The 60,948-nt window shown below is 52.1% G+C and overlaps 5 protein-coding genes across 9 annotated transcripts in view; 2 read left to right on the top strand and 3 right to left on the bottom strand.

The window, feature by feature from the left end:
* The first annotated feature begins 1,851 nt into the window (after window positions 1–1,851).
* Window positions 1,852–35,966, top strand: IKZF3 (IKAROS family zinc finger 3). 4 transcript variants are annotated; one of them, XM_066336996.1, is made up of 8 exons: window positions 1,852–1,889; window positions 6,165–6,218; window positions 7,443–7,553; window positions 20,778–21,038; window positions 21,711–21,878; window positions 22,834–22,950; window positions 29,764–29,880; window positions 33,447–35,966. In XM_066336996.1, the coding sequence occupies exons 1-8, from the start codon at window positions 1,883–1,885 to the stop codon at window positions 34,148–34,150; spliced, it is 1,539 nt and encodes a 512-aa protein (XP_066193093.1). In that variant the 5' UTR covers window positions 1,852–1,882; the 3' UTR covers window positions 34,151–35,966. The 4 variants fall into 4 exon arrangements, with proteins under 4 accessions (XP_066193093.1, XP_066193090.1, XP_066193091.1 ...); XM_066336993.1 differs by lacking the exon at window positions 1,852–1,889 and adding an exon at window positions 3,779–3,866; XM_066336994.1 differs by lacking the exons at window positions 1,852–1,889; window positions 21,711–21,878 and adding an exon at window positions 3,779–3,866.
* Window positions 35,967–39,418: 3,452 nt separating this feature from the next.
* Window positions 39,419–42,022, bottom strand: RDH8 (retinol dehydrogenase 8). The gene is made up of 6 exons (XM_066336634.1): window positions 41,926–42,022; window positions 41,689–41,850; window positions 41,013–41,192; window positions 40,847–40,940; window positions 40,578–40,761; window positions 39,419–40,004 (listed from the first exon to the last, which is right to left on the bottom strand). Exons 1-6 carry the CDS (start codon window positions 42,020–42,022, stop codon window positions 39,765–39,767), a joined length of 957 nt encoding a protein of 318 aa, XP_066192731.1. The 3' UTR covers window positions 39,419–39,764.
* Window positions 42,023–42,349: 327 nt separating this feature from the next.
* Window positions 42,350–46,968, bottom strand: GRB7 (growth factor receptor bound protein 7). The gene is made up of 14 exons (XM_066336633.1): window positions 46,629–46,968; window positions 46,384–46,528; window positions 45,751–45,907; window positions 45,556–45,677; window positions 45,399–45,476; window positions 45,173–45,310; window positions 44,982–45,092; window positions 44,767–44,865; window positions 44,300–44,380; window positions 44,113–44,229; window positions 43,979–44,039; window positions 43,808–43,895; window positions 43,322–43,415; window positions 42,350–43,246 (listed from the first exon to the last, which is right to left on the bottom strand). The coding sequence occupies exons 1-14, from the start codon at window positions 46,757–46,759 to the stop codon at window positions 43,100–43,102; spliced, it is 1,569 nt and encodes a 522-aa protein (XP_066192730.1). The 5' UTR covers window positions 46,760–46,968; the 3' UTR covers window positions 42,350–43,099.
* Window positions 46,969–49,847: 2,879 nt separating this feature from the next.
* MIEN1 (migration and invasion enhancer 1) lies at window positions 49,848–52,271 on the top strand. Of its 2 annotated transcripts, none has more exons than XM_066336617.1 (4): window positions 49,848–49,988; window positions 50,517–50,614; window positions 50,917–50,993; window positions 52,145–52,271. In XM_066336617.1, exons 1-4 carry the CDS (start codon window positions 49,900–49,902, stop codon window positions 52,157–52,159), a joined length of 279 nt encoding a protein of 92 aa, XP_066192714.1. In that variant the 5' UTR covers window positions 49,848–49,899; the 3' UTR covers window positions 52,160–52,271. The 2 variants fall into 2 exon arrangements, with proteins under 2 accessions (XP_066192714.1, XP_066192713.1); XM_066336616.1 differs by having other exon boundaries at window positions 51,511–52,271.
* A 456-nt stretch (window positions 52,272–52,727) lies between these two features.
* Window positions 52,728–60,948, bottom strand: part of ERBB2 (erb-b2 receptor tyrosine kinase 2) — a 10,389-nt gene continuing 2,168 nt past the window's right edge. Inside the window, exons 2-27 of the mRNA XM_066336959.1 lie at window positions 60,093–60,244; window positions 59,826–60,012; window positions 59,451–59,588; window positions 59,297–59,365; window positions 58,549–58,661; window positions 58,333–58,474; window positions 58,145–58,261; window positions 57,632–57,758; window positions 57,480–57,553; window positions 57,316–57,406; window positions 56,656–56,855; window positions 56,432–56,564; window positions 56,250–56,340; window positions 56,009–56,169; window positions 55,863–55,910; window positions 55,645–55,783; window positions 55,434–55,556; window positions 55,259–55,357; window positions 54,994–55,179; window positions 54,764–54,919; window positions 54,599–54,674; window positions 54,375–54,521; window positions 54,190–54,287; window positions 53,946–54,116; window positions 53,549–53,807; window positions 52,728–53,451 (exon numbers count right to left, since the gene is read on the bottom strand). Coding sequence (XP_066193056.1) covers window positions 53,123–53,451; window positions 53,549–53,807; window positions 53,946–54,116; window positions 54,190–54,287; window positions 54,375–54,521; window positions 54,599–54,674; window positions 54,764–54,919; window positions 54,994–55,179; window positions 55,259–55,357; window positions 55,434–55,556; window positions 55,645–55,783; window positions 55,863–55,910; window positions 56,009–56,169; window positions 56,250–56,340; window positions 56,432–56,564; window positions 56,656–56,855; window positions 57,316–57,406; window positions 57,480–57,553; window positions 57,632–57,758; window positions 58,145–58,261; window positions 58,333–58,474; window positions 58,549–58,661; window positions 59,297–59,365; window positions 59,451–59,588; window positions 59,826–60,012; window positions 60,093–60,244 — 3,626 coding nt within the window. The 3' untranslated portion in view covers window positions 52,728–53,122. The remainder of the gene's footprint in view (window positions 53,452–53,548; window positions 53,808–53,945; window positions 54,117–54,189; window positions 54,288–54,374; window positions 54,522–54,598; window positions 54,675–54,763; window positions 54,920–54,993; window positions 55,180–55,258; window positions 55,358–55,433; window positions 55,557–55,644; window positions 55,784–55,862; window positions 55,911–56,008; window positions 56,170–56,249; window positions 56,341–56,431; window positions 56,565–56,655; window positions 56,856–57,315; window positions 57,407–57,479; window positions 57,554–57,631; window positions 57,759–58,144; window positions 58,262–58,332; window positions 58,475–58,548; window positions 58,662–59,296; window positions 59,366–59,450; window positions 59,589–59,825; window positions 60,013–60,092; window positions 60,245–60,948) is intronic.

Below are 60,948 nucleotides of genomic sequence, written 5' to 3'. Positions count from 1 at the left end.
GCTGACACTGTGCAGGCAAAATGATTCAGTTTGTAACGTGTCTGCTATAAACGAGTCATATTTCAGCCCGAGCAGCCTCAGTTCCTAAGGATGTTTATAGCTCCTTTCAGATCCTGCATAGCCCATCATTCCCCAGGTTGCTAATTATTATGAAATAGTATCTCTACTATAAAGCTTTGGCTGCAGTTTTGGTTCTTTATAAACTCTTAGTGTCTTTAGCCAAATGACTCATTTATTTTCAATGCTCTAATATTTCTAAGTCCAAGACTTGTAAATTGTCATTATAGATTTGTAAGCTTGGGGGGGAGTGGGGGTGGGAAGAAGAGGGGGGATGAGTTATTTTTAAGAACAGGAAGTTTTTGGGGAGGATTTATCAGGACAAAATGTGAATTTGGGTATTTGTATTTGTGTTTAAAACCTGGATCTCTGGGGTTTGTTTGTTTTTTCTCTGGGATTTACTTTGGTTTGGATTTTTAGTTAATATAGTATCAGTAGGAAATTATAGAAAAGGACAAAAATCTGCAGTTGCAAACTTCATTATGGAGTGAGTAGGTATTAAAAAGGTGAATATTTCATCCTAGGAACTATGTAGAGAGATTTCCAGGAGTGCAGAGTCAGGTGAAGGACCAGTTGCAGGGCTCTGGAGAAGCTGCAGACCACACGTTTTGTCTCTGATTTTTCAGGTGAGTGATCCAAAGGTGGGATCACACAAATGAGGAGCACAGTTAGCACAGGGAAATTTTTATAGGCTGGGAAAACCAGGCTTGTTTGATTTGTGCCCTTAAAATAAAAACAGAGTGAAGATATATTTGTTTCTCTGAGGGGCAACGTGAGGGAAAGTAGAGATTTAAATCAGAGAACAAATCTGGCGGTAAGAGAAAATGGCCGTGGATAATCCTGGGATGAAAACCAGAGGTTTCTGATTGCTGCACAGCAATCCCAATGCTTCCTTAAAATTCGTAGAACCAGGAAACCTGCCTAATTATTAAATTATTCTGGAAGGGGGTTACAGAGATTGTCTAGAATAGCCAAGGATTGCTTGATTATCCTTTTTTTTTTTTTTTTTTAACATTTTATTTCTAGAATCTTTTTCCAAGCAATGGAAAAGCAACAGCATAAGAAGCAGCCGTTGGCACCACACAGGAAGTGAGTAGGAGAATCATGTTTCCATGTTGTTATCCTGCTCCTGATCTATGGTAATTTGTGCTTACTGCCTTTGGGTTTAGATCCAAGTGATGAGCTCAGATCCCAATTTCACTTCTCGCTTCATTAACTCGTTTTGGGCCTGAACTGACCTCTAAATGTCACCTGCTGCTACCCCCTCGCCTCAGCAGGGGTATGCTGCACCTGGTCAGGTCTCTCAAAGTCCTGTTCAGGCCTGGTGTGGAATGAGCCTCTTTTCGGAGTCTTTACTAGAGGACTTTGAAATTCATATTTGTTTTATTTTATGGAAGAACTTTGTGCTTTGATTTTCTGCTAAGCAGCAACACTGTTTTCTTAAGAAAACCATCTCAACCTAAGCTCTGTTTACCATTATCTCAGCCATTTAACTTTAACACACAGTCCGAGGTGTGCCCGTTCTGGGGACGAACGAGCTGGGGGCTCCCCCAATCCCCCCAAACAGGAGCTGTGCCCTCAGCCCCCTGCCCCTCCCGAGGGGCTGGAGTCCCCTGCGAGCGGCACCAGCAGCGGCTCCAAGGCAGGCGAGCCCGGAGCCGGGACCGGGACGGGGCCGGCTCCTCTCCCCGCCACCCGGCGCCGCTCTCCGCCCGCCGAGCGCCCGGCCGGATGTCACGGTGACGGGCGGGAGGCGAGGCCGGTGCGCTCCGCTGGCAGCGCAGAGCCCGAGCGGGCAGGTGGAGCTGGGACCCGCGAACGGAGCATGGAAGGTGAGAAACGACCCCGCTCTTCCCCCGGACCCTCTGCCCCACCGGGGCCCGCAGCGGCTCCATCGCCCGGGGGCTTTCAGCCGCTTCTTCATTGCTTGCTGCAAACAGATCGCAGGCTCTGGAAAAGAAATCGAATCTCGTCTAGCAATTAAACGGGAAACGAACGGGGCTTTTTGCCTCCTCTCTGTTTAATTTCAGAGATAACACAAAGCGCGTGATAAAGCCGGGGTTTAGAGCGCGCTTTATCTGCTGTTCGTGTTCTGGGGTTTAACGAATTCAAGGATGTCTCCTCTCTTTTCACCTGTAAAACGTGCCCATAATACTCAGAGCCAGCAAAAACCAATCTGGGAGTTAATATTGGGTTCCGGAATAATTACTTGTCATAGAAAAGCAGTATTTCTGGTGTTATTAACAATCCAGGCAAAGAAGCTTTGCAAAGCATCACTTTATTTCTTATTTCAAACTCAGATTCTTACTTTGACTTAGTGCTTTAAGGCTCCAGTTTAGATTCTGCTCTGTCTCAATGACTTGAGGCTTTTGGTTATTTTAAGTTAGCTGCAGATGTCTATTTAAAAATGTGTTTTCCTTTGCTGAAGGCTTTTTAACTGTTTATATGTAAATAATCAGTCATTGAATTGACCGAATCGAGAATGTTGTTGTTTGAGAAAAGTAACTAATTTGAATGAATAGGTTTGAGGGCACTTTGGCACTTAAAAATGCAACTTCGTTTTCTTGATTGAGTTGTGATCGCTGTCTTTTTGGGAGAGGAAAGTTTGTGAGGTGTGTTGGAATAGTCTGCAATTAGAAAATAACAGGGTTCACTATAACTAAGGTTATCTAAGAAGTCCTTTCTTTGGTGTTCTTATTTCTTGTGCGCTCAAAGTGAACATGGAACTGATCCTTCAGATTTTGGGTCTGTGCTTGAGGATGATGAGGATCCATTAATGTGCCTGCAGGTGTTGCTTTGGGGATGAAGTTAGTGCAACAGTTCTGTAATGTGTTACCCCTGGATATAGTAATTTCCAGGAGTGTTTCTGTGGGTCTTGGAAAAAAATCTCTGTCCCTCGAGGGGTTACATGACTGACCTGGATTATCCACGCCTAGTGTGGGGACGTTTGGTAGGGTCACAGAGCAGCAGACAGGCCCTGGCAAGAGTGCGTGTTTGAAGGAAAATTTGTCATTAACTTAATTGTACCTCTTCATGGCTGGTTTGGTTTTGTGACTACTGAAAGAACTGTCCAACTGGAGCTGTCAGCTCCAGGTTCTGGGCTGGGATCAACAGGCTGGATCAGGAGCTGGACTTGGATGATCCTAGTGGGTCTCTTCTCCGTCATGGCCCAATGTAGGTGAAGGCAAAGAACTTGTTGGGGTGGAAGAGATTGACTGTTGCATGTAGTGAAGGCACTGACTTCAGACAAGGAAACTGGCTGTTTCTACTCCATATACTCTGATGGAAAGACTAAGAGCAGATGGGATTTTCAAAGATGTCCCCTTCCCTATTCTGTTGGGCTGACAAGTGCAGCTGGCAGGAAAAAGGCAGCATTCTGGTTTCATTATGGGGAGAAACAGGTGAAATTATAATAATTGAAGATAAACCTCCCATTTCAAGATGTATCTCCCATTCTGTATTGAGGACAGAAAGGAATCGGGGTCATCAGTGATTTGAAAAATAACCATTTTAGGGGGGTTAAATTTCTGGTTAGCTGTTCCGATCAAATACCAGGATAAAGTACGAATAGTGTTGCACACTAAAATACCACAGCACTTTTTTAGCAAGATATTTGAATATTTTGGCTCCCTTTGCCTATTGACGTAGAACATGGGATGGCCAAGGATTGGTTTCGAAAGCACATGAATTTTACTTCTGCTTTGTAAATGCACATCGTGCCTCGGCTGCAGCGCACAGAGACGGGCGTTCTCTTCCCATGCACCCCAGCCACTGGAGCTCTTTGAAGCTTGGGAAGACAAACGTGTTCTGTAAGTGATTTCCTGCCTTGTGTTTTTCTGAACATTTGGTAGAAAAATGGCCTTATTGGTATAGAATTACAGGTGGAATTTACCCACATGTTCTCCAGTCGCCATGAAGGATCTGGCTTAGGATAGTCAGGAAGGAGACCTGAGGTTAAATATTAAGAGACTACTAAGGCTCTAAGAAGTTGCTGGAGACTGATGCTGTAAAGAAACCAGGTGCTGGTGAGGGGAGGTTGGAGGCTTGAAGACCAGGACACTTCTCAACCAAGAAGAGAAACATTTTATGGTGTGTCATGGTTCTTATCTCTTCCAAAGGGTTGCCTCTTCGGAATGAAACAGTTGTGTTCAACAAAATATGAATAAATCCATACACTCCATCTCAGCAGGGAGGAGATGAGGGTCTGAGGAGGCTGAGTGGGTCCTGCTCTGCTCTCATGGGGTTTGGGCAGTGCCATTCTCCAGCAAATTGTCCTGCTGCTGCCAGGGAAACCTGAGGAATCAAATGGTTTCTAAAAATATGTAGCTATCCAAGAATATATGTAAAATTTCTGGAATTCAAGCAGTTGTGTAGGGTTTCCAGATCTTTCTTCTGTGACCTCCTGGGAGCTCAGGGAATTGCAGAATTGCTGCTGAGGTTTCAACAGCAACTTGAGGCTTCAGCATGGGGCTTTGACCCCCATCACCCAAATGGAGCAACTGTGCAGGAATTCTGAATGCAATTAAAACCAAAATCAAGTGTTACAGAATAAGGGAGATTTCATTTAGTTATGCTCAGAATTACAAGTGTTTGTGTAATTTAAGCGTCTGTATTCATGGAATCACAGGATGTCTTGGGATGGAAGAGCATTAAAGCTCATCCAGTTCCATCCCCTGCCATGGGCAGGGACATTTTCCACTATCCCAGTTTGATTCAAGCCCCATCCAGTCCGGCCTTGAACACTCCCAGGGATGAGGCAGCTACGGCTTCTTTGGGCAACTTATTGTGGTGTAGAGTTAAAATCAATATTAGAGAAAATCATGTTAATTTACCCAGTATTAACTGATGTTTTCTCATCATTATTTGCTGTATAAATTAGTCCATTAGCTTCTTTTTCCTCAATTTTCCTGGCATATTAAAATGAAAATGAGAAACTAAGGGCCGTAACTATACAGTTCTGTGATCTTTCTTACATATTTCAAAATATTGATTCAATAAATACCTGAACATTTTGTCATTTAACTCTGTGACTATTTCTATGATGCAAGGCCTTTATTTTGTTGCACAAATTATCCCCCCCTCTATTCATGCAGTTTTTTTGGAGTACCTCTTCTGATACCATGCTGCCTCGCTGGAGAGTTACCAGAGCTTTATATTTTAACGTTGCAGAGACCACAAAAAAGTTCCATATGCAGAGGAGGTAAAGACAGATAATTATGGGGTAAATGTCACCCGTGGTTAACACCTCATGCCTGCTGCCTGGGTGTTTCTGTTATGTAACTGCCAGGAAGAAATTTTCCCGCTCCAGAAACTATTATTTTTTAGGTTCAAAGCTGATAAAAGATGTTATAGCATGTAAAAAATAAAGAAAGGGAAAAGGATACAGGAAAGAAAGGAGGAAGGAAGCAGGTAACTCTGTGTTAAGAATTCAGCCTCCTAACAATGAAATCTCAAGGCAGGGAGGCCTTGAGTAAAGACATAACGGGACAGCTCAGGTCTGTGCCTCCAGTTCAACTCAACAGCTGAACTCTGTGCACTGGAGTGGGCAATGGGAATACCTGCAGCTTATCTTGGCTTCAGAGCTCTGCTGAGCCCCCAGCACGCTGGGAAACCAGGCTGCACGGGTAGTCCTCTGAAAAATTTTTAAAATTCCTAGCATTTGATCCCTTTTGGAATTTCTCAGTGGGAATTAGACTTGCATTCCCATGAAAACCAAGTAGATCTTGTGAAGAAAATGGGGGTTTCCCTCTGTATTGGCGAAGGAATGTAAAAATATCTTTGTGCTTTAGAGAAATTAACTTCCTACAGAGTTACTATGGCTGCACTGTGCTCACAGAGTACTCGATGAGTAAATCACAAGCATAAAGTACTCTGTTCTATAACTTTTGAAGTTAGAAAATCATACCTAATTCCTTTTCTGGGCACAGGCCAGTGCTCAGGATATAAAGAAGCGAAGCAAGATATTAATTTGGTTTTTATTCTTTGAAATGTTTTCCTGTTCAATTTTACTTTCAGCCAAGAAAACAGGAATTTATAAGATTGTAACAACTGTATTGTGAACTGTTCTAAATATTAGACACCTCAGGCTGCTTTTCTGTCTTTTGCAGATTCACAGCCCGGGATGGATCTCAGTAACCCTCAGGAACAGCCCATAGCTGCAGGTACTGTGCTGTTCAATCCTGCTTTTCCACCCTCTCTTGACAATTTTATATTTTAATGGAGAAAAAGACATGAATTGCAGCTGGTTTAGGGTCTGGGGACACTGAATAACAGAGTCAAAAGTACAAAGAGCAGCATTAAAGGCAAAATAAAAACAGGTAAATTTTAGAGATTAAATTGATCTGGGAAGTTCAATATAGCATTGGAAAGTGAGAGTGAAGTGGGGAAAAAAGACTGTGTAGAAGGAAAGGAAATATTTTCAGGAGAAAGCTGGAAGTTTTGGTTAGGGAAGCAAGAATAATACAATTCTCTTGGTTGACTGCATTTCTGAAAATATGAAAACAAACCTCCTGAGTTGGTTTGACAAGTGTTTCACTTTCTGGTTAATCAAAAAGTCAAGCCTCTTTTCAGCTCCAATGTAATGTTTAGCTTGAGAAGGATTGGGTGTGTTGCCATCCAGCTGTCAGTAGGTTAAAGAATTTACTAGGAATTTCACAGTATTACCGTAGATTTAAAAAATTCTCCCAATGTTTGAAAGAAAAAACCCTTTTTTAATGAAATATTGATCTGAAATTTGCAGAAATACATGTCATGTGGAACTAGTTTGCATCATGGGGTTAATGGAAGAAGCTCTATTTGAAACACTCCACCAGAATAAATTCCACTACAGTTAAAATGTGTCTATTTCTGAGGAGAGAGGCTGGGATCTCCAGGATGCTGGTCTGCATGATAATGTTGATATTTAAAAATACACACATGGACTAAGCAGAGAAGTGCAAGTGGGTTCAAAGAGGCCTCGATTACATGTGCTTGAGCAGTTTTCTGGCCTGAGGCCAGGATGATTAATTTTTTGCCCAAAAGAACAAAGTGGAGCTGTGATTCCTTTGCCTTGCTCCAAGGAGCTCCATCCCTGCTCACAGCAGTTGTCAGAGCACCTATGATAGAGTTAGATATACTGGATTTTATTCCTGCTGTCATTTACAGCAACCTCCAGAATATTTAGACCTGAGAAAAAGCTCAAAAAGGTGTATGTGAGGGTTTGTGTAGGATTTTGAGAAGTAAAATCATTCCCCAAAGTACAACCAGTGCATCTGTAGAAATAACATTGTGGGTACTGTCAGCAGTGCTGGGAGTGTGCAGGTGCTTTCTTTGAGGGAATCACCTGGAAATCTTCTTGGAGAATAAACAGTTAATCATTTTTTTGCCCTTTTTTTTATTTTTTCCAGAAGAACATGAGGATTTGACAGACTGTAATCTGAACAAATCCCAGGAAATGGAAAGCATGGATAATGTGGAAGATATGAAGGAACACAATCAGTCTAATGAAGAAGCAGGAGGTAAAGTAGAGTTGGATAAATAATGGTTGTATTTTGTCTTTTTATTAATCTGATTATGCTATGAGAGTATGCCTTTAAAAGGAAAAGCAATACAATTAATTTGGAGCATTTCAACATACTCTAAAGAGGAGCAACACTTTTCCATCAGGGACCCTCACGTGCATTTTACCAAGGTCAGTTTTACAAGATCTATGAAATATGGATGGGGAGATAAAAGAGCAAGTGCATCTGGTGAGCCTTCAATGTGTGTGGTAACAAATTCCTAAGAGCAGTTTGCATAGGCAAATCCTGTGTTAGGACTGCAATTTTTATTAATGCTGCAAAGTACTTTCATACCTAAAAAATAACTTGATAATTTATTCATTTTTTTGGAAGAAAGAACAGGGTTCCTCAAATTCACAGGACCACTCAGACCTGTAAAATTTAAAGCTGTAGCAGCAATGCTGTGCTTTAAACTGTGAGTGAAAGGGAGGTTGGTCAGTTTTCCATGTTTATTGTTGAAGAAAATACTCTTCCTACAGGTCTGAGAGAAAACATACAGATTAATTAAAATAGCAAACTAATCTGTACTGTCTTTAAAAACCAGCAAACTCTCTTCATTTATAGACAGATGGTAGCAGCAGCAGCTCCTGAAACATGGCAATCTTACAGCCCTTGGAGGTCAGGGGTTTACATGTGTCTGTGACATAGATGTCGAGCTTCTTCCGTGCTGTAGCAGCTCCTAAACTGAAATCTCAGCATTAACAACAGCTCCTGCCCATGATCTGAGAGAGTTCATCTGTGCCAGGGCCTCAGCCACAACCAGTGAGCAGCGTGCCTGCTGGAGGATGTGGGGCACGTGTCCTGGGGACAGCACACATGGTGTTACCAGTTTCACAGGGCCTTTCTGTGCCACGGGTCCATGGCAGTGCAGCAGCACCAAGGGAAATTACAGCTGTGGCTTTGGGTTGGAGTTTGAGGTAGAGTTCGTATCACATGAATCAAGTAAATCACTAAAGAATTTTGTGTTTTGGCTGTGCAAGTAGCTTTGGTTGTTCTCTCTAACCTTAATGTGATTATTTTGCAGAGGTTATACTTTTGCATTATTCAAGACCAAATGTTTTTATTGGTTAACAAATTGCAAGCAAACATGAAACACTCAAGGGAGTGGTGAGATGAATCTCACTCAAGGATCTACGGTGCCAGTATCTGGAACTCTGCTGGTGTCTGGTCTTTCTGGACAATTTATAGAGAGACATCACACAGGTTTTCTGACCAAATTTGGGTGTCTGGATTAGGATGAAAAGCCTCGTGTCCCCAGAGCAGCTGCTGCTTAGCAGGAGTCTGCAGTTGAGATTAGCTCATTATAAATATCTGCAATATAGAGCCTGCCTTGGGCAGGTGAGTTCTGCTCTGCTTACCCTAAATACAGAAGTTTAATAGAATAGACAGAATATGGAGGACTTGAGCATTTTCTACATCCAAGGCAGCTGATCTCTCAGATCCCACAGGACATAAAATATTCACAGCCATGCTCCAGCTGTTTGTCCACCCCTTGCACTAATTCCACTCTCACTAGCTCACTTCTCCCTGTGCTTTCCCAGTGTCCCAGCCCTTCACTCCTCCTGCTCACTCAGCTGTGGGTGCAGGAAGCCAGGACAGGGTTTCTTTAACAAACCCCTCAGTACTGACCACCTGAGAGGAGTTCCCACCTTCCCATTCCAGGAGCCATGTCCATACTGCTCATATGCAGCATCCAGGAATGAAGCAAGTCCTTTTCCTGTTCTCTGCCCTGTGCCTGCAGTACAGATTCTCACCCTCTTTTCCATACATTTAAGTCAGGAACAACTTGTACACGTGAGAGACTCTGTCAGTGCTGCTCTTACCATTCATTTTTTATGTTGCTGCTGATCTCTAAAAGTCTCTTTACCATTTGTTCTGGAATGCAAACACTGAAAATTTACATCTCAAAGACAATGCTATAAATATCAATAAAACATCATTCCCCTCCAGCAGCCTCCCTTACCATTAAAGCTCATTCATTATAAAGTGAGTATGAACCTTCAGTACCACAGTGCCCCATTCCTTGCTTCTCACTGTAGGAATAAAGCCATGACTGCAAGGAGAAAGCTGCTTTAAATGTACAAAAAGGATACCTCCAGCATCTCCGTGTAAAATGGCACAAAATAAAATATACATTGTGTTTGCTTCAGTGCTTCACACCCTGTTCTCTGCAGTCATTCTGATACCGGAACCACAATAAATCTTAAATATTTAAGCATGCTGTGCTAGTACTCCAGGCCATGCAATGATCAGTAGGTGCACTTAAATTTCCTTCCAACAACACCAGTTCAGTTGTTGTTGGAGACTGAAATTCACAAATAATCTCAGCTTTCATGTCATGGCCTCTATAAAATAGCAGCAGCTCTGTTAGTCCCTGAGCAGACCTTGTGGGTCAGTAACTACTGTCTGACTTCTATAAATGAAACCACATTCTGACAGTGCTGTCCTGGTGGGAGGATTATCATTTGGGGATCACTAACCCTGGTAAAAATGAATATATAATGTTCTCCAGGATCATAGACTAGAAATACCATCGGTATTGGTGATGCCTTTTGGGAAAAGGCTTTTTTGTCCTGCCTGCACCTGAAAAACCTATTGGTTAATAAAAAATTCAAAAACTCCATTTCTTTATTTGGCACATTGATACATTCACTAATCCCCTCATTTTATACCGAATTTAAATAGAAATAATGAAAAATGTTTATGTGGTTCTCATGAATGTTAATCATGTTTGTGAGTGAGCAATTCCACTCCAGCACCTTCCCAATTCATCGCTGATGACAGCCTGCGACACAGAAACCTCTCCTTTTTCTCTCCTGAACCCCCGCGTGATCCGTGCCCCCGGGCTTTGTTCCATCTGCTGAAGGCCATCATGGGAACATGAGGCCACTGACTCATGGAGAGAGATCAGGCCTTCGATAACCTGCTTTCCACTGCTTTAGTATGTCTGTAACATGTTTTTCTACAGCACGATTATGTCTGGTTTTTCCATGTCTTGTCAGTCATCCGTAGTGAGTAGGAATCTCCCAGTTTCTGGGACTACATGTTTTTGTGACTCTTGCATTATTCATGAGTGACACTGTGAGTATGTTGTGGGGAATTATTCTGAGGCTTTGAGCAGAAGCTGGACCTGCTTAAATCTAGATGTTGTCTGACTTGATTTGGTGGAGCATTTTATGCTAAAAGTGCTGCTGGGATCCTTTTAAAAGCTGACATACAGTTCATAAAAGCACTACATTAATGTATAGGGCTGAAACACCATCACTGGGCCTCATTTGGTATCAAAAAAATTCCACTTTTCCAGCAAACGGTTCCATATTTGTACTTCTCTGAGCCTGTGCAAACACACCAGCTTTGGTGTTTTTCCTGATACAGGTGAGATGCCATTCTATGGAAACATCTCAACTTGTCCCATTCCACCCCCCTGTTAAACAGGCTCCCGTGATGATCAGCGCTAAGTATTGGGCAAACAATTAGGCAGCAGGCTATAGTAAAATGGTAATTAAAAGCTTGATGGGGAAGAAGGAAAAAAAAGAAACAAACCCCCCTTTTCTTGCCTCAAGGGACTGGAAGCTGCACGCTGTGGTGCACATGGTGTATGCTTGCCTGCAACCATAAAAATACACCGTTCCCATGGTGCTTCCTGTGTCTAGTCTGAAAAGAGACAAGCAGTGAGAGCAGGGGGGAAGCGCTTGATTTCCCCTGTTACTTTATGTGCCCCCAACACTGTTACCTTTGGTGACCAAAGTTGACACATCTTTAATTTAAAAATTAAATTAAAAAAGCCGCGTTCTTTCCTCTGGGAGTCGCAGTCAAGCACGAATGTTTAATTATGTCTTAATTCTCTTAGCTGTTGAGGCAGACAACTTTTGGGGTGTTATGAATGTCAGCGAGCTTTCATGGTTGTGAGCTAAAAAGAGATAAAAGCCACATTTGTGGTTTATGGATGTTAATTGCTGCTGCACTGAGGTGTGTGAGGGGGGCGGTTGAAAGGCTGGAGTGAGGCAGGAGAGGTGACAGAGCCTCGCTGGGGCGCTCAGCGAGGTTCCAGCGGTGCTGCAAGAACACGCACTTATCTGCCTGGAAAGGAAGTGCCGTTTTTTATCAGAATATTACATCTCCCAAGCCCAGCTCGAGCCCCGGCGCTCATGGGACTTGGGGTTATCTCGCAACATCAGCAGAAGTTCACTGCAAGGGGATTTCTGTAGTGTTAAACAAAACAAGGAGCCTGCGCTGAACGGGTCAGGCTTCTCTGGGGGCTCTACTAGGACTGAAAGCCGCGTTTTCCTTATCAACAAACGATCCTCTTGACTTTGTTTGAACTCTTCAGACTGTGCCGTCAGCGGCAGGAATGCTGCCAGGCACGCTCGGTGACATCAACGGGGCGGTGGTGTCACCCAGCCTGTAAATGATTGATATCAGCTGGACTATCCCGAGCACTCAGCACTGACACAGACACTCGGATATTCTGATTGCCTGGTGATAATCAGAAAGTGCAGCTATTTCTCATTCTAATTAACCCATTATAGTGATTAGAAAATAGAATTTACTTTTGAGATATCCTGACTCCCAGTGGAAGCTCTCAGACAGAACAAGGGCTGGATGCAGTCATTCAATAGATGATGGACTTCATTCCATAACTTTTAAAGCTTTTTTTTTTTTTTTTTTTTTTTTTTTTTTTTTTTTTTTCCCCACTTGTTCTGTAATGTGTATCTTGGATCCATACAAAATAATTCGCTGAAATTACAGGTGAGAGAAATATTTATTCTCTTAGCATCGAAATTAAATCTAGTACAAGACAGATAAGTTGTGATCCCTCCTCACTCCCTCCAGCAGAAAATAAGTGATGCAGAAAATGGCCCCGGGAACTCAAATCACATGTTGTTGTAGGAAATAATCCATTTTTGGAAATACAGATTGGGGAAAAGGAAATCAGTTAATGGGGATGAGTCACATTTTGCCCCCAAACCAGGTTGTTCATTTGGCACAAAATGGGAGTTGAAGGGACAGGTTCACTGTTTGCGCAGCAGGAAAAATATCAGGAAAGGGAAACAGATCCACAGAAGTCAAAACTTTGCTAAAATATATACAAATAGTTCCCTGAGCATTGGATTGATGGCTCTTGTGTCTCGTTTGCTGACTGACTTTTAACTGAACTATGCAGAGTTTTCACCGGATGCTCGGTGCCTCTTTCACCTGGGGCTCCCCGGGCCGGCGTTGCCGTGTCCTCGGCGCCGTCTCCCATCACACTGCATTCGCTCCAGTTCTTATTCCGGCTTTAGTTCCTTCTCCTGCTTTGCAGGAACATTAGAAACTACGCAAATTCGGAGCTCGACTCGCTGTACTCCCGTGGAGCAGCGTGTGGCTGCGCTCACCTGCCGTGAGTGCCAGCAGCGCTCCTCTCCTGCCTCTCCTGGTGCAGGAGCTCCACCTCCAGGAGCGGCTCCGGGAGCTGCAGGTGCTCCCGGGCGGGCGCTAGGAGTAATCCCAGTCTGCCAGAGAGGGTTGGATTTGTTGTGCAGGTCCGAATCGCTGAGTCCTGGGAGCGTTTAGACTGGGAGCGAGCTGTAAAATCAGTGTTATTAAGGGAACACACAGCTGATGCACTCGCTCCTCTAGAAGACTATGCTAAAAGCAAACTGCAAATATTTGATTAAAGAACCTCAAATGGGAGTCAACACAGGTGTAATCCAAAATTCAAGTCAAGATTATTTACAGCTGGATTTTTTTATGGTTCAGTCAAATCAGTGCGTTGTTCAAAGTGTTCATCTGAACCAAGGTCCTGCCTTTAGCCTATATATGTTAAAATCCCTCAGGTATTTATCACGGATTTTCCCGTTCTTCATATTGTTTTACCTTATCTTCTCTCAGTATTCAATTTTTCTTACAAGGATATATTGCATAGTCAGGAAAGGTCCTGGGAGATGAATTTACAAAGATTAAACAAAATTATACTTCGAATTTCTCAGGTTTGAAGTTCATTTGAAGCACAGTTGACCAGAGTCGACTGTGCCTGAGTGGTCACATTAGTGATTGGTCCCTTGATATAAGTAATGCCAGTGATTATCTGAATTTAACATGTGGCCTTTCTCAGTCTGACTGTTGGGTCCAGATGTTCTCTGATTAACTGTCTCATTGAAGTCTGATTTAACGGTTGTGATTGTATCTGCCTTGCTGGACTTCAGGAATTGTAATTTTAGAAATGTTTTCTCTGGGTGATGGTATCTTAACGGCAAAGGAAGGGAAGAGCTCGAGCAGTTTCATCTTTTTCTGTGTTTCTTTGTAAGAGGGAGACTTTAAAGATATTCAAATCTGAAAGGATAACATTAACAGGTGTCAAAATTAAAGCAAATTTCATCTGGCACAGGTGTTGGAAAACCTGGGCCCTGCAGGCCTAAGGATGTGGGGTGGCATTCCCCCGTGTTCCCCTCCAGTGCTGGGGGTGTAGAAAGTTGAGTAAAAATGGCAAATTATTGCCACTTTTTCAAATTAAACAACCAAAATAGGACCCCACAGTAGTTTCAGCATACACTAGCCATAATTTCTCAGCCCCTAGTCCAATCTGTCCCAGGGAAGGTCATTCTGCTTGCCCAAATTCTGTTTGTAGTTTCAGTTAAGAGCATTTAAATGCAGTTAAATGAAGTTAAATTCCATTTACTTCTCTAAACCCAGCACTGGACAGTGTTGCTGTGCACTTTGTTCTGTTTTACTCCAGCTTTGGGAATGCTCAGTTTTGGGGAACATTTCTCCTCTACCTCTATTTCCGTTAGTACAACTTCAACATAATTTGGATACCTTTTGAGTGAAAATCCTAGAAAAACACTAGAGTATGATTAGGCAGAAAATTATAACAGAGGGGAAATACTGTGTATGAAATCATAGATTTCCACAGGAATATTAATGTTTATAAGAAAAATCATTGTTTTGAGTAAGATGCTTGAAGAACCAGTGACATAATTCAAGTTTCCTGACTCACATGAGCTGGGAAATGACGTGTGTTGTTTGGTTGGTGTTATTTTGCAATTAATTGAACAACCAGATAAATTACACTATGCTTTAATGATAGAGAGGCACTGGTATTAATGAAGTAGAAAATACACATCTGAGCACTTGGAAAATGATGCCTGGCTGATTTTTTTATTTTCCTTCCAATTCTCAGTGCTGCATTTCAATTTGATTTGTTTCTATTTTTGTTTCAAGTCACAATAAAACCAAGGAGACTCATTACTGTTGAGCCTGCACTCCACAAAGGGGAATGATGAAAGTTTCTCTCCTATATTTAGAAGTGAAATTTCCACCAGGTGCATTCTGCACTGGATCATTTAGGAATTACCACTCATGTCTGATTTATAAAGTATCTAATCAAAATAAGGACTAGGTTTTTGGTATAAAAATGACTATTGAACAACAGTACTAAGGAAGTACTAAAAGGCACAAAGATAAAATAAAACCAAAGCAAATATGTCCAAGTAATGTTTGGGACTTTTTGTGCAGAAGTTTCTGCTTTGGCCCACAGTGACACAAAAAGGGACCCAAGGAATGGGACAGGCCAGTGTCAGCACCCTGCAAGGGCATTTCTTGTCACCATGTCCTGGTTGGGTTGTTGTCTCTGCTGTCTGGCTGGAAGTTAATTCTGCTCTGAGGTGATTGCTCTTTCCTTGTTGGCAAACAATGATCTCATAAAAGCTGCTGGGAAAAAGGGAGCCCAGGCTGGAGTCAGTGGGAAAACAAACCAGGGTGGGCCAGAAAGGCTTGAAATCCTTTCCCAGCCCTAGATTGATATCTGCAGTGGAGTAGAAGAAAAAACATGGAGAAAAGTTGTCTTAATTCTGATAGTGTTGCCTCATAAAAAACCCCAAAAAACAACTAAAACCAAAAAACCCATGTTGTTATTTGTGACTTCACGTTTTATAATTCCCTGTTAGTCAAATTCTCAGCATATACATGTATTTGTTTTCTTGTTGTTGTTTGAGAAAAAAACCCTAGGTATAGCATTGTTTACTTTAATTATTTTCCCCTGGTTTGTAATTTTTATGGGATGATACTTCTCTCTTTATTCACTAAGGAATATGGAAAATTTTTATTGATGACTTATCTTTGCCCCCGGTGTGTTGATTCCACTGCTGAGGTGTTTCTCACAAACATGCAGGATTCTGCTTTGAATTTGGAAACTCCGCTGACTTTTTCAGCTTCACCACGCTCTGTCTGAGGCTGGGTTAGGTACAGGAGTCTGGTTCTGGGAGGGGAACAGCTCTGGCATGTGTCTGTAGGGTTTTGTGGGGATAACGGTGATGAATCATCAGTTAATACCTGTCAAACCCAGGTAGTCACAAGAACCCTTCAATATGCCCCATATCGACTCCCTTCTTGTTCCTCGGCATCTGAATCCCATTAACAGCTGTCAAAACCTGGTAAACTATTTATATGCTTTCACAATTTGTTTAATTGGATAGTTAGGAAATGGCATACAAGAAAAGCTTTCCTTTTTCCTTTTTTTTTCCTTTAGTCTGGCTGAACATCTGTAGCATTAGGGGCTCATTATCTCTGAATTTGCACAGCAAATCAGCAGCATCATTAAAATGCCACATTAAGATGATTAAGTTTCTTTGTTACCCAGTTGACTTTTTGCATGTGCTGAGGATTTCACGATTATGACCCCACTCCTTGTAAAACACTTGAGCTACATCACCCTTTCCTGCCGTTGTCTTTAATGGCTTCTGGGTTTTATTCCTCGTGCTTTTCTGATCGCTCCTGGTAAACTTTGCTTAACAACAGGACAAAACTTACGTTCTCTTCTCTGTATTTGACGCCAGAGTCACAGATTAAATGGAAAATTTGGGGGGGTTTCCTTCTGAAACTTCCTCCTAGAGAAAACAGCTAAGATTCAAAACCCCTCCAACTTGCCCTAATTATTTGGCTCTCTGGACTTTTAATTTCTGCATTTTCAGCCTGGACAAGAGAGACTGTGTGGAGATGTCAGAGCAGCCATCCAGTATCTGAAGGGACCTAAAAGAAAGCAGATAGGGACTCTGCTTCAGGAGCAGGAGTGACAGGACAAAGAGGAATGGCTTTAAACTGAAAAAGGGGAAATTCTTGTTGGATATATGGGAGAAATCCCTCTCTGTGAGGGTGAGGAGGCCCTGGCACAGAGAAGCTGTGGCTGCCCCATCCCTGGGAGTGTCCAAGGCCAGGCTTGGACCAGCCTGGGAGAGTGGAAGGTGTCCCTGCCCAGGGCAGGGGGTGGGACTGGATGAGCTTTAATGTCCTTCCAACACAAACCCTTTGTGATTCTATCATTTTATAGAGCACACACAAGCACTGTTTGGGTGGTGACTCAGTCTGAAGTTGCCACCGCAGCTTTATTTTGGATTTTTTCCAGAACCCATTGTTTTTACAGTGTTTCAGGTGAAACAAAAATATTACTCTGGAGTATGTCTTTCATCTTGTAATCATCTCCCCAGGAAATGAAACCATGTGTATCAGCCTTAACGCATCACACCACCACTTTGTTCTGTAAAAGCTGCAGCTTTTTTTTTTTTCTCAGTGTATATTAACTCCATGAACAGCCTCAAGAAAAATAGTTCCCTGGCCCGGACTCCATGAATGCTTTTTTTTCTCTTACAACCGTTTTACTTGCCTAATAGAAGAGATGATAGCACTTATTTTTTCCACTGTGGGAACTTTGTTAGTGTTTTTAGGGATAATTGTGTTTTTCCTTAGTTAAATTTCCCTATTCTACATGAAGTCACAGCTTCCTTCCTCTTGATTAAGGCAGACCAGCCTGGAAACTCCCTGATCTAATAAAATACGTTGATATGATTTTTAAGTGACAGATACAAACCTTCCACACAGCCGCCAATCTCCTGATCACATGGTATTCCCTGTGCATGTCAGTACAGAGAAAAGTCTGGGCTGAAAAAGTAATCTGGTGCCTCCAGACTCTGCAATCACTTGGTTAATTTTAGTCCAACCTATACCAAGCCATTTTTTCCTCAGACTGCTCTGCACCACAGCTGTCTCCTGTCTGGCTGTTAGGAGGTGAAGCAGTCTCTAAACTATAACAGGTGAAAAAATCCTGATTTATATTATATTCTAATTTATATTTGGGTTTTAAAAGCCTCTTCCCTTGTGGCTTCTCCTGGTCCCAGTAATCAGAAGGTGAATTTTTCTGTGAAAGTCCTTCAAATATCTACAGGAAAACACTCGAATTTGGATGCCATGGACAGCTGAAACAGCCCCTGGTTTTTGCAGAGGCAGTGATGGAACAGCCTTGATCAAAACTCAGGTGCATCTTCCTCTGTTATTACAAGGAAACACAAGCCTCTTGTGCAGTATGGAAACTGCAGAGGTGATTATTTTCCACGGTGGAATCATAAGATGATTTGTCCAGTTTGCACCAGTCCCCAAGGATGTGCCATGGGGGGCTCAAACCGGCGCCCACACTGTGTCACACAGACCCTGGCACAGCTCTGGAGCTGTGAGCCAAGAACTGTGGTGAGAAAGAGCAGCAAATGGCACAGAATCCTCCGCTGGAGGTCACAGCTTGGCCTCCCCTGCTGAACAACAGCGTGTGATGCAGACGAAAGGTGAGACGTTAAGTAGAAAGTAGGAATTGAAATTGTTTCTGAAAGCACCAACAAGGTGCAGCTGCACCGGGTACTTCCTTTTACCATGCTGGGCAGGATGTAGCAAATTATTTTGGAGCAGCTTCCTTTTGAGAGGGAAAAAACAACCAACCAACCAAAAAGCTTTTTTTTTTTTTTTTTTTTTTTTTTTTTTTTTTTTTTTTTTTTTTTCCCCTGGGAAAGGGGTGGGTGTTGAAATCTGCTTTCAGCAACTGGCAATCATTTCTCCTTGGAATGATGGAAATGGTTGTATAAACTAATTTTGAAGGAGGCTTGATAGCAAGATCACCCTCATACCCTTGGACAAGTAGTTGGCAGCAGAAGGCACCTGCAGAGGAAGCCCTGTTTCTGCAGAAGCAGGAATCCGTGGGATGTGAAGCAAAGCTGGTACTGAAGGATCCACAAAGAAAACCAATCCATTTTTGGGTGAATCTGGAGCTCTCTGTGACCCTCTGAGCAAACAACTCACCTGAGCTCATCCAGGACTGGGGCAGCAAGTCCCAACAGCAAAATCTCAATATTTTCCAGGAGAGGGGATAAAAAACACAATAGGGAAAAAACCCTCCATTCTTCCATCAATATCCCCATCCAAGAGGAGCACAAGAGGGATCTCAGAGTTTTCCACACTACTGTGGAGTCCTGTGTAGGACAAACAAACCATCACCCACCTATTTCCCCCAGCTCAGCCCAAAGTCAGACAGATTGGCAGGGCTTAATACAATCACTTAGGACAGAGGAGTGATTTTCTCCCTAAAATGTAGCTGAAATTTTTGATTTCATGAAAGTTTAGGTTGCCAGATCTTTCTTTTTCAACGTTGCTTTTATGTTGCCACCTCATTTTCACTACCACCCATTGTTTGTTCTCTGCATTTGATGTGGTTTATTACTCAGAACCAGAGCTAATACATATTCAGCAGTTCATGTTCTGTACTTTGGAGAAAGGACAAGTGATTCAGTGCCAGATTGAACTGTCTAACCCTCAGCTGGAGGGAGGAGCAGGTGGCCAGAGAACAAGACTTTCAAACAGGAAGCCTTGTGGTGCATCTCGTGGTGCTCGTCTTCACTTGGTAGCTTGAGGCACAACTTGAGTTTCAACCTTGGCCTGTCTCTTGTCAGAGAACCATGGAATGGTTTGGGTTGGAAGGACATTAAAGCTCACCCAGTCCCACTCCCTGCTCTGGGCTGGGACACCTTCCACTCTCCCAGGTTGGTCCAAGCCCCATCCAACCTGGCCTTGGACACTTCCAGGGATCCAGGGGCAGCCAGAGCTTCTCCGGGCACCCTGTGCCAGGGCCTACCCAACCTCACAGGGAGGGATTTCTTCAATATACTCAACCTCAATTTTCCCTCTTGCACCTTAAAGCCATTCTCTCTTGTCCTGTCACCTCAGCTCGTGTTGAATTGTCCCTCTCTGGCTCCCTTGTGACCCCTTCAGACACTGGAAGATGCTGTCAGGTCTCCACACAACTTCCTCTTCTCCAAGCTGAACAGCCCCAGCTTTCTCAGCCAGCTTTAATCAGAAGAAAAAGCTATCCTGCAAATTATTGAGGATTTCAATGGAAGTGCTGGTAGTGTTGGAGTTAATTGTGGAAAGGAAATTCAGCACCCTAAGTTGGGAATCATCAGCTGTTTATACTGTGTGCTTGCATTTTTACTCTGTTAGTAAATCATTAGCTGCCTGTTACATCCACCTTTGTCATGGAGCTGCATTCGTTTAGGCAATGCCTTTGGATTCCTCTGGACTGGCTGCAGGTCCAGGAGCCTGTTTGAAGGCCATGGATGCTGATCTTCAGGAGGTGTCAGATTCTTTGCCACATCCTTACAAAATTAATTCAGGCAAATCTTTTGGCACTTCTGGGATACATTTTATTTATCAGGAAACCTTTACCCTGCCACTGCTAGTTTTACTTACATAGTAAATCAAGATTATCAGCTCCTCCACATGTACTCCTCACATGTCTGAGAGCTATGGATAAAAACTGTGATTTACAAGTGAAAATTAGGATTATTGATTAGGCTTAACTAGTGAGAATATGTTCCATGAGAGAACTGGGAGTCCTACACTGATCAGTCATATTTCCTAGGCTTGTTCTAAGCACCAGAAGTTTCACAAGAAGGTAAAAGTTATAAGATATAATTGCTCTTTCTAATTTGTGTCTGTATTTCCAATTCACAGAAGCAACCTGAAATGCTGACTTTTATAAAAATAATACTTGTGAGTGGTGTGAAAAAGTGTTTTCTTTTGAATCCTGGCTAGTAATTTCAGGAGAAGTTTGTACTGTATTATACTTTCAAAATCTGTAAAAGGAAATTCTCCATCAGAGATAATTACCAATTAATTGCTTTCAAGGGTTATCTCACTGTGAGTATCATTAAGTGTCCATGCCCAGTGAAGTTTCACATCTCAACTCCATTTCCTCATCTGCATATTTCAGTAAGACTTTTAGGAAGATTGATGCTGTTGTTTTATATAATTTTTAGTGCATTTTTTTCCTAGGGTACCTCACTGTGCATAAGATTAGTCTTTTTTCACTCCTGTGCTTTGTTTTACCTGCAGATGATGTGATTAAAGTGAAAGGTGAATACAGTGAAAGAGAGGAGAGTGCTTTAAATTCCGAGCCTATGGAAAACCTGGAAGAATCCGAACTGCCTTACACATATCCCAGAGAATATAACGAATATGAGAGCATTAAACTGGAAAGACACTCGGGTTCATATGACAACATCAGGCCAGCTAGTGGAAAGATGAATTGTGATATCTGTGGATTAGCCTGCATTAGCCTCAATGTCTTGATGGTTCATAAGCGTAGCCACACTGGTAAATATCCCTCTGTTGTTCTTGTAAGAGCTGGAGTACTGAAAAGATGATAATTTTTAATTTAGACTAGTTATCTTTAAAAAGGATACCAAAATCAGGGTTTCCTTGTTCGATCCTTGATGCCACATGTGATCTTTATCAAGTTACTTACTGTTCTGTGCCTCACTTTACCCACCTTTCTTCTTATCAGGATTGAATATTATTAAAAGCAAGTTGGTGAGGCATTTTAAGAATTTTGGATGAAAGGCACTATGTAATGCGGTATTTCTGGCACAAAGCAAAAGTTAATTTGGTTTTGTACTGCCATTTTCAGTCTCTGTATAAATTTCTCTCTGTGCCATACTTTGGCAACAAACCAATGAGCATCTTAAGTTTCAGCCTGCAGTAAGATAAGACTTTTTTTCCTTCTAAAAATTGCTGGCTTGTTGGAATCAGCCTCCTCCGGAGCTCTTCTTTCCATGGAAGAACTGTGCAGTGTTTTCCATAGTCCTACATATGCTACAAGCAGCTCTGACACCAGAGCTGCACCTCCCTCCCACTGAAGTCACACTCTGTGTGTTGCTATAGAAAGAAATCAATCCAATATCTCATTCTTTCCTCTTCCAAAAAAGGCAGAGGACAGCATGATACCCACGTAACCATTAAATGTCCTTTTCTGTATGTCATTTTAAGGTGAACGGCCATTCCAGTGTAATCAGTGCGGAGCTTCCTTTACTCAGAAGGGAAACCTCCTCCGCCACATTAAACTACACACAGGGGAAAAACCTTTTAAGTGTCACCTGTGCAGTTATGCCTGCCAAAGGAGGGATGCGCTTACGGGTCACTTAAGGACACATTCTGGTAAGTGACTTCACAGGCACTCCATGTGTTTTGGATGTGTGTCACTGGGACACTCGGTGGTGGAAAAGACAGTCGGCGAGGTTTGCTCAGCCTGTGAAAGGCTCAACACAGAGCAGTGACCACTCACTGGTGTTCCTGGAATCAAATCAGGACTGGCTCTGCTCTTGGAGCAGAGAGAGGAGCCACGGGAATCCATGTCACAGCCCACAAACCTGCTTGAACAAATAACTCCATGGTCTTTTCACAGAATCATTTTGGTTGGAAAAGACCTCCAAGATCATCAAGTCCAACCTTTGATCCATCACCACCTTATCAGCTCATTTTCATACGAGTGGAGCTGGCTGTGCCAGCAAGCTCTAAACTCGAGGAGAGTGTGAGACGTGCTTTGCTGGGACTTCCTCCCATCCCATTCTGAGCTGTGAGGAAAATCCCAGGAACATAATTGCAGGCAGATGACTATTGCCACCTCACTGTGGTGTAGTGCCTTTCATCTGAATCTCTTAAAATGCTCAACAGATGGTTCTTCTCAAGCCTGGTAGGGTGTTCTGTCCATTTTACAGATGGGGAAATGGAGGCACAGAGCTGAAGTGACTTGGATAACAAGTCAGGTATAACTCGATCTTAGCTGCCCCAGTTCTGCAGGATCCAGGCTGTGCTTGCCCTTGAATTTGTCTGTATCCTGTGTTCTACATGGGGCTCAGAAAGAAAACCTTGATTCTAAATGATAGATGTTATCTCTGCACTGCACTGTTCAGAAAAAAGTTCAACCTCACAAAGAATCAAAGTCAAAAATGAGCTTATCTGCCAAGGATAAGTGAGATTCTGATTTTATCAAGACCAGCAGTGTGGTGCTGTCCCCCACCAGTACAATGCTATAACCATCACTCTTCAAGCAAGACAGTGTTTTAGTGGTCTCTTGTGGTTATTTTAATTATTTTATTGTTTCTTTTTCTAGTGGAGAAGCCGTACAAATGTGAGTTTTGTGGAAGGAGCTACAAGCAGAGGAGCTCGTTAGAGGAGCACAAGGAGCGGTGCCGGACTTACCTGCAGAATGCTGGCATGTGTGAGGCTGGTGAGTTTATCACATTGCAGTGGTTTTGGGGTTTCAGTACATTACAGGGCTTATAAAAGGGCATCTGGTGAGCTGTTAACCCACAGCCTGAGAACAGCTTTTCCTACACTCCTTTTCAGTAACCTGAGGGGCTGTAACGTTCTAAAGGGGCTGGTTCATCATAGCCCTCAGGCAGGTAGTTAGAGAGTGCTTTTATTTTAATCACTTTTTTCTTTAACAGTTACTTTGTGTAAAACATCTAAAATAGCTTGTACCCAGCATTTCTGGAGGTGATGCTCAGTGAGTTAAATTATTCCTACATTAATGCTTTTACGTGGCTCATTTTACAGGATGAGTTGTTGACAACAGTTGCTCCTGTCTTGGTGTGTTTGATGGTTCCTTTTCTCTAGAATAAGAACTGATAGAATTTGTAGCAGTTTGAATGGCCTGGATCCAGAGCATGAAAAGGGAGTGATATCCCAAATATCACTGACAGATCAGCTTAGGAGGGAGTGAGAGGAAAAGGGCTGCTTTGAGAATAGAGCTGCCTTTGGAAAAGATTTAAGGCATCAAAACATATTTTTTTCTTACTTTCCATTTTGTAGTTTCAGTTGCTGCAGTTCCAAAATACTTTGGTGAAAAGTAATCACCATAATCTTTGTCCCTGCTTCACCTGAACTACTCAAATCCTAAAATGAACCGTGTGATTTGAGTCTCACAATGCACCACTAAGTCAGGAAAAATTGCTCTTCCCATTCAGAGTGAGGGAGCGGCTGTGACCTCCCAAAGGATTCTATAACTGATCTAAGCAGAGCTGAGGCTGAAATTTCAGAATTCAGGCTCCCATCTTTTGCTATGCAGCCTTGAAAAAACACCAAATAATGGAAACATGGAATCACAGGGGGTTTGGGTTGGAAGGGACTTTGAAGGTCATCCAGTGCCCCCCCTGCCATGGGTAGGGATACTTTCCACTATTCCAGGTTGCTCCAAGTCTTATCTAACCTGGCTTTGGACACTTCCGGAGATGGGGCAGCCACAACTTCCCTGGAAAACCCATTCCAGCCTCACCCCACCCTCACAGGGAGGAATTTCCTCCTAATAACTTTCTCAACAACAGTAAGGACAAGATTCTGCAGGAATCATCACAAGCCAGGCCTGCAAATCAGCGTGAAGAGACATTGGTATATGATGAAAACCTTGAGTGCAGGAATCCTTACACTGTGCAGAGTGATTAGATTGGTGTTTCAGACTTTGTGACACATGCAGGAAGCCTCCCAGAGAACTATATATATAACTAAGTGTTTCATAGAGGTTTTTAATAGCTTGGGGGGGGCTCCCTTCTTGTCAGCAAGTGACCTATTTCTTAGAGCATTAGTAAAAGTAACTGGTTACAGCTCAAGTTTTGGGTTTAGTGAGAACCCTTACACATTGTAACTGTGGTTTATGTTACAGTACACACACACATCATGACAATCACCCGACATGTCCACCCGTGAAAATGGAAGACACGAGACCAGCTGTAGGTTTCTGCTTTGAAACTATTCTCATGATTTAGATGCATTTCAGAATTACAACATTTCCCCCCTTATCCCGAGCCTGGGATAAGTCCTCGCTGCAGCACTGCAGGGAGCCTCAACTGGTCACAGGGAATGTAAATTCCCAGTGTGCCAAGAGGTGGCGGCTGCCCTGCCTTGGAGACTTTCACACTCTTACACATATTGCAGTGTTGTTAGGGAAGTAGGAAATTTTATGAAGAATGGGAACTCCTGGGGCTTTTCCATCCAATTCTCTGGTATCAACAGGATGTTGGGTGACAGAACCAGGGAGAGGGAAATCTGGAAAGAGTCTCAGGAGGTCATTAACTACGTTCCATTTCTTTTTTTCCCCCAAGTGTAGCACTTTGCATTTGTGTTTAGTAAACATCCTCTTTCCATTACTGACCCTTTCCCTACTTCTCTACATCACATTGAATTTTGGTGTTTTTCTGAATTCCCTTCAAGCTTCTCAACGAGGTCTGGTGGAGGGTGCCCCTGTCCATGGCAGGAGGGTGGAACAAGATGACCTTTAAGGTCCCTTCCAACTCAAATCATTCCACAATTCTAAAGTTTTCACGTGGAGCCATCTTTAAGCACAAAATGCTCTATATGCCATCAATCCTAACTGATTAAAATATTTTAAAGCATCAGGACAGTAGTGCTATGCTTGCATGTTCCAAATATTTCTAAATATGGAGATTTCTAAATATTTCTAAATATTTCTAAATGTGGAAATATTTCTAAAAGAGAAGTTTCATGTAACAATAGTGTTGGAGCATTGTCTCTGATAACCATCTTTCTCACATTGTTCTCGTTGCACAATCACCTAACTCTGTTCCACTCTCCCTTCTTGAGTGACCACACGGAGATGCTACAGGAAGCAATGCCTCTAATTTCAGCTTTGTACTTGAGGGCTTTGCTAGCAATATCTGCACATTCTAAAAATTCTACTCACGTTGGTTGGTGTGGCAGAAACCACACTATGGGAACAGCTCAGTGCAGGGCGAGTGCTGGTGTATGCTTGGGGTTGGGGCAGCAGCCACTCTCTCTTCAGCTACAGGGTGACATGGTGGCCCAGAGATGGATGTCCCATCCCTGGAAGTGCTCCAGGCCAGGTTGGACAGGGCTTGGAATAACCTGGGCTAGAGGAAAGGATCCCTACCCATACCCACAAAGTGATCCTTAAGGTGCCCCCCACCCCAAAGCACTCAGTGAACCCATGATGGCCAGGGGACAGCACTGTTTGGAGAGGTGGCTCCTCACCCAGCACTCACAAGACAACACAGAGTCAGTCCTTCAGAATGCATAATTCACAATTCACAGTGGCAGGAGAATGCTGCTCTGGAAGTGTTTTATCCAGTCAGGATTGCACCTGAAATGCACACTGAGACGGGCAGCAGCACTGGGAGCAGCACACAGACCTCACAGGGGGGTCAGGGGAGACCATCCTCAGCCCTGGTGCTGGCTGAGCAGGAAAGGGGCACCCAGCTTTAAAAGTGGTGAGATTGACCCCATCTTTATACCATATAAAACTCCATGCTTAGGAGCCCAACTTCCCATGTAATTCCAGAGCCACTGATCAGATCTGACCAAGAGGGGCAAGGGGACTTATTTGAGATGCAGAATTTCTTTCAGCATCCTCACAGGGCTTTTTGCTTTCTAGTCCAGCTGCTGAGCCATCAGAGCCCTGAGCTTTCAGGATAACCCAAGATCCCAGGCTGCTTATGTTCAAGTGCTTTGGAAGTCTGGATTTTCTGGGGATTTTTTTGGTTGGGTTTTTTTTTTTGGTGGGATTTTTTTTCTCAGTATAATTTTGAGCAAAGCATTTGACCATTTCTGTTGGTCCAGACTGAATTTTATTTTTAGATCCGTGTTATAGTGAGATAATTAGTTATTTAAATCGCCATGTGCAGTGGAATCATCCAGAGGGAGGATAATTGAAGAGGGACAGAGGGCATGATTACTTCTCTATATTTGAGAAGTCTTTAGAGAATTTGGAGTGATTAAAAAACTGTTTCCTAAATGCTAAATATTATTCTTGGATTGTTTAATATGTGATCCAGTAGAAAAAAGTTGGATGAGATAATTTTCAGTTAGTTTCTGGGTACAGAGAGCAGCGTTGTGGGTGAGAACCTGTATAACCACCTCTGTCTTACTGGGAGCAGACACTGTTTCCCTAAGGCTGGGTTGTGAAAATGTTGTCAAAGACCTTTTGTGGCCTATAAATAGAGATTATTTTTTCTTTATGAAAAAATAGCCAGTAGCAAGGAGTCAAAAATCTTAATATGAAAGCAAAAACCCTCAGCATTAAAATAAAAGGACAGAGAACCATGAAGCTGCAAGATTGATTCTACAGAAGTCCCAGAACATGTTATGTAGGTCAATAGTTACTGTCTCTGCAGATCTCCTCTGAGGAAAGGCTCTGTTATCCCTGCAGGAAGCCCTCGTTTGCCCTCCTGACATTAATTTAACAATTAAAGTTCCCTTGGTGGCACGTAAATAATGTTGACAAGTATCTCTGATGCACTACGTGCGGCTTCCAGTGTGCTCCTGGGGCTGGGAGAGCTGACAGCAGCTCTGCCCTGAGTCCTGCCAGGATAGGGGAAAGACTCTGAAAATGAGGAATTAAAGCTTTACTAGAGCAACCCTCAGAGTTGGTCCTCAGAGTGTAACTCCTGGAGGTAAAGACTGAGAAAAAGAGGAACTAGAACAACAAAATCATAAAAACAAAGAACTGGCAGGGACCAGGGAGCTGCTTTTATGATATGAGTGAATTGTGTTTTCTTTCTTCCTTCTTTACAAAGAAAAAAGTACATTTTTGAGTATACAGCACTGTTTGTATTGTTTCGTTCAGGGGTGTTGGGATTTTTAAAATTTAGATTACCATTTTTAATGACTTGTGCAACGATCCAGCCAAGATTATGAGGCTTTGGGGTTGGGGGTGGTTCAAACCTTGGACTACAGTCATCTAAAGTTAATACAAAGATGCATATTCCAGACTTTAGAGTATAAGAATTAAATTGAAATCTTGAAATTAAAAACCCTATAATTTTCCAGACCAAACCAGAGCTTCTGGCCCAAGCCCAAGCAGGTGATTACACTCTACCTCCCTCCCTTCCCTCAGAGTGCCACCTTAAACTTGGTGTTTTGTCTCACTTCGTGCAGCTCTTACATTGCGTCTGGGTATTTCATGCTGGGAGCAGGGATGAATATATTTATGGGAACCTCCAAACACACTGGAGTAATATGGAATAAAACTGAGACTAGAAGAGCAGTGTGTTATTACCTTCAAGGCACTTCATGCCCTGCACAGGGCTGGCTGTCACGTACATCTCCAAGTTCCAGGACTGTGACTGAGTGGAGCCAGGCCCTGTTATCCCATCCTCCCTGACTCATATTTGTAGCCGGTGTTTGTGGCACCAAGTACCTCTGAAACACTTTACGTTTTCAAACTGCTGAACAAACATGAACAAATAGTTCGGGCTGAGGTTTGGTGAGTCATGGTTTGTGCTGACTGAAACTCATGTTATCAGGAGCACCACTGACAAACAGGTACAGAGGACGGACTGAAACACTCAGGGAAAGGCTGCAGAGCTGGGAAGGATGAAGCTGCACTTTCAGCACTTGCTGTGCTGGGCAAACAAAAATTTAACTCTGATATTCATTAAATCTGCCTTTAGCAAGACTGAAGTGATACAAAGTGTTCCTATTGATTTCCGCTGGCACTGCTTATCTCTTGGGTTATGATTCATATATTCAGGGAGACCTCATTTTGGTCTACCAGTGCCTTAAGGGGTTTATAAAAAGGAGGCAGAAGGATTTTTTTATACACGCAGAGAGTGACAGGAGAAGGGACAATGGTTTTAGACTGCCAGAGGGCAGGGTTGGATGGGATGTTAGGAAGAAATTCTTCCCTGGGAGGGTGGTGAGGCCTTGGCACAGGTTGCCCAGAGAGGCTGTGACTGTCTCATCCCTGGAAATGTCCAAGGCCAGGTTGGACAAGGGCTTGGAGCAACCTGGGATAGTGGAAGGTGTCCCTGCCCATGGCAGGGGGTGGCACTGGATGATCTTCAAGGTCCTTTCCAACTCAAATCATTCCATGTTTCCATGATTCTACATTTAGATTCATTGGTGTATTTACAGTAACACAGCAACCAGGACTCTTTCACAGGGAGATCCAACCTTTTGTACCACCTTGGGAAAGTGAATCACCCCTCCTTGTCCTCAGCTTGTAGATCCCAACTCCTACAGACCCAAGCAGCTCATGAAGACATGTCCAGTTCTCAGCACAGTGATCCCTGCCTCTGGTACTCTTAGCAATGAATTTTCTCTTTAATTTTTGACATAAAAGTACCAGTCCAGATGGCTGTTGTTGAGGTGTGAGTAGGGTTTGGGGGAAGCCACAGCAGTTACGATCAGTATTAGTGTGGTAGTAGCGATATGATGTGGCAGGTCTCCAGCTCAAGGCCTCTGCAGCCTCAAGGAGCTGAGAGCAAGCACAGGAGCTTCTGTGCAGTGCTGGGCACTGCTTAGCACAGCTAAGGAGAGGTCTGGAAAATAGGAAGAGCCTTAATTGGCCCAATCCCAAGGGAGTCATCACAGGGCACAGGTATTTTTCCAAAAATCAGAAATTTGGGAGGTTGTAGCAAGCTTTAAAACACAGAGGAAACACAGAGGAAATTCACAGTTAGTTTTAACTGTAGCAGTTAGGAAAAATATTAAGTGACAGTGACACCTGCAGAAAAAAAAAGAGTTTGAAATTTTGAATTTTGAGAGGTTTTATTGCTTTTATTTTACTGGAACATTGATATTTATCATAAACGTTTCTTAGTGATTCATTAAGACATCTATGACTGATATCTGAAAAGTTAAGCAAGAACACTGAGTGTCTCCTACTGCAGCTCGAAACACTGAGTGTGCAGGTGTCACCCAGCCTTATTCAGAATAAAAAAGAAAGACCAGCAGAGCTTCTCTCTCCATCTGCAATTTAACCAACCTTCCAGCCAGTTCATTTACTTCCTCTCGCTGGCAACAGCTCTGGTTTGTGCTCCCCCCTGAGTGAGCTCAGGGCTGTGCTGCCGCTGACCACAACGGGTACTCAGAAAGCAGGAATGACAGAAAAAGCAAAACCAACTTTGCATTATATCTCCAAACTGTTTCCTCCAGTTATGTGGCCACTTGGAGATTAAAACAGTCAGCTCTTCCTTTTTTTTAATCTTTCTTTTTTTTTCCTTTTCACCTACGTGTTGTGTTTTTTTTCTCTTTTTTTTTTCCTTCCTTTTCACATTTTCCAACCTAGCCAGCGTGGAGGCAAGGCACATCAAGGCAGAGATGGGGACTGAAAGAGCCCTTGTGCTGGACAGGCTAGCGAGCAACGTGGCAAAGAGAAAAAGCTCAATGCCTCAGAAATTTATTGGTAAGAACAAAACCCCTTTTCATCTGCAACAGTTAAATACGTGTGGGTCGGTAACAAACAGTACAATGCCTCTGCTTCTTTTAAATATCCTGCTCAAGCTTAGCATCTAGTACAAAAGAATAAAGTAACACTGATTTTTTGTGATGGGTTTTAGCGATTTGTTGTAAGGGATGGATTAAAGTAAAAAGAATTTATTCTGTTGGCTGCTTAAACTGGGTGGAAGCTACTGTTGTGCCTTGTGTCTTTATGTAGGTGATTTATAAACATATTTTATGAGTTTCCACGTGCCATTTCTGTACCTATGTATTTGAAATGTTCTCTGCTAGGATCTAGAACAGGCAAAGATCAGGAAGGTTAATATTTTCTCCTGCAGGATTCATGTGTGGAATAAGGCCTAAAGACAGAAAAGTATTGGATTTCTCTTAGTCATCCTCTTAAATTTGTCTTTGATTAAAAAATATTGAATCCTTTCTTGTGGTAATTTAAGCAAGCATATGTTTCCATAGTATTTTCTTTGCATTTAATTGTACATGATCAGAGTTTTGCATTTTGGGGATCTTAAATACTAGTTGGGCAGGTTCTGCGTTTCAGCAAACACCTGACCCTCTTGGCCAGTCTTATTTCATCAACCTACCTTTAGAGAAAATAAAGTACAAACCTGTTTCCTAAGGAAAACCCTTACTCAGCAGTTAGATATTATTGGTGCTGATGAAGCCTTATTTGTGCTCTTTGTGGGGTTATATAAGGCAACAAGTGCTTTTTTTTTTTTTTATGGCTCAATATAAAGTTCACCCTCTGAGTGGGGCCCATGTGGGAGGGAGAGATGTGGGCTGGGAGGGCAGGCAGGGCTCCCACAGCTGCTGCAGCCAAACATGGTGTGCACCAGGTCCAGAGCCAGGTAAAGGTGAGCAGCTGGATGCATCCAGGTAAAGGTGAGCAGATGGATCTATCCCAGATAAAAGTATGCAGCTAGATCTGTCCAGGTGAAGATGTGCATCTGGGTCCATCCAGGTAAAACTGAGCAGCTGGATCTGCCCAGGTAAAGCTGTGCAGATGGATCCATCCATCCAGCTAAAGTGTAGCTGGATGCATCCAGGTAAAGCTGAGCAGCCAGATCCATCCAGGTAAAGCTGTGAAGCTGGATGAATCCAGGTAAAGCTGTGCAGATGGATTCATCCACTCAGGAAACCTACTCAGTTTTTGAAGGTAATGGAACTCTTAGTGGGTTTGGTGGGTAGCACTGGGTTTTCATCTGTGAAAATTGGTCTCATTTTTTTATCTATTTTACATTAGTGTAGCTTTCTAAAGGTCATCTTGCTGCACAGCCACACTAGCACACTCCATCTGAGTGTCTTTGGTGCTCAGGATTGAAACTGAGCCTGTTGGCTCAGGATTGAAACTGGGGCTCAGTTGGCCCTTGCATGTCTTGCTGTGGTTCAAAAAGCACTGCAGAAAATGGGTTTGTAATCCTTTAGCTTCCTCTATTTTAGCATTTTTTCAGCTCTGTCATTGTGCAATCACCTCCAGTTTGACCTTTATGTATTTTATTAAACACGTCTGCAGCAGGATGTACCACCTCAGCATAAGGCTAATGTGAAGAACAAGTGGGTTTGGGGTTTCCTTTGACAGCCAATGAGTTCCTGTGGGTCCAGATCCTCTGGGATTTGTGCTAATGCTGCATGGCATGAACTGGCACTGCACACACAGGTGTTTGTGTGAAGCTGGAGAACCCATCACAGATCACCTAAAGGCACAAAATAACCAATTGAAATTTGCAGTTTTTCTAGGATTTCTGTGATTTTTCTTATAAAATTACATGTGAAAATATTAACCCTTCAGTCCTCTGTATCCCTGGGAAGAATGTTTTCAGGAGCGGGCTGTCCGACCTTGGTCTGACTCCTGTGCCTTTCTGACCTGTCCCTGTCAGAGCTCAGATCTGCCAGGCTAGTGCAGGGATTCCTTGGGAAATCTGGGAATGAGTGCTGATGTCTCATTTAGTCAGGAAGCAGGGACAGGGATATACACTAACAAGGCATCTTTGTTTGGCTCTTTTCTCTGAATGAAGTCTATTGATGGGAAGAAAAACCCCTTTATTCAAATTGGAGGGCTCTGCAGAGATTCGGACAAGCACCAGGAGTCTCACCCACTTTATTTTTCACATTTCCATCACCAGTAACTGCCTCGTGTGCACCAGTACAAGTCCCATAGAAGGGCAGGGACCACCAGACCCTGCATTTGACTCTTCAGCTCTGCACCAGGCCCCTCTTCAGAGCCTTTTCCTGGGGGACTTTAAAATCCACGACAGTGGAATCACAGAGCACTGCGAGACTCTCCGTGATCATTCAGGACTTGGACTCAATGGTCCTGGTGGGCCCCTTCCAACTCGGGATATTCCACAAGCCTATGATCATACATCGTGGTTTTTTATCTTACTTTGCAACAGTGAATCTTAACACCAAAATTTTTAGGGTGTCTTGTGTATTTTTGGTTTTGTTGCCTTTTTTTTTTTCTCTTTTTGAATTTCCAATTTATTCACATCTTTCACTTGCCTGGAGCTGGTTTTATGAGTCACCCAAAAGTCCTGAGGCATTTTGTTTCCTTCCATGTGAAGCTGGACGACGAGTGGTGCTGCGGGCTGGAAGCAGTTATACTCTTGTGGTTCGTTAACCTTTTGGAGTGTTTTAGAAGAGAAACGTGAGCTCCTGGTTTTCTGCCTCTGCAGTGAAACCCCACGAGTTTCATACACATTGAGTCACGGTGTTGACAGGTGACTGATAAACATCTGCACCAGTCTAGTTACCGTAACTAAGAGATTCGTGGATCTAATGTTTGCGAGTCACTTGCACGTGAAACCTTTCATCTGGTCTTTTTTTGTATTTTTTTAAGCTATGAACAAGTTTATGGTTTTAGTAACCACAGAATTCAGTTACTTATTTCTAGACATTCACCTCCAAAATGCCTTTAGTGTTTTTGGGGTGCAGTTTATTTCCACCTTGCAGCTGGCACAGAGGACAGGAGTTGCACTGTGATGCCCAGAGAGGTGTGAGCAGAATTTCAGGTGCATTCTCCTCCACTTCTGTCCAGTCCAGAGCTTTGCAAATTCCAGCACACCCAGAGGAAAACATTTCTTTTCACTAACCCCGTATCAAGTGACCTTAACTGTGAGGTGTTTATATCTGTATTTATATCTGCCAGTATTAGATTTCCTGAATACCTGTGTAGAGGTCCAAGAAGCCAGGTGCAGAGGAAGCTGAAGTTGTCAAAGGACAGTGGGGAAAACTGACTTCAATGTCCAAGGACTCATCCAAGATGAATTTCTCAGAAAGTACCCTCACCACCTCCTCTATTAGACTGGTTTGCTCCTAAGCCTGAGGTTTAAAACAATATTTAAAAAAAAAAAAAAAAAAAAAAAACAAACCCTAGCTATTTGTGTCTAAGAGCAGCCTCTTTCAGCAGAGAACATATCATGCCCCATTCCCAGAGATTTCTGCCCTTTAGAAAAGTCATCACAGTGTTCAAACAGTTCTTTACCCACCCAGGTAATGATCACCTCTCATCTCTTGCAGGCGAGAAACGACCCACCTTCGATGTCAATTACAACTCCAGTTTCCTGTACGAAAAGGAGAGCGAGATGATGCACGGGCGCATGATGGACCAGGCCATCAACAACGCCATCACCTACCTCGGGGCCGAGGCTCTGCGCCCGCTCGTGCAGACCCCGCCGGCCCCCACGGCCGAGATGGTGCCTGTCATCAGCAGCCTGTACCCGCTGCCACTGCCCCGCGCTGATGTCCCCAACGGCACCGTGCTGGAGGCCGAGAAGAGCCACGGCCACCTCAGGGACAAGAGCCTGTCATCCGACAGGGGCCTTTCCCCAAACAACAGCGGCCACGACTCCACAGACACTGACAGCAACCACGAGGAGAGGCCCAACCCCACCTTCCACCAGAGCCAGGTGATCTCAGCTCCGACCCGCAACGGCCTCCAGGCCCTGAAGGATTTCCCGAGGCCCTACGACATCATCAAGCCACCCGCCATCTGCCCACGCGACGCCTTCAAGGTCATCAACAAGGAAGGGGAGGCCATCGGGGTGTACCGCTGCGACCACTGCCGCGTGCTCTTCCTGGATTACGTGATGTTCACCATCCACATGGGCTGCCACGGCTTCCGCGACCCCTTCGAGTGCAACGTCTGCGGCTACCGGAGCCACGACCGGTACGAGTTCTCCTCACACATAGCTCGGGGAGAGCACAGAGTCGTGCTCAAGTGAAAGGACCGGTTCTCCAAGGTCAAAGGCTGTGTTTTCCATTGGAGGGGAGGCTTGGTTGGTTGGCGTTTTAATTAGTATAATGAAATTTCTTCAGTATTTTTTTTAGGCCAGTTTTAAGTGTGTCACGAGGAGGTGACACCTTTTTAAATTTGTCTTTCCCAATAATTCAGTGTTCTGTAGCATCTCTGCCTGGCTGCTGTGGTGAGTGGGACCGTGGGAAACACCAGAAGCAGAGACTGGTTTTGATATGAACTTTATTTTTGTGAAATTTCAGAGCCATTTATGATGTTTTCAATTTTTAACTTGTGTTTGTTTTTATAGAGTTTGCTTTAAGTCAGCAGAAAAGGTTTTCATGCCAATTCCCCTGCTCATTCAGATGTACAGTCAGAGGTGGGTTGGAGGAGCTTTTCCTAGTTATAATCCCAATGGCCTCCCAGTGGCTCATCACCAAAACAAGGAAAATGAGGGCAGGAAAAGGGAGGGATTATTAATTCCTCCTTAAAGCTTTTCCCCTAAGCCCTAATGAGAGTGTGGCACACTTTCATTTTTCTTACCCCACTGCTGATTTTCTTTAAAGTTACTCAGTAAGAGGAAAACAAGAAATGAGACCCATTTGGGGTTGGGATTTTTTAACAGTACATATTTTTGGGATACCCAGTGAGGTCACTGGTTGGCACATCCATGTGGCCTAGGGGAAATCCCAATTTTCATTGCTGGAAACTCCTCCTTTCTGATGGGTGCCGAGGACGAGGATGAAGCTGTGCTGTGTGTTGTGCCTCTGCCTTGCTCCTGCAGCAGGACATGTGGCCATGCCATCCGTGTCCCCACAGGGTGGCCCTGGCTGGCTGTGGACAGGTGAGACCCAAGACAGGTGTGTGAGAGCCACACCTGCAGCAGGACAGCCCTCGGGAGGTGCTGCTCCACACCCTGAGCAGCTGCCATCCCTTTGAAGCCGGTTTTTACAACAGTTCTGTGAATCTCCCCGTGCCCCCGCAGCTGTGTCACTGTCCCTGTGCTGGAGAGGGGTTTGGTAACGGCTTTGCTGAGTGCAGGTTTAGTCTTTGCAAAGTATTTTTGTATCCCATAGTTAGGAGTGTTCTGATGGACTTTCTCCATCCCTTGTGTGGTTTGAGAGCTGTGTTGCTTTCGTGTTGTCTCTGGTGATCCAATCACTTCCCTGAGGGAAGGCTGGAGAGCTGAGGGTCAAGAAATACTGGAATTCATCCCTCCCTCTGAATTCTTTTGGCTCAATTATTTCCTCCCTGAATTTTAAGGTACAAACTAAGAAATTTATATTCATTTTTCCCACTAAGGGTGAGTCTGGACAGGGATAAATCAGCCTGCACTGTGCCTGAGCATCCAGAGCACTGTGGAAGTGGTAATTCAGGATCTTGCTATCCCTGGGGTTGAGGAGAACTCTTTTGCTGTTATGTGTGGAGCTCTAAAGCAGGTTTAGGATGTTTCCCAGAGCCCCAACATGAGAAAGGTGCATGTAGGCTCTCCCCCAGTGAACAGCTGCGTCACAATGTGACCAGTGCTCCTCCTGTGAGGGAGGCTGCAGTTCCACCAAGGATCAGCCCCAAGGGCCAAGCTCCTGGGTCCACAAAAGAGAGGGAAAAGGAGGGGAAGGGAGTGAGAGAATTCCCAGAGAACAAAGAGAAGGTTACACTGCTGCCCTGACATTTTTAAGTCCGACATTTTTAGGACATTTGTGGCTGTCTTTATCAATTTCCAATTTTGTGACAAGCTTGCTTTTCAACGGCTTAGTTTTCAAAACCAAAGAATTGTCAATAAATGAATAAAATATTTAAATGATGATGATGTCCTGACTTGAGGGCAGGCAAAGTCATGTTCTTAAAGAAATCTGCAGAGAGATACCTCCTGGGGCCATCCAAAAATCTTATTTTCCATAAGTGGATTGGGTAATGGATTCATCTAAGAATACACTTGAATAGTCCCTTCACACCTCATCCATGTCCCAGTGCTGCCCTGGAGCTGCTGCCTTGGGAAATGGGAATCCCACTGGCCTGTGTCTGGGCTGTTGAGGGGCTGTGTTGGTCCAGGCAGGTCTCTGAGCTTGGAGGAGCTCTGGAAACCACCTCGTCTGAGAAAACAGATGGGAAAACAACTGGTACAGGTTTGGAGGCTGATTTATTCTGCTCCTGGCTTGGTTATTTTGGTCTGGAACAGGTTTGGAGCATTCTCCAGTGCCTTGGTGTGTCTGTCTCACTTGGTTCTTCATTTACTGATGAATTACACCCCAAGAGTGGGCAGGGGAGGCTCAGGGAAGGAGCTTCTGGCACCAAGAAATGAGCCTCTGGTGCTTAAAGATTTATTGAAGTTTTTAAAATGTCAGTTATTAAGTGTCCAGTCTGTCAGCCATGATAACAGAGCTGGAAGTAACCAGCAGAGCTGGCTGAGGGTGGCAATGAGCGCTGGAGCTGTCAGTACCCATCACCTCTGGGACCTGTAAATGCCACAGGTGTGATGGGACCTGGGGTGCCGAGCCATGCTGGAGGCTGTGCTCAGCAGAACCAGTTACTCATGTAGTAACTGATACAGTCAGAGGTGTAAAATAACATCGTCTGCCCCTCTCACTGCTGGAAAATGGTGCTGGACACAGTTTTGGTTAAGAGAGGAACGATTTCACCCGAGAGCTGCGGGGTGGAGGCAGCTCAGCCGCACGCTTGGGCTGTGAGGTGGGCTCGTGGTTCCCAGGGGTGCCGGGGCCGTGTCAGCCAGATGGAAACATCCCGGCAGCGGAGGGTGGAGGCTCACACCAACCCCCCGGCCCTTTTAGCACCTGCTTTACCAGGCTGACGTTGTTCGCGCTTGTTTCATTCCCCCCTGACACCTTCTGCCGCAAGAGCTGGACACGCTTGAGAAACAGAAACGAAAAAAAACCGAGAAGAAAGTCAGAGGATCCTTTTTTTTCTTTTCCCTTCACTTCCTTCCCAGCCCGGGTGCGACACAAGCACTGGGTCTTTCCCCTTGCTGCTGCCGGGAGACTCCGAGGATTGGTGAGACAGAGGGGGCTCGGGACAGCGAGTCCCACGGCGTTTTCTCATCCTGGTTTGTCCCTTAATAAGAACTGGTTTGATCCAAAACCCCTCAGCCTTCTCCTGCCTGGAGCCAAACCCCTTTAAAGGCTTACAGAAACCTTCAGTTGGTGGTGTGACAGAGAGATCCTTATCTGCTGATAGCTGTAATCGTGATAGAGCACAGAGGAACTCGTTTCTCCTGTCGTCGTGTTGAAACTCGCTGCCTAACGCACAAAAAATCCCATAAAACTTCCGGGTGCTGGTCTGCATCCTTGGAGCATCCCGGCCGGCTCCTGCTCCCGCGGGGAGCGGTCCGGCACCCAAAACCCGACGGTGCCGGGAGGGGACAGGGAGGACTGAGTCACTGCCACCACCTCCTCGGTGTCCCAATTCCCCAGCCGTGCACTGAGTCACGCTCCCCGCGCCGGCCCGGCGGGGACCCGGCGGCGTTTTCCCACCCTCTGCGTGGGTCGGGTTCCCAAATCCGGGGGCAAGGGGGTGAGCAGAGCCACCTCTGTGCTGAGCGACAGCGGGAAGGGACATTGGAAATGCCCCCAGCTCTGGCACGGCCATGGGGGAGCTCTGCAGCCCCGGGACTGTCACCGGGACACGCGGGTGCAGCACAAGCCGGGACAAGGCCACGACTGTCACCGGGGCACCAGGACGGGGGCAGCAGGTTTGTGTCACGCCTGATGACCCCCTCGCTGCCCCGGGAGGGAAGTGAAGCCCCCGGGGAGCCGCCGAACCGGCCCCTCCAGCCCCTCCAGCCGGGTTATATCTGGCGCCACATTTGCATGGCAGCGAGTCGGCACCTGGCAGCGAAATCCTCGGGGGATCGAGGACACGGGGAGCGGCTGGCAATTGTCACACGCCGGCGACAGGAAAGTCCCAGCAGACGATTGTTTTTAGAAGAATCTACTTCCAACCCGCACGGCTCTGACCCCTGCGGCAGCGCCTCCAGCTCGGCACCCGCGGGGCTGCTGCGATGGTGGGCTGGGGGTGATAGTCCTGGCCAGGCTCGAAGTGGTGCTCCACGGCCACGGAGGATGCTCCAGGTGGGAGGTGATGCTCCTCGGCCTCAAACACAACCCAGGTGCTCCCCAACCCTTGGGGATCTCCTCACCCACAGCAGCTCCCTGTCCCCCCCTCTCTCTGCCCAGGACGGCCGTGAGCAATGCCGAGAGTGGGGCTGGGGCTGTCACTGCTCCCCCCAGACCCCACTGCCCCCCAGCCACACTGAGCGCTGGGGCTCACCCTGCTCCCCCCAGTTCTCCCAGTACCAGCCCCATTGCAGCTCCCCTGGGCCACCGGGGGACACCGTGGGGCTGGGGGTGTATGAGGGGGGTCCTGTCCTCTCTCAGCCCCGTTTCCCACACCTGTGCCTTTGTGCCGGGGGCCCCCCCTTGTTGCTCCCTGGGGCCGGGCAGAGTCACCCCCACCACCACCACCCCCATCCTGCCCCCCAAGCGGAGAAAGTTAGTCAAATCTGCAGAAACCGCAGCAGGGGGGGAGGCAGCGACACTGTCACCGCTTTGATGTCACCCCTGCACGTCCCACAGGTGCTGCCATCACCCTGGGCCACGGTCCCACCGCTGCTTATGCCATTAACTCGTGCGAGAAGCGGGGGGATAATGCAAAAATATTTCCTTCCCCACCTCCATCCTGTCCCCACGGTCCCTGCAGCCGGCGGGGCTCGGAGAGGCCACGTGCGAGGCACAAGGAGCTGCAGCCGCTTCCATCCAGCCCTGTCACCCCCATCCAGGGGCTGGGGGTCCCTGCAGGGCTCCGGGGGCCGCTCCGGGGAGTGCGGGGGGAGCCAGGAAGGTTTCTGAGCAGCGGGGCTGATTCATGCCGGGCCTCCTGCGGTTTCCCCCGGCGCTCACCTCCCGGTGCTGTCACGCCAAGTGCCCACACGCCAGCGCCCAGGGTGAACCCACCCCGCCGTCACCCACCGGGAGCTGGAGGGGAGCCCCTGGGGCAGCGTGAGCTGCTGGGCTCCCCTGAACTCACCCTGCACCCAGTCTTTGCCATACATCCCACCCCCACTGCGCACCGCACCCCCTTTCCACCTCAAATACCCACCCCGTGCCCCTCTGAACGCACCACACAGCCCTCACACTCTGCTCTCTGCCCTCCCAACACCCCCTGTGCTGCCCCAGTGCCCCAGGGCTCAGTGCCAGGCACGGGTGACACAGGACCCCCCAGCATGGGACATTCCCGACCCCACAGCAGCGCCTGGAGGGAGGAGGATGCAGCACCAGGGCGTGACGGGCTGAGGTCCCCTGGGTGTCACATGCCCGCGGGTCGGAGGCACAGGTGTCCCAGGGGAGCAGGAGGCAGGCAGCGGGCAGCTGCCAGCCCTTCCCGGCCCCGTCACGGCTACTGCACTCCCGGAGGAAGCTGCTCTGCCTTGCTCACCAGGCACTGGTTATAAATACCCTCCCCATTTTAATGCAGCGGCGGCTGGAGCTATTTCGGGCCGGGAACAGGAAGCGAAACCCTGCACGGGTCCCGGCTCCCCTCGCCCCCGCCCCCGGGATGGGCTGGGCAGTGCCCAGGGGCCACTGAAGGGCTTATCTGAAGCCCAGGAGCCGCGCACCCGCCTTGACCTTCTGCGCCTGCCACCGGAGCAGGCGGATGGCGCGGAGGCCGAACCGCAGCACCGCGTCGTACTTGAACACCAGCTTGTAGAAGGCGTCGGTGATGAGGGCGCCGCTGGGGTCGGCGTGTTTGAGCGCGGCCATCGGTGTGTACGCCACGTTGGTCTGGTGCCGGAACGGGGGCCGCGCCGCCTCGATCACCCGCAGGGTGTGCTGCACGTGGACATGGGACTGTCCCCTTCCTGTCCCCAGAGCCCCGCCCCAGCCCCAGCCCACCACCATTACCATCTCACCCCTATCCCCTTTCGACCCTGTCTGCATCCCACCCCCGTATGCATCTCCATCCTCATTCCCATCCCCTCCCCTCCCATTCCCTTCCTATCCCCACTCCCATCCCAACTCCTCACTCACTTCCTATCCCCATCTCCAAGCCCTTCCCATCATACCCCCATCTCTAATCCATCCCACCTCACCCCATCACTATTCCTATCCCATCGCCAACTTCTTTTCATTCTATCCGTATCTTATCCCACCCCATCCCATCCTACCCCTATCTCCATCCCTTCCCATTCCATCTCCCTCCCATCTCCATCCTCAGCTCCTTCCCATCTTATTCCAATCCCCTCACCATTCCTATCCCCATTCCCAGCCAGGCTCAGCCCCATCAGGATGGAGCCATCTGGGTGTGAGCTGCCCCACTGTTGGCTGGGCATCGCTGTTCCTTGTTAGGGCTAATTGACACCTCTGTGCAGCCCAGCCCACTGGGGCCCCCTGCCCGCCTGTCACCTCTGCGATGTCCTCAGGGGTCTGGCCCAAGCTGGTGAACACATCCCTGGAGTTCCTCAGGTAGAGCTTGGTGAAGATTTCGGCTGTCTCGGGGTCGGTCCGTGAGTAGTCGGCACGTTCGGCTTCCTCGTACAACTTCGTCTCGAATTCCGTCATCACCGGCCCCGGCTCCACCAGGCTGATCCTGCCCAGGGATGGGGCACTGGGCACTGGGCACCCCCAGACCCTCCGGCCCCAGGGGCTGCACGGCCTCCTGCCCCTGCACTCACGCCACGTTGAAGCGCAGCGCCTGCACCACCAGGCTCTCGCAGAAACCCTCCACCGCGAACTTGGAGGCCGAGTAGATGTCATTGAAGACGATGCCTGGATGGTTGAGGAGTCCCGGTCAGGGCTGGGTGGGGGCTGGTCCCCCCAGGGCACCCCATTTTCCCCTACCCTGCAGGCCCATGATGCTGCTGATAACGACGATGTGGCCCCCGCGGCGCCGCTTCATGTCGGGCAGCACTTCCTTGACCAGGCGGACGAGGCCGAAGAAGTTGGTGTCCATGAGGCTCTGCATGGCCGCCAGGCTCTGGCACTCCAGGGGTCCCGCCATTCCCACCCCGGCATTGCTGACTGTGGGCAGGGGGCATCAGTGGGGTGTGCCCTGGGCACGGGGATCCCTCACCCTGGGCATGGGGTGTCCCTAGTTCTTGGGGTGAGTGTCCCCAGCATGGGATGTCCTGGATGTGCAGGGTCCCTGGTGAAGGGGGTCCTGGCATGGAGGGTCACTGGTGTGTGGGGTCACAGGGTCCCTTATGCATGAGGGGCCCCTGGCGCAGAAGACCAATTCTCAGAGGTTCCCCAGAAAGAGACATCCTGAGTTTGCACCCTGGTGCAGGGAATATCCCAGCACAGAGGGTCCCTGGTGCAGGGGGTCCCTGGAGTGGACAGTCCCCACTGCACGGGGTCAGGGTCATGAGGTGTCCCTGGCACGGAAGATCCCCTCGTTGGGTGCAGCAATAATCCCCAGCACAGGACAAGCTTGCCTGGACAGCCCCCAGCACAGGGGTCCCCATCATGGAGGGTCCCCACACCGGGGTGACACTGGGAGGGGAATCCCGGGGCTCACCCAGGACATCGACGTGGCGCCCGGGGATGCTGTCAAGGCAGGCGCGGATGGAGCCCTCGTCACACACGTCCAGCTGTTTGATCTCGAGCGTCCGGCCCAACGCCGGCCCCGCCGCCGCCGCCAGCGCCTCGCTCCTGCCCACGTTCCTCATGGTGGCGATGACTGGTGGGGGCACAGGCAGATCAGCCCCCGTGGGCTCTCCCTGGGGGCTTGGGGGGGTCCCTCCACCCCGCTCACCTCGGAAGCGGCGCTGCTTGTCCCGCGCCAGCCGCACGGCCAGCGCCAGCCCGATGCCGGAGGAGCAGCCGGTGATCAGCACGGTCTTGGGAGCCATGGCACGGCCTCCCCGCCGCGCTCCAGCCCCCCGCCTTTATAGCAGCTGCCCCAGCCCCAGCCCCCCCAAATCCGGGCCCTTAATCCCCGCTGGATAATCCGCCCTCCCGGGGATTTGCGGCGGCCGCGTGGCTGAGCCGCACGTGGTGCCCGGGGAGCACAGAGGGGCCTTTGTGTGGGACCCGGGGCACTGTGGGGACACAGAGGGACTTGGGGACACTGCCAGGCTTAGGGACACTGTGGGAGATGAGGACGCTGCATGCCGTGTGTCACCGGCACTGGGGGGCACTGGGGATGGGAAGGAACAAGGCAGGAGCTCTGCAAAAATAACCTTTATTTTCACTGGTATAAAACATGTCCCAGTTCAACTGGCCTCGTGGAGATGTGGGGGACATGGTGATGGGTGCCCCCCTCGTCCCCACACCCCGGGATCCTGCTCCTGGGGCCCCAAAACCCCCCTGGTGTGGGGGCAAGGAGTGCCAGGCCCCTGCAGAGACACTCGGGGCTGGTGCTGCAGGGTGGAGGGGAAAAAGTGCTTGAGTGTGGAGGTCCTGGCGGTGGGCTGTGCTGAGCTGTGCCATGGTGGCAGTGCCAGGCTGTGCCAAACCATCCTGGTGGTGCTGGGCTGTGCCGAGCTGTGCCATACTGGCAGTGCCAGGCTGTGCCAAACCACCCATCTGTGCCAGACTGTGCCAGACTGTGCCAAACTGTGCTATGCTGGTGGTGCCAGGCTGTGCCAAACCATCCCTGGACTGGTGCCAGGCTGTGTCAAGCTGTGCCAGTAGTGCCAGGCTGTGCCGTATCAGTGGTGCTCAGCTGTGCCAAAACTGGTGCTGCCATATCAGCAGGACCAGGCTGTGCCAAACAATCCCAGTGGTGCCAGGCTGTGCCAAGCCATTCCCTGCCGGTGGTGCTGGGCTGCATCAAGCCGTGCTACATCAGCAGTGGGACTGAGCCAAAGAACGCCAGCAGTGCCAGACTCTGCCAGGCCACTCTGGCAGTGCCAGACTGAGCCAAACCCCGCCATGCCGGTGGTGCCAGGCTGTGCCAAACCCTCCCAGTGGTGCCATGGCGTGGCTCAGAGGGCCACACAGGTGCAGTAGTGCCGCAGCTTGCAGGGCAGGATGCCGCGGTTGATCTGGTGGAACTCCACGAGCTGGATGAGGTCGGCAAAGCGCGTCTGCCCGTCATCCATGGTGAAGTAGAGCCGTCCCTCCTCCTCGCTCTGCCGGGGGGCTGCAGGTCAGGACCTCTCTTTCTGACCCCCCCCCGTCCCCCCCAGCCCCACGGTGGCACTCACCGGCAGGATGAGGTAGTGTTTGATGCGCTGCAGGTGGCACAGGGACAGCACGAAGCCCTTGGGGTTCCGCTGGCTCTCCCGCACCAGGAAGACCCTGCGAGCCCCAGGGGTGTCACTGCTGACCCCAGGTCCCCTCTGCCCTCCTGCTGTCACCCATGGGGTCCCACAAATTCACTATGAAGATCTGGGAATAGCCTGGTACCCCCTGGAATCCCTGGGAGTCTCTGTGTCCCCCCAGGAGCCTGTGTGTCCCCCAAACCCTGCAAAATCCTGGGAGTCACAACCCTGCAGGGATCACTCACCCCCACCCCTACACATGTCCTGTGTCCCCCCAGGAGCTGCAAGACCCTGTAACTCTTGGGCTCCTGTGCCTCCCTGGAGTTCCATGTCCCCCCCAGGAGCCCCAGGGTCCCCAATCTCCCCACCCCAAGGTCCCCAATCCCCCCACCCCAGGGTCCCCAATCCCCCCACCCCAGGGTCCCGTACCCGTCCACCAGTCCCTGACGGCCGATGAGCTGCTGGGTGTCCTCCCGGGAGATGCGTCCATGGAACCAGGGCTGGGTGCGGTGGATGGCTGTGGAGAGAGGGGTGTCAGGCTTGGGGGGACCCCCACCCTGGTTTAAGGACCCCCGTTGGGCACTGAGCCCCACATCTCACCAGCACTGAGCGGGGAGCTGTGGCAGGCTGTGGGCAGGCTGTACCGGTGCGTCGTCTTCTTCTGGGCACACAAAGGAGGGGACGTTAGGGTGGGCTCATGGGGCTCCCCCTCACTTCCCAGCACCCCGACTCACCCTCCAGGCCTGTGCCTCCTCCAGCGCTGCGGTCAGCACCTCGTTGGGGTTCTCAATCACCCGGCCCGTGCACCCTGAGAAGTCCATGGCCACCAGGGCGTTGTCGGAGACGCTGCGCTGTGGGGGACAAGGGGGTCACCGGAGGGTCCCCACGGGCCAGGGGCTGCAGAGGGCAGGGGACACTCACCAGGGGCGTGGGGCCGATCCAGGGGGGTTGGCTCAGTCGTGCCTGTGCTTGCTGGTAGTTGCGGTAGAGCTGCATGCCGTACTGGGGGAACAGCCCTGTCAGCCGTGGGGCCGTGCTGTGGGGTGTGGGAGCACCCAGGGACACCCAGGGACCTCACAGCCACTCAGTGCAGGGGTGGGGACCTCTGCATCCACTCCGCATGGACACAGGGACACCCACCCTGAAACATTTTCACTGGGATGGGGTCATCCCTCCAGCATCCCTCTAGAACCCCTCCACATTTCTCCCCTTGTATCTCTCCAGCATCTTCTCAGTATCTCCCAAGCATCCCCCCATCATTCCTCCAGAATCCCACCGTTATCCCTCCTAATTCCCTCCTAATTCCCTCTCGTGTCTCCCCAGCATCCCTCTGCCATCATCCCAGCGTCCCCCCAGCAGGGGGCCGGTAGCACCGGCTCGGGGCTCACCTTGAAGAGGCGGAACGCGGCCATCCAGCAGCTGCGGCTCTGCTCATCCTCGCTGCAGAGCAGCTTCAGGCCCTTCACGCCGCTCCGCACCTTGTGGGGCTGCGGGAGAGGCCGGAGCCGTCACGGGGCAGCCCCGGGTGGCTCTGAGGGGACAGAGAGCCCTTGGCAGGGGGAGGCGCAGGGAATGACCCTGCCACAGGCAGGGACATCCCCACCTTGATGCAGAAGCCAAACTCGGTGGGCGTCCCGTAGAGCTTCTTGCCCTGCGTCACGTAGTAGATGTTGGACTCGGTGAGGTCAGCGAAGTACTGGAGGTGCCGGGGGTCCTGGGGGTTTGGGGGTGTCAGGGCTGGCCCTGCTGCACCCCCTGGCCATGCCCCCTCTCCCCAGGACCCCCTGCCCTCACCTTGGAGGTGCCCTTGGTGGAGTAGTAGAGCCCCGAGCGGCGCAGGGAGAAGTGGAAACGCTTCCAGACCTTGCGCCCGGCCTCCCGCAGCTGCAGGAAGCCCTGGATCTCGGGGCAGCTCCCAGAGTTGAGGAAGTTCTGGGGGGACACGAAGGCTGAGGGGCACGGCGGGGTCCCCAGGGCACGGCGGGGTCCCCAGGGCACAGCTGGGCACGCTGCCCCATACCTGGATGAGCTCGGAGTGTGCCATGCTCTTGTTGGCCTCCAGGCAGCTGGACACCATCACCTCGGGGAACAGCGACTGCTGGGGGACAGAGGGTCAGCAGAGACCCTTGGGGTGCTCAGGGTCCCCACGGGGGGGGCTCCAGGGGGTGCCCACCTACCGCGTTGCTCTTGAAGAGCTCATACTTGGCGAAGTTCTTGCGGAACACGAAGCGGCTGTCGGCACCCGGGGCCCAGGAGCTCTGCACCTCCACCACCGACTCGTGGTCCTCCAGGCAGCGCTCTGGGGGGACAGGGGGTCAGCAGGACTGGGGGTCCCCAGGGCCGTGCCCTGCTGTGCCCCCAAGGCCGCTCACCCAGGGCCAGGTGCTGGTGCAGCTCCACCAGGGCCCAGCTGTGGTCCTGCAGCGCCCGTGTCCTGCGCACCAGGGTCTCGCACAGCTGCCGCGCCGTGGTCGCCGCCGACGCCTCCAGGAAGCGGCACGCACCATCCTCACCAAACACCTTCACCACCTGGGAGGTGGGGCAGGGGGTGTCAGGGTCCCCCCGGCACGAGGGGACCCTGCAGAACCACGGGTGAGACCACCCCTGCCACCTCCTGCTCACCAACTCGTGTGGGAGGTGGTCTCAGGGTTGGGATCTCCCCTTCCCAGTCCCTTGACTCCTGTGGGAGGTGCTCCCTTCTCCAGGGCTGAGGTCTCCCTACCCAGCCCCTTGGCCCCCTGGCTCAGGAGGGTGGGACCTCTGTAGAGGTGTCCCTGTCCAAAGGCTGAGACCCTTTCCCAGACCCTCAACTCACATGGGAGGAGGTTCCTGCCCCAGAGCTGAGACCTTCCCCTCTCCCCAGTGCCCTGACTCTCACTTCACATGGCAGCGCCCTCCTCGGGGAGGTCCCTGCCCCAAGACCAAGAATCCCCTCCCCAGCACTGGCAGGGGTGTCCCTGTCCCAGATCTCAGCCCCCCTTCCCAGCCCCCTGCCCCTGACTCACATGGGAGGTGCCCTCGCGGGGGGGTCCCTGTCCCAGGGCCGGGCTGCTCAGGATGGGCGAGTTGGAGGGGCTGCAGAGCTCGGGGAAGGGGTTGGGGATGCTGGGCAGCGACGACGCTCGTGGCTCCTCCTGCGGCGGCTGCCGGCTGCAGGTACAGGGGGTGAGTTCTGTGCCCTCTGAGCACCCCCTGAGCACCTCCTGCTCCCCCCTTAACATCCCTGAACCCCCCCAGGCCACACACCCACCTGCTGCCGTGGATGAAGAGGGGCTGGGAACGCTTGACATCGGGCAGCCCCTCGCCCCCATCCCGCTCACCAGGACCCCCATCCTGCTCGGGGGGCTCCCAGAGGCTGCTCTGCTGAGCCCCCCCCTCCATGGCATTATCTGTGGGGAGAGAGGGGGTTTGGCACCGTGTGATGGTCCTCCTTCCCTTGGGGGGGCCGTGGCCACATTTGGGGAGCCATGGGCAGCCCCTGCAGGACACCACACCAGGCTCCACGTGGTCTCCCACCCCTGGCACCCACCCAGGGGGATTTTCCTGGTGCCCAGACAAGCAGGACCCCAGCTCTGGGGGTCTGGCTGAGCCCCAGGTGGCCACCAAGGGTGTCCCAGTCCCCCCAGTCCTTGTCCAGGTGCTGGGGGCTGGAAGCTGATGGTGAGCACAGCCCATTATGAGACCCCCAAGAATCTCCCACATCCCAGGTGGGACCCACACCAGCACTGAGGCTCTGGGGGCACTGGGAGATGCTGGCTGAGCCGTGCCGGGCCGATCTTAGCCAAGCTGAGCTTTGCCAGGCCGAGCCGTGCCGGCGCCGCGGAGAGAAGGAAGCCGAGCGTGGCGACGGCGGCGGCTCAGCCCAAACACCTCCTCGGGTCCGGCCAAACCAGTTCTGGCGGCCGCTCCCAGCTCCACCTCACCGCCCTGGCATCCGGGCCCGGGCGGCCGCGCCGGGAGCCGGGGGCGAGGGAGCCGCCGTGGGAACCGCCGCCAGCCCCCCCAGCGCTGACACAGCCCCTCCGTGTCCCCACCCACGGCCGGTGCCCGCGCCCACGCCGTGCCACCCTGCTCGGACACCGGGCACGCTCCGGCACCGGCTCCGGCTCTGGAGTGACCCGCGGGGATGTGTCGCGGCCCCGCCAGCACGTGGCACACGTAACACACACGTGGCACCCACGGTGGCACTCGGTGGCCACAGGGCGCTGGACCTGGCGGTCCCCGGACAGCGTGTAAAGCCACGTTAATCATTCGCCCGCTGCCCGTACCTGTCCCCACCTCCTGCCACCTCTCAGGGTCCAAGTCCATGGCTGGGCAGGGCTGATATCATCCTCATCCCATCCCTGTCCCTGTCGTGTCCCTGTCCCCATCACAGCATCCCGCTGGGACCCTCTGCTCCATCCCTGCTTCCTGCCCCGGCTGTGCCAGGCCAGGTCCCCCCTCCCTGGCCAGACCCCGCGGTGATCTGGGGACACAGGGACAGTCAGGGGTCAGGTAGGGTGATGCTGCCGGTGAGGCACAGCAGGGGACACGGGGGGATGTGACAGACAGGGCCCTGTGACCAGGACACTGCCCTGGCACCAAGCCACAGCCCAACCCCATGGCCTCAGGTCACCCCGGTGTGAGCCCTGTCCCGGTGGCCGTGGCAGGGCTCCAGCAGGGTGGGGACACACAGGGTGTCCCGGGGGCGTGGGACAAACGGGGACACAGAACTTTGGGCAAAGAGACAGGGGCCATCAGGGTCACAGGGTGGGAAGCTGGAGGGGGTCAGGACCACCGGGATGGGCCCCAGGGCCACCAGGGCCACAGAGCAGGGGGTCCAGGGGCACTGGATTGAGGGGGTGGGGTCCCAGGGCAACAGGGCTGAGGGACAGGATCCCAGAATTGCCAGGATTAAGGGATGGGATTCCAGGGACACCAGGGTTAAGGACTGGAATCACAGGGTCACCAGGATAAGGGACAAGGTGCTGAGACCACCAGGATTAAGGAACAGGACCCCAGCTGTGGGTGGGGGTCCTGGTGGGTGCTGAGGTTGGGGGGACAGCGCTCCCCAGGAGCACAGAGGCAGCAGGGGAGCCACGGCGGGGTGGCAGAGGAGGAGGAAGAGCCGGGAGGAAGGCGGGAAGGAGGGAGGGAAGGGGTGCAGGCGCACTGAGAGGTCCAGGGTCGTTCCCGGCTGGATGGGGCCAACACCCCTGGATGAGCCGCCACCCTCCGGCCCCAGCAGCCCCCAGCCCGGCCCCGCTCCTACCTGCAGCGCCTGCCGCGTCCCGGCACCTTCCCGCCGGACCAGGGATTCCTGTTCTCCCCGGCTTTATCTACCTGCGCCAGCACCCGCCCCCGCCTGACATCACAACGCCCCGGGCCTGCTGCCCGGCACCGGCCCCCCACCAACACCCAGGAGGGCTCCCCCAGCCCCATCGGCCCCGCGATGGGGGGTCCAGCCTGGCCCCGGCTCAGCCCCGGGGGGCTGCACCCCCCAAACCCATCTCCCACGACCCCCCTGAGGTGGTGATGGGGAGTTTCCCACAATGCACTGGGGTGACCCCTGGAGCAGCCGGGCCGCGGGGGGACACAGGGCATCGGTCCTCTGGGGGTGCAGATCCCACAGACCCCCAGCCCATGCCCTGGGAGTCTTCAGCCCCAGGGTGTGGGGTTTGGGTTGGGGCTCCCCTGGGACCCCCAAAGTGGGGGCTGGAAGGGCCCCATGAAGGGAGGGGGTTGTCCCCATTGTCCCCTAAGGGACTCCTGCCAGGTGGGACCATGGGTGGGGGGGTCGTGGGCGGTCTCATGCAGGTCAGGGGTCCTTCCAGGAGAGTTGGGAGGTGGTATCTGGGATATGGGAATGCAGTGGGATGTGGGGTCCCTTAGCGGCTCTGTGTGTGTCCTGTAGTGTCCCTTGTGGGTGTCCCCACATGGGGTCTGGGAGCTCCCACTGGGGACTTGTGGTGCCCCTTGTGGGGTCACAGAGTCGCTAGAGGTGTCCCCATGGAGGGGCTCAGGGTCCCTGTGGTCCTGTTGGTTTGTGGGGGGGCTACAGGGCCCTATAGAACCTCCACAGGGGGTTTAGGTGTGGGTCCCATGAAGCAGTGGCGGTTCCCATGGGACTAGAGAGCTTCTGTGAGGGTCATTTCAGGTCACACGGGCTCCGTGTGGATCCCCCGGAGGCCACCTTGGGTCCCACGGCGGTGGGTGCAGGTGACACGGGGGTCACTGAGATCATTGTGTGGGTCCCCTGCAGCTCTCGGGGGTCACAGCAGGTGACACACGGGTGAGTTAGGGTCCTGCGGGGGTCACTTTAGGTCACTAGATGTGCTCTGGGAGCCACTTTGAGTCACTGGGAGTTCCACAGGGGGAGTCACTGAGGGTCAGTTTTGGTCCGCCGGGGGTCCCCGGGGTCACGGCGGGTCTCCCGGAGGTCTCGGAGCAGACAAGACGCGCAGCGCGGCGGCGCAGAGCGGCCGGAAGTGACGCGTCACGTGACCGCACCCGGAAGCGGCGCCGCGGCGGCACCGAGGGCAATGAGCGGCGGGGCCGAGAGCGCGACCGGGGACGGGAACGGGGCTGAGAGTGGGGCCGAGCGGCGGGTCCGCATCGTGGTGGAGTACTGGTGAGCGCCGCGGCCGCGGGGCCGGATGAACCGAGGGTACCGAGGGGATCCCGGGGCTTTCGGGGGTGGGGGGATGCTGACCACAGCGATACTGGGAGCAGAAACTGGGGGAACTGGGGTGAGGCATTGGGCAGGTTCAGGCACGGAGGGGACTGGGCGGAGAAGGGGGAGCTGCGGAGGATAGAGGGAGGTTGGGGGGCTGAGGAGAGGGGCTGTAGGGAGGGGGCGGTAGGGAGGTTGAGGGTCTCTGCAGGGTGCGGGAATCGGAGCGCTGAGGGGAGTTATAGGAGAATTCGGGGGCTGAGGAAGGGGTTATAGGGGATTTGGGGGTTCTGCAGGGTGGGGAGGTAATGAGGGACCATAGGGTTATGGGGTTGGGGGGAAGGGGCGTGCAGGGGGTTTTGGGCAGGGCTCCTGAGTGGGAGTGTTGGGAACTGGGGGTGCAGTGGGGGTACAGGCTGCGGGGGCTCCTTAGTTCGGGGGGTTCCCCGTGCCTCCACCCCTCCTCAGCCAGTTCCCCCTCCCCAGTGAGCCCTGCGGCTTCGAGGCCACGTACCAGGAGCTGGCGAGCGCCGTGCGGGAGGAGTACCCCGACATCGAGATCGAGTCACGGCTGGGGGGCACCGGTGAGACCCCTCAACAGCCTCGGGCTTGGGGGGGAGACACCCCAGGCCACCCCCAGTGCCGTGCTGGGGGTCTGGGGAGGGGCTGGGGTGGATTAAACCTGGCAGGAAGCCCAGGGGGGCTCATGCCCTGGTTGCTGCCCCCTCAGCAGGGTTTAGGGGCAGAGCTGGGGGTCTGCAGGAGCTCCTGGAGGGGCTCTGAGTGCTCTGCCAGCTCAGTGCTGCCGTGGGGGGCACAGGCTGGGGATGCCACGAGGGGTTTGGGGGGGACACAGCTCAGGGCTGGGCCTTGTGTGTGCCCTCAGGTGCCTTCGAGATCGAGATCAACGGGCAGCTCGTCTTCTCCAAGCTGGAGAACGGGGGCTTTCCCTATGAGAAGGACGTGAGTACCCACCCGGGGCTCTCGGGGTCAGCCAGGCTGGGCTGGGGGTGTTTGGTTTGCAGTGAGCCCCTCCTGGGATGGGGTCTGCCCACGGGGTACCTGCTTTGTCACCCTCTGGAGTTCCCCTTCCTGCCACCTGCTGAGGGTGCTGCTGGGAGAGAGAGACAAAAAACCAAAAAGGAAAACAAAAACAAAAACAAAAAAAAAAAAAAAGGAAAGAAGGAAAAGGGAGGGGGAAAGGGAAGGAAAAAGGGAAAAAGAGAAGGAAAAGGGGAACAAAGAAGGATAAAGGGAAGGGATATGACGTGCTGGTCCTTGGGAGACAGGGCGGGATCCGATGGAGAAGGGGTAACCAAACACAACCAGAGCAGAAAAAACAACCAATGTACAAGTATCAAATACATGTCCTGATGCTTCCAAAAATTCCCAGAGCAGCCAGGAGTGCTCTCAGAGCTTTGCCGTGGCTGGGATTTGTCCAAGCCCTGGCTGTGACCCCTCCCCTGCCGTGTCTCCCCAGCTGATCGAGGCCATCCGCAGAGCCCGCAATGGGGAGCCCCTGGAGAAAATCACCAACAGCCGCCCCCCCTGCGTCATCCTGTAGCCCCCCGGGGACAGCAGGGTCCCCCCGTGCTGCCCATCGCTGCCTTCCCTAAATCCCTGCACGACTGGGGGGCACCAGGGGGACTGGGAACATTGGGGGAGCTCAGGAGCCTCCTGGGGACCCCCAGGGCAGAGCTGTGGCACTGGGGGTCATTGTGTCCCCTGCTCAAACTGCTGTGGGGTGTAGCTGTGGCTTAGGGGGGGTCTCCCACCTGCCTTTGCCTTCCCCCCTCATCAGCTGCACCTCCCTGGGGGGCACAGAGGGTCCCCAGACAGGGGGTCCCCACAGCACCCCCATGTCTCTGTGCTGGCCTCTCCCTCACCCCCCAGGAATCTGGGGGTCTCCCGTGAATGGGGAGCCAGGCTGGGTGTTGGAGCAGCTCCCGGCAGGTTCATTCCAAGGGGAATCCACTGGCTGTAACTCTCAGAGGATTTGTTAATGATTAAAGTCCCTCTGTCACTGTTTAATCCGGGGCAGGGGCCGGCCATGGGAACCCCGGCCCGGCCCCACGGCCACAGGTGTGTTCACATCCCCCCCTCCCCATTCCCAGGCTCCCAGCTCCTGATTCCTGCCTGGAATGACCCTGCCCTTGGCCTCGGGGCTGGGGGGCCCCCCCTATTTATTCTATACTGTGTATAAAGCAAACGGACTGGGCAGAATAAAGGATGGAGAATGTGGCTCCTCTGGTGTCCCTCGGGAATGGGGGGTGGGACACGGTCCTGGATCCTGCCTGGGAGCAGGAATTTTATCCTTCAGGCAAGTGGTGGGGGGTGACAGAGGGGAGGGGAGGGGAAGGGGAAAGAGGGAGGAGTGGCAGAAGGAAAAGGAAGGGAAAGGGGAAGAAGAAAGGAGGGGGAAAGGGAAGACAAAAGGTGAAAAGGAAATGGAGAAGGGGAAAACGGAATAGAAAAAAAAATGGAAAGGAGGGAAAAGAGGAAAAGGGAGGAGGAAAAAGGAGAAAGGGAGGTGAAAAGGGAAGGGGAAAAGGGAAAAATGAATGGAGAAGGGAAAAAGAGAAGGAAAAAAGGGAAATAAGAAGGATAAAGGAAAAGGATATGAATGATGATATGAATGGTCCTTGGGAGACAGAGCTGGATCCGACGCAGAAGGGGGAACCAAACTGACCACCAGAGTAGAAAAAACAACCAATGTACAATTATCAAATATACATCCCGGTGCTTCAAAAAAAATCCTGGAGCAGCCAGGACTGCTCTCAGTCCAGCTGCCCTCAGTGCAAGTCCACGTGTCCCAGGCACTGGGACAGCCCTGGAGTGGGGGGATGGCAGAGGGTCTGTCCTTCCCTGGGCCGTGCTGGGTCCAAGCTCCCTGGGCTGCTCCAGGCACCGCCAGTGCCACCAAGGGTGACCCCTCTGTCCCCACTCTTTGCTGCCGTGCTGTCCCACAGTGTCCTGGGCTCTCCCAGCCCTCTGTGGCCGGTGCCACCCCTGAGCAGAGGGGATGGACCCCCAGCCCCACAGCCGTGGCTTGTCCCTCTCTGAGCTGCCTTGGTGAAGTTGGGGGGTCTCTCCTACACGGCCGTGGCGTCGGGGCTGGCCAGGCCGAGGTACTCGGGGTTCTCAGCCGTGGGTGTCGTGCCGGGGCTGCCCTCAGGGCCACCACCCTTGGCAGGGTCCTGGTTCCAGTAGTAGGGGTTGTCAAAGGCCTGGCTGAAGGAGCCAGGGACAGGGGGGCCGTGGGGTGCCAGGTACTCTGGGTTCTCCACGGCGTGGCCGAAGGGCCCTGGGAAGGAGTTCTTGGGGTCCTTGATGAGCCCGTTCTTCCCCTGGTGCGCCTTGGGCTTGTCCGGCGGGGATGGGGGGGCTCGAGGCAGATGTTCCCCAGCCTGGTTCACGTACTCTGCAGGGTGAGTGACATGTTAGGGACCCCCCAGGGGTCATGGGACAGGCAGAAACCCCCTACCACCTCCCCAAGAGTCCGGCTGTGCCCTCCCTACCTGGCATGGTGCTGTGGGGGGCTGGGATGGTGAAGCCCTCAGGGTCCTCTTCGTCCTTGGCCACCAGCCCGGTGGGATCCTCGCTATAGCGGGGCAGGGTTCCAGGCTCCCGCCCCGGGGGGCTCTGCAGGGCCACCTTGTCCCCGTCTGGTGCCTCAGGGACAGGGCCCTCTGGCCCCTCCGCCAGGCCCTGGGCAGGGAAGGGGAAGGAGGCCAAGCCCTCACCCTCCTCCACCTTGGCTGGAGACTCCGCCGTACTCTGGGAAAGGACATGGAGTCAGGCACTTGAGCCCACCCCAAGAACCATCCTAGCCCTTTGCCCCTGACAGACATGGCACGGGAGCACCTCCACACCTATGCCAGGACTGGGAGTTCCCTGCCAGCCCTCCCCTCGTACCCGCATGGAGGAGATGCGGCTGCGGTAGGTGGTGGAGGTGTCGGTGCTGAAGAAGCCGTGGTGAGGCACCAGGTACTCCTCGGCATCCACCAGGTCATCCATGTCCTCCTCATCCAGCAGTGCCCGGTAGAAGGTGCTGTCCATGGAGCCGGGCAGCCCCACCAGGTCATTCTGGGGGGTTACACTGGTCAGTGCTCACCCCAGGGCACTGCTGAGGGGACGGGACCCCCGGGGACCTGCATACCTGGATGACCACGAAGCGCTGGGGGTCGCGGGCCATGCGGGAGAACTCAGTGACCAGCTCCCGGAACTTGGGCCGGCACTCGGAGTCAATCATCCAGCCTGGAGCAGAGCCGGGTGCCATCAGGGCCGGGAGCAGGGTGACACCAGGCCCTGTCCCCTCCCTGTCCCTTTGTGCCCTCCCCGTACATTTCACCATGATCATGTAGACGTCGATGGTGCAGATGGGCGGCTGCGGCAGCCGCTCGCCCTTCTCCAGCAGGTCTGGAATCTCCCGGGCAGGGATCCCATCGTATGGCTTTGCCCCAAATGTCATCAGCTCCCACACAGTGACACCTGGAGGGGACGGGCGTGGGGGTGAGCAGTGCATTGGGACCCCCCAAGCCCCCTGGGGTGGGGACACCCTGACGCACCGTAACTCCAGACATCGCTCTGGTGCGTGAAGCGCCGCCGGAGGATGGACTCCAGCGCCATCCACTTGATGGGGACCTGGGACAGGGCGAATGGAGAGGTGAGCAGGACCAAGGGGTGGCTGTCACCAAGGGGAGCACCACTGTCCCTGAGTCCCCAAGCCCTACCTTGCCACCATCAGCGTGGTACTCGGTCTCATCGATGTCCAGCAGCCGGGCCAGCCCGAAGTCGGTGATCTTGACATGGTTGGGGCTCTTGACGAGGACATTGCGAGCAGCCAAGTCCCGGTGCACCAGTCTCACTTCCTCCAGGTAACTCATTCCCTAGAGGTGGCACATGTCCAGCTGTCCCTGGTCCCCTCCAGGACCCCCCAGAGCTGCCCAGGTCCCTGTCCTACCTTGGCGATCTGCACACACCAGTTGAGCAGGTCCTGGGAGCCGATGCGGTCCTTGTTCTCCCGCACGTAGTCCAGGAGGCAGCCGTAGGGCATCAGCTGTGTCACCAGCTGCACCGTGGAGGTCAGGCAGATGCCCAGCAGTCGGGACACGTAGGGGCTGCCCACCCCTGCCATCACATAGGCCTCCTGTGGGCAGGAGGGGGGTCAGGGTGGGCAGGAGCCGCTGCCAGCCCCGTTCCCCCCCCAGTGCCATGGCCACACTCACGTCCAGGATCTCCTTGTTGGCTTTGGGTGATGTGTTCTCCCGCAGCACTTTGATGGCCACTGGGATCTTCACGCTCTCCCCATCGGGGATCCAGATGCCCTGAGGTGGGGACAAGCAGGTGAGGGGGTGCAGAGCAAGGAGGGCCACATCCCTCTGTGTTGTCCCCGCCCCTCACCTTATAGACGGTGCCAAAAGCACCAGAACCCAAAACTTTCACTTTCTTGAGCTCCGTCTCCTTGAGGATCCTCATCTGGGCTTGGTTGGGGAGTGCCCCGCTGGGCGTCAGTGGCTCCACCAGCTGTAGGGCATGGAGAGGTGAGGGGGGCCAGGCTCCTGATCCCTCCCAGGCACTGAGGGTTCACTCCTGCCCCCCGGGAGATCCCCACCTCGGTCTCCTGCAGCAGCCGCCGCATCGTGTGCTTGCGCTCCTGCTGCCGCCGGCGCTTGACGCAGATGACGGTGATGAGGAGCAGGACGATGACCAGCAGAGCCCCCACCACGCCAGCGATGATGGATGTCACCTGGCTGTGTGACAAGAGGCCATCAGTGTGGGGGACCCCCAGCGCCCAGAGTGGCGGTGGCACAACACAGCCACAATCCCTACCTTGGCTTCTGGTCCACAGGACATCCATCCTCATCCCGGATCGTGCATCTGGGGACACAGGGTGGTGGCCCCTTGATGTCAGCAGCCCCCTGCAGCTGCCAGCACCCCCTGGCCACCCCGTTTTTGGCTAGGGACCCCTAACTCACGAGTGGGTGCAGTTGGTGGGGCAGAGCTGGCACACGCCGAATTCATCCGGGTATTTCCAGACGGGGACAAAGGAGGCGTCGGCCTTGACGCCGCTGGGGCAGCGCCACACACACTGCTGGGCGTCCTTGTAGTGGGCACAGGCCACGCACTGGTCTGCATCCTGCAGGAATCGCTGTGGGTGAGGGACCCAGGTGTCTGGGGGCACCCCCTACCCCGCCCAGGGTGTGTCCATGTCCTCACCGATCCAAAGCAGGTCTCGGTGCCGTTCTGGGGCTGGCACTCGGGGTGGCACGGCAGGCACCGCGTCCCGTTGGCGTGTTCCCGGACGGCTCTGCAGGGCAAAGGGGCAGGGATGGGGTCCTGTCCTCACCTTGCAGTGTGTGAGGGGACTCCATTTGCCACTCCCCAGGGTCTGCACTCACCCATCCAGGAGGTTGCAGGAGGCCACACACTCCTGGCCACGCAGGAACCGCTCACAGGCCACGCACTGGGTCGGGCCGGGGCCCCAGCAGTGCCCCTGGGCGCAGAGGTGGAAGCAAACCAGCCCCTCGCTCTCTGCAGGAGGGGCACCGTCAGCACCAGGGGGTTTGTCAGCAATAAGGGGGGTGTCCACCACCTCCCCTCACCCCCACAGGCCCACACTTACCGCACTGCTCGGGGGACTTGTTGTGGGTCTGGAAGAGGCGCTGGCGGGGGTTGCGGAAGATGCTGTGCCAGGGCACCTTCTGGAGGAAGCAGAGCTGGGGGTTGTGGTGCACGAGCACCATCCCACTGCTGATCTCCCGCAGGGCCCGGAGCCCCAGCGCCTGCACCGCCAGGTCCCGCAGCGTCAGCGAGTAGGCGCCGCTGCCGAGACACCCACGGGTGAGACACGCGTGTCCCCGTGTCCCTTCACGTCTTCCATGTCCTTCCTGTGTCCCCCTGCACCCCGTGTGGGTCACCTTCATTTCCCTGTGTCTCCCTGCATCCCGTTTCCCACCCACGTCTCTCCTGTAATGTCTGCATCCTGTCCATATTCCCTCATGTCCTGTCATCTCCCATGTCCCCCCCTCATCCCACAGTGTGTCCCCATGTGTCCCTGTGTGTTCCCACAACCCCCTGCACACCCCCCGTGTTCCCCCATGTCCCACTGTGCCCCAACATCTCCTCACATCCCCTCCGTATCCCCATGTTCCTGTGTCACCCCATGTCTCTGTGTCCCCTCTGTGACTCCCTGTGTCCCTCCACACATCCCCGTGTCCCCTCTGTGACTTCCTGCATCCATCCACATCCCGCTGTGTCCCCTCACATTCCTGTCCCTGCTCACTTGTGCAGCACCCGGCCCCGGATCACGCGCAGGTTTTGGAAGACTCCCAGGTCCTTCATGTCAGGCGGCCAGGCCGCGATGTAGAGGAAGCCTGTGGGGAGCAGAGTGTCACCACCTCATGTCCTCCCCAAACACAGAGTCCCCCCAGCTCCCCCAGCTCTCACCTGTCAGCTCCTCCAGGCTCTCGAAGATCCGCAGCAGTTTGGGGTCCAGGGGTGGGGTGTTGGTGCTGGGGTCCCTGCCAGGGACGGGAGGGAGGTTGGGGGGGATCCCACTGGGGGTCCCAGTGGGCTCAGGAGGGGAATTGGGCACTCACCCAGCGAAGGTCTCAGGCAGGAAGGCCAGGCTCCCAAAAATCTTGGTGCAGCCGGAGAAGTGCTGGATGTTGGAGGCGTTCACAGCACGGACACCCTTCAGGAAATCCACTCCCAGCCCGTAGCACACTGCGGGCACAGCAGGGCTGGGGGACTCAGCCAGGACCCCTGAGCCCCCCAAAACACTGCCCCACCAGCCATGGAGGTACCCCCACACAGCCTTGGAGACCCCAGAGCTGCCCTGGAGACTGATCACCCACATTGCTGGGGTCCCCAGAACCCCCCAAGACTTGGGAAGGCTGCTTACCCATACCCTTGGGGTTCCCTAAGTACCCCCAGCCCCCAGGGGACTGCTCACCCACATCCCTGGGAATCCCATGAGCCCCCCAGGGGATTGAGGGGGGCTCATCCACAATCCTACAGTCTCCAGAGCCCCCCTCCCTGGCCCCTGAGGGCTGCTCACCCACATTCCCAGGGCACCCAGAGCCCTCCCAGACCCCAGGGGGGTTTCTCACCCTCGGGGCAGGGCTTGCTGCACTTCTCACACTTCTGGATGTTGTTCACCGTGACCTCCTGGCTGTTCTGGGGGCACACGAGGGTGCAGGAGCCCACCTCTGTGGCAAGGTAGTTGTCTGGAGGGGGGCAGGAGGGGAGGGTCAGGGCCACGCTGGCTGCCCCTGCACCCCCCCAGGGTGTCACTCACAGGGACACTGGCTGACACAGCTGGCACCAAAGGTGTAGCGCCCATCAGGGTTGGGCATCGACTCGAAAGTGTCCGAGTTGTAGACGACGAGTGGGGGGCAGTGCAGCTCACAGATGCCGCTCCTGTTGAAGTTCAGGCACGCCTGGGGGGGAGACAAAGCCGTGTGAGACCCCTGTTCCCCCCCAGGCCCCCCGGTGCCCCCAGTCCCGTGCTCACCAGGCAGTCAGAGTGCTTGGGGCCGGTGCAGCCGGCGGCACACTGCTCGTGGCAACAGTCCGTGGGCTTCGTGCCCTTGCAGCGTGGGCAGCCGTGGCAGATGCTGTTGGTCACTGTGGGGGCACACAGGGACACGCTGGGAATGGAGACCCCCATGGATCACCCCTCTCCAGGCAAAGGAGGAGTCTCCAGGATGAGGGGCTGGAGGGTAAGTGGGTTCCCAGGGTAAAAATCTGGGTGGTGGGAATTCTGGTGTCAAGTGGGGGCAGTGGGGCAGGAATCTAGAGGGGTATGGGGGGGTTTCCAGGGCTGGGATTTGGGGTGTAAGCAGAGGTCCTCAGGACAGGGATTTGGGGTGTAAGGGTAGGCTCCCAGAGCAGGGATTTTAGGGGATCTCTGGGGCCAGGATTTGGGTGCTGTGTAGGGCTCAGCAGAAGAAGGATTTGGGGCCAAAAGGTCAGGGTGCTTCTGGAGGCAAGATTGAGGTGGCAAATAGGGGTCGGTGGGACAGAGATTTGGGGGGGCAAATAGAAGGTCCAGAGGGTCTTTGGGAACAGGTGGCAAGTAGGGCTCAGTAGGGCAGCAATTTGGGAGTGCAAGCAGAAGGTCCAGGGAGCCTCTGGGACAGAGATTTGGGTGCCAAGTGGGGATCAGTGGAGCAGGGGCATGTGAAGGGAAGGAAAGGGATTCCCAGGGGCTTTGGGGGTCCCTGGGGAGGGGTCAGAGCCTCTGTGGGCCCCACACTCACGTGTCTGGCAGTCCTGTTTGCCCTCACCCCAGCAGCGTCCCTCAGCACAGAGTGCCCGGCAGTCGGGACCTGAGCAGGGGGGAAGAGTGAGCAGGGGATGCCAGGGGAGCTGGAACCCCCAGACCCTTTCCACAACCCTCCCCGGGGCACTCACAGCTGCGGGTACGGGTGGTGTCCACCTGGATCTCGCCACGGAGCTCGTTGTGCCGGTGGAGGATGTCGCTCCACAGGATGGTCTCCTGGAAGCAGAGCTCGGGGTTCCTCTCGATGAGCACCCCTCCCTTCAGGATCTCTGCGGGGAGACAGGAGGGGGGGTCAGCATGGGGACAGGGGGGTCCCGCAGCCCAGTGCTTGGTAGGGACCTCCCAATCCTGGGTGGAGACCCGCCATGGGGACACCCAGACCTGGACAGGGACCCGCCACCCCATGCGACCACCCACCCCAGACCGGAGCTGGCAGCTCCCAGCTGCAGGAGCATTGACCCACATCCTCCAGCACCCCGTACCAGCCCCAGGAGTGGGTTCCCCACCTGTGAGGTGCCTCATGCCGAGCTGGCGCAGCCCCGGCGCCCCGGCGGGGCCGGCGTTGCCCACCACGGCCAGGGCGTAGCGGTCCTGGAAGAGCTGCGTGCCGCGGATGATGCGCAGGCTCTGCAGCTCCAGCCCGCTCACTTGGTTCTCCGCGATCAGCACGTACCCCTGCACCTCCTTGATGTCCTGGGATGGGGGGGACACGGGTGAGTGGCCGGCCGGACCCCCGTCCTTCCCCCCGCTCGGGGCGTTTTCCCGCTGCGCACCTTGAGAAAGGCTGTGTCGGCGTCGGCGGGCAGGTAGGTGAGTTCCAGGTTGCCCTGGACCACCTGGCAGCCCTGGTAGAGGTGCCGCAGGGTCTCATAGTGGCTCTCGGGGCTGGAGGGACGCAGCAGCTTCATGTCGGTGCCGGTGCAGACTGTGGGGACAGCGGGGGCTCAGCGGGTCCCCGACCCCTCCTCTCTCTCCCCCGTGGGACACCGAGCTCCGGCCCCCGCAGGAAACGCCGCGGATGCGGCGGCCGCCGTTATCTCCGGGGCTGCTCCCAACAGCTTCCGATGGGTTTCCTGGATCGTGGCTCCCCCGGCTCCCACCCCGGCAAAGCTGCTCCCGCTCTGGCAGCGGGCCCCCGCTCGAGGGACAACGGGGACCGGTGTCGCCCCGTGCCCGCGGCGGGGACCGGGGACTGCCGGGGGCTAGGTTGGGACCCCCCAGAGCCGCGGGGCCGGAGCGGGGGCCGCGGGCAGGAATGCGCTGCCCACGCCACCGAGGCGGCCGAGCAGAGACAAGACCCGATTGTTGAGCGGTGACGGCTGCGGGGCCCGGCCGGTCTCCTATTGTGGGGGGCTGCTGGCCGGGCGAACCTCCCGGAGACATCCAGGCGGGGTGGGGGGCGCGGGAGCCCGCCCTGGGTGCCAGGCCCCGGGCGAGTGAGTCACGGGCGCGGGTGGCACAGGGCCCCGGCCGCCCGCTCCCGCCTGGAACCGCCTTTTCAGGTCGGGCGTGTTTGGGGAGCTGCGGTGACGCAGGGCTGGCGGGCACGGCCCAGCCCCGGCGCGCCCGCGGCCCCCGGCGCCCCAACACCTCGCCGGGGAGAGCCCCCACAGCAGAGCCCAGCCCCGC

This window comes from Sylvia atricapilla, chromosome 27, assembly GCF_009819655.1.
Source record: "Sylvia atricapilla isolate bSylAtr1 chromosome 27, bSylAtr1.pri, whole genome shotgun sequence".
NCBI lineage: Eukaryota > Metazoa > Chordata > Aves > Passeriformes > Sylviidae > Sylvia > Sylvia atricapilla.
The sequence above is the reverse complement of the archived record's forward strand: the minus strand, read 5'-3'. Positions and strand labels throughout refer to the sequence as shown.

Excerpts from the sequence above, each read along its gene's own strand:
- RDH8 (XM_066336634.1), bottom strand. The coding sequence starts at position 42,022 with ATGGCTCCCAAGACCGTGCTGATCACCGGCTGCTCCTCCGGCATCGGG. Across the intron at positions 41,193-41,688 it reads GCGCCACGTCGATGTCCTGG|TCAGCAATGCCGGGGTGGGA; the intron begins GTGAGCCCCGGG and ends CCCTGCCCACAG. Across the intron at positions 40,005-40,577 it reads CCCCTGAGGACATCGCAGAG|CACACCCTGCGGGTGATCGA; the intron begins GTGACAGGCGGG and ends GTCCACGTGCAG.
- GRB7 (XM_066336633.1), bottom strand. The coding sequence starts at position 46,759 with ATGGAGGGGGGGGCTCAGCAGAGCAGCCTCTGGGAGCCCCCCGAGCAG. Across the intron at positions 46,529-46,628 it reads CTCTTCATCCACGGCAGCAG|CCGGCAGCCGCCGCAGGAGG; the intron begins GTGGGTGTGTGG and ends CTGTACCTGCAG. Across the intron at positions 45,908-46,383 it reads CCCGCGAGGGCACCTCCCAT|GTGGTGAAGGTGTTTGGTGA; the intron begins GTGAGTCAGGGG and ends CCCACCTCCCAG.
- MIEN1 (XM_066336616.1), top strand. The coding sequence starts at position 49,900 with ATGAGCGGCGGGGCCGAGAGCGCGACCGGGGACGGGAACGGGGCTGAG. Across the intron at positions 49,989-50,516 it reads CGCATCGTGGTGGAGTACTG|TGAGCCCTGCGGCTTCGAGG; the intron begins GTGAGCGCCGCG and ends CCCCCTCCCCAG. Across the intron at positions 50,994-51,510 it reads GCTTTCCCTATGAGAAGGAC|CTGATCGAGGCCATCCGCAG; the intron begins GTGAGTACCCAC and ends GTGTCTCCCCAG.
- IKZF3 (XM_066336993.1), top strand. The coding sequence starts at position 3,815 with ATGCACCCCAGCCACTGGAGCTCTTTGAAGCTTGGGAAGACAAACGTG. Across the intron at positions 22,951-29,763 it reads TGCTGGCATGTGTGAGGCTG|CCAGCGTGGAGGCAAGGCAC; the intron begins GTGAGTTTATCA and ends TTTCCAACCTAG. Across the intron at positions 29,881-33,446 it reads AATGCCTCAGAAATTTATTG|GCGAGAAACGACCCACCTTC; the intron begins GTAAGAACAAAA and ends CATCTCTTGCAG.